The sequence below is a fragment of the Schistocerca nitens genome, chromosome 1 (assembly GCF_023898315.1).
Source record: "Schistocerca nitens isolate TAMUIC-IGC-003100 chromosome 1, iqSchNite1.1, whole genome shotgun sequence".
Taxonomy (NCBI): domain Eukaryota; kingdom Metazoa; phylum Arthropoda; class Insecta; order Orthoptera; family Acrididae; genus Schistocerca; species Schistocerca nitens.
This window is the reverse complement of record NC_064614.1, coordinates 209,653,186-209,725,274: the sequence shown is the minus strand read 5'-3', so window position 1 is coordinate 209,725,274 and position 72,089 is coordinate 209,653,186.

The window sequence follows — 72,089 nt, the reverse complement described above, 5'->3', positions numbered from 1 at the left end:
GGATCACAAATTTAGCATTGGAGGGCAGCGTGGAGGGTAAAAATCGTAGAGGGAGACCAAGAGATGAATACACTAAGCAGATTCAGAAGGATGTAGGCTGCAGTAGGTACTGGGAGATGAAGAAGCTTGCACAGGATAGAGTAGCATGGAGAGCTGCATCAAACCAGTCTCAGGACTGAAGACCAAAACAACAACAACATTGTTGGATTTCAACGCATTGCTATTAAAAGATTTTTAAGGTACGCTGTAAAATGTAAAATCTCTATCGTGTTATTAAATAAAACTTTCAAAATTTACTGACTCACCGCTCCCCCAGCCCTAAAGGTTGGCCTTGGAGAGAGATATAGAGAAGAGCCAACTAAAAGGAGCGCGTTTCGTCGCGGTATCGTTTAATTAACGAGACAACGTTATACAAACCTCATGTAACACCAATGGCAGACACAGCAAGAAAGCCGTCGCGTTACGCGGGGACGGGATTAGGGAGGTTTATGGATAGTCGTTCGTCCCTCGCATCATCCGCAAATACAACAGGGATGGGGAGAAAAGATAGTAGCAGCTAAAAAAGTACTTTCTGCCACACATCATGTCTTGCGAAATACAAATGTAGATGTACGAGGGTAATCCCGAAAGTCAAGTCTCCTATTTTTTTATAAGTACGTAGACCTGTTTATTTCTACAATGGTTTACATCAGTTTACAGCTTGAACATTTAGCTATTTTTCGACATAATCACCCTTTCTGTCGATGCATTTTTTTGGCACTGTGTCAGTTTTTGTATGCCTGTGTTGCATGGTCTTAGGTGTAAAGTGGTGTGCCCAAGTTTCGTCACTCGTGACAATTGAGTCCAGAAAGTGGTCCTGTTCGGCTGCTAGGCGGTGAAGAAATGTGCGGGAAGCATCAACTCGTTGCCGCATGTGGTCCTCATTTAGCATGCGCACACCTTCCGGTAGTTCAATGTTTCCGCTAAAATTCTGTGAGCGGTGCTTCGGGAAACTTCAGGAACCAACGCGCAGAGATCATACAGAGTGATCCGCCAATCTTCACGCATGCTTTGCTCAACCTTCAAAACTGTCTCCTCAGAAATTGACGGCCTCCAGCTCCTTTGTTCGTCGTGAATTTGGGTCCGACCAGCTGCAAACTCTCTCCACCACTTAAGAAACATTTTTGACATCCATGCACGACTCACCATGCACTTCCGTAAATTGGCGATGGATTTCAATGGGCGCTGTGCCCTTTGCGTTCAAAAACCGAGTAACTGCGCGCAGTTCGCACTTCGCGGTAACATGCAACGGGAAGATCAAAGAGTGTCTTAGATCGGCGAAGGAGAAAAGAGACCCACTTGCAATGTCGGGAATATACCGTATACCTTGCACATGCGGAAAAGTTTATGTCGGAATGACTGGACGATCCATTAACACCAGGATCAAAGAGCATAAGCGACATTGCAGGTTGGGGCAGGTGGAGAAATCGGCCGTGGCAGAGCACGCACTGAATGAGACCGACCACGTAATAAAATTCGCCGACACGGAAGTTCTGGCTGTAGAGAAGCACTATCACACGCGCTTGTTCAGAGAAGCTGTAGAAATCCAAAAACACGCGAACAGTTTCAACAAGAAAGAGGAAAGCCTTAAGGTAAACGGATCCTGGCTTCCCGTACTGCAGCGAACGACCGTCGCAGGTAGCAAGAGGAGAACCGCACCGGAAATGACCGCGGAGAAGCCCTCGGACGTTGGCGCGCCAGGTACATATAGTCTGCGGCCGCGAGCTCGCCTCCAGTTCACCACCGGCAATGGAGGGTGAAGCTTTGACAATGCCAGCCACTCGTGCTGGCGAAACGTCAGAAAAATGATTAGATGAACGTCGGCCGAAGAACCCGAGACAGAAGCCAATAGGCAGTTTGTCATGCAACGGGAACTCCATTCTCAACGGCTGCCAAGCCAAGACTGAGCGCCGCAGCGCGGCGTGCGCATGTCTACACACAGCGCGTGAAGCACTATTCATAACAGTGTAACCAACTGCCATACAAACGGAGTTCTGTACTTACAAAAAATAGGACACCTTACTTTTGGGATTAACCTCGTAGTTGAAACACACCACACCCACTGTTCAAGACCTCGCACCGCCTGAAATATAGTTTTCCTCATCTCAAAAAACTCAATTCAGAATAGTGTACCGTTCGAATAATTTTGACTGCGTAGGAGAAAAGAACAACGCGCTCTACATCGCTGTTGGTTCGTTTTGCAGCATTACCTCTCTGTCTCGATACGAAAGCTCATTTCGAGGAAAAACAACCGACAATAATGTAGGAATATTACAGCGATGATAGAATAATGGAAGGAAAATGAAAACTTCGGAGTGACTTCAGTACGACACCGTTCAGAGCGGCCACACTATGGCAGCCTTCGCGGAACTCTGGCGCCGCCCGCATCTCGGTCGATTTCGCGGCACTGTGCACAGTAACGACCGTGACCGCTGTATATCGCTGCTGACCGAAATGCGGCGGTTCTGAGCCGGCGTTGCACGCACGCCGTCGTTCGCACGCGAGCGCCCACTAACATCCACATAATTTTCGTCGCTGCCGGCTACCGGGATTTCAAACTGTAATTTACCGCCACAAATACAGTTGCACTGCGCGTTAATCATTTATTCCGCGTCTAATGGATAAGTTTTGCGCTGCAAGGCTGTGCGGTTGTTAACGTGGCAACGGGTTCCTTCCGTTCTGCCAATATTGACACTTCTCACCCAAACACCGTAAGTGAACATCTTACGTACTGCGACATAATAAAGTTATATTTCTACTGAAAGTCGTAGTTCGTATCACCAAGAGCTAGTAATAAATCTTTATTTGATATTAGTTTCGAAACAGCCGATCATAATGAAGCAATATTGTGTTGTTACAGGAGCATATACGCTGCCATACCTTTTTGCGGCGCCAGTAAAAAAGTAAAATAATAAAAAAATCATCTTTCATAGCCAGAGTATGAATGATATAAAATAGGCTGCTATAACAATTTCATATTGCGTGATAATCATCGTCTCTCCCATGAAACTAATAGTAAAAATAGCAAATAGAGATTTATCAGCAGCTCTTAGACCTATATATGCACTGTAAAAGAGAAAAAAATGGTGCAATAATATGTGTGTTCATACTGACACGCATTCTGTAGGACCACTTGCTGTTTGGAAGGAGATTGCGTAATGATATCAACATAGATCTGAAGATGGCAACAGAGAATTGTCAAAGCCGGTAATCTATATGAACAAATGATTTTAGCGATCTTGGCAGTTGAAAATTTGTTCATTGTCATATACAGGGTGTAAATTTTAAGTTGACAAACTAGAATAACTCGAAAAATAAGCTTCACACGAAAAAATGTGTAGAATCCAAAGCTGATTATTTTCGAGGGGGACATCTGCTGGTGCTAAAATTAGCCCGCCACCCCAGCCCCCTGGGATTGGGGCGGGAGGCAACTTTAAAATTTAAAATGGGAACCCCCATTTTTTATTGCAGAATCAGATTCTACATAAAAAACAGTTGAGACAGGTTGCAGCCTTGTCTTACCCCTGAAACTACTCTGAACCATGAACTCAATTTACCGTCAACTCAATTTACCGTTAGGTTAGGACATGATTTTAAATTCAGTTCACTCACTGGGCACTTAAAAAATGAGCTGTCGACAGGCATCTCCCGTTTCCGTCATACTTCGCGGCGGCCGCTTCTAGCATTGCCCCGCACATTAAGAGCACTTGTGAAGTGACCCGCCGTGTTTGTGTGTCGCCTATAACTGAGCGGTAGCAGGCAGAGTGTGTGGGAACACTGTAGCGGCAAGTGACAAACGTCAACTATCAAGTAATTTTAATCGGACCATAGAACAACAACATCAGCAGCAGGGGTCACACCTGTAGCACAAGGAGGGAGTGGTGGGGGCTGCTGCCGATACAAGCGGCGGGGGCGGAGGCGGCAGCGGCTTGGCGGCGGCGACTAGGCGGCAATTACGGACGCGATAGCACAACAAAGCGAGCCGCCCGCTTAGCATAATTGCGAGTCGGCCTCGATTTCTCCGGCTTAGCTGGAAAACTCGACGCGCAGGCCCCATCGGGCACGCCTCGTTCCGTCCCCTGCCATTTACATACCCCAGTCCAGTCGAGTAATTAGGCGCGTTTCTCTTTTGTCCGTCGCCTTCTTTTATTTACGCGCGGAAAATTACAGCTCCTCGCCGCAACAAACACTTTGTTTGCTCTGCTGTCGCGACGAGGTGCTCACTCCTCTCGGCTACCTACGACCGGCGGAAGAGTTTCTGGGTTAAGGACGACGGTTCGACTGTTACGGAACGTGCGGCTGCATCGCGTTGTTGTCCTACGGAACTAATAAAGGTTCGACCTGCAGTTCGTTTTATGTAAAATACTGGCAAGTACTAACAAGGCCTACTTCAGGAACTTTCATTCAGAGAAGAAATCCTTCGCATACACCTAGTCATTTCCAGTGACACCGTGTGTCTCGTTTTCGTGGGACACGCTGCAATTCTGAGAACGAGATAGATTCGCTCTCATGTCTCGAGCGCAGTGAGTCAAGTTGTAAGTAGGTTGTTTAGGGTTTTGTATTGGTAACGCCACTTAAAAATGGCTCTGAGCATTATGGGACTCAACTGCTGTGGTCATAAGTCCGCTAGAACTTAGAACTACTTAAACCTAACTAACCTAAGGACAGCACACAACACCCAGCCATCACGAGGCAGAGAAAATCCCTGACCTCGCCGGGAATCGAACCCGGGAACCCGGGCGTGGGAAGCGAGAACGCTACCGCACGACCACGAGATGCGGGCTAACGCCACTTAAACCTCTGTATGAAAATCACTGGCTGTGCTGTGTGCAGTCGGTGGCTGGTTGGCATTGTTCAAAAATTCTCTATTGTAATAGGTAGTTGGATGTGAACAGCGCGTAGCGTTGCGCAGTTGGAGGTGAGCCGCCAGCAGTGGTGGATGTGGGGAGAGAGATGGCGGAGTTTTGAGAGCGGATATATATATATATATATATATATATATATATATATATATATATATATAATGACTTTTGAACACTATTAAGGTAAATACATTGTTTAATCTTTCATTTGCTAACTATGCCTATCAGTAGTTAGTGACTTCAGTAGTTAGAATATTTTATTTAGCTGGCAGTATTGGCGCTCGCTGTATTGCAGTAGTTCGAGTAATGTTAGTCAGGGCCATTCTTTTGTAGGGATTATTGAAAGTCAGATTGCGTTGCGCTAAAAATATTGTGTGTCAGTTTAGTGATGATCAGAATAAGTAAAGAGAGAAATGTCTGAGTACGTTCAGTTTTGCTCAGCTGTTTGAAAATCAAATAAGTAAGGGGTTTATCAGCACAGTAATACATAAATATTTCTAAGGGGAGGTTTCAAAGTGTACGCCTGTAGGTAACTGCATCTACATCTGTTTCAATACCTATACTCCGTAAGGCACCTAACGGTGTATGGCGGAGTGTACTTCTGTAACCATTGCCTGATCCCACCTTCCCCGTTCCATTCACGAATTGCCTGTGCGAAGAATGATTTACTGAATAAATTTTTTTTTATATATAGGAAGTGGTTACTGACTAGACCGCAATTTTATCATAAAATTAGAGCATGGTGACTAGTTTCGTTCGCTTTCTTTAAGAATCTTCAGACCTTAAAAACGAATTTAATGTATTGGAAAACACCATCATTAGCTATAGTCATGCAACGACATGCATTCATATTATAGTCCAACAAGACTAGGACAGTCTTTAGTTAAGAGCATGGTTGAGAACGAGCCAGTTTACAGCTATATTCTCCAGTTTACAACTATAATCTGCAGTTTATAACTGTAATCTGCAGTTTACAACTATAATCTCGCAAGATGCAGGTAATTAAGAAGGAAATGGCCAGCTGTATAAGTAAAAACTGCGTCAAATGCCTGCTGTACGCAACTGTACAGCAGATCATAGTGAGAAAAATGTAGACAACGGTAACAAAAATTGTCAGCTGTTCCTTAGCCTGGCTTACAAGGGAATTATTGATCACGGCGTACAAAATAGTGATTCTTATAAAACGTGCACAAGTTGAAGATTAAATGTAAGAGACACAAGGCCAACCAGCCTGGCGAGACACGTCAAAATTAAGAGTCTGAGTGTATTCATTATATTCGGCTAACAGTACTGAGTTTTTTGTCCAACAAAATACGTGAAGACCGCTCTCTCCTTTCTGAAAAAGTCAGGCGTCAGCAAGAATAACTGTTGGTCAACCACCGTCTTAACTCTAATTTCTAGAATTTCTCGTTGTGGCCATTTCGTGAGATGTGGGAAGATATAGCATGTTGTCCAACCCTTCCCGGAATTTACTCTCTCAGAACTTCAATAGGCTAGTAAACATCGTCGTGAAGCACAACACCCCATTTTTCAGCATCTGCCACTGGAGTTTCTTGACCATCCCCGTAATGCTTTCGCGCTCTTCGTTGGATCTTCTCTATCTCTTCTATTGAACCTACTTGGAAGTGGTCCCAGGCCGTTGGTAAATACTCAAAAATCTGTCGAACGAATTTGTAAGCCACTTCTTCCGTGGATGATTTACTGTTTATTAATATTCTTTCTCTAAATCCCAGTCAGGTCTCTCTTGTCTCTTGCAACTCATTTAATGTGATCATTCCACTAGAAGTCGCTCCCAATGATAACTCCTAGATATTTTACGGTAGTTACCGTTTCCAGTGATTTGTCGCCAATAGCATAATTGTGTAGCAGTGAATTTTTGGTCTATTTATGCACACCACGTCACATTTATTTATGTTCATGGTCTCTTGCCAAGCTTAGTGGTTCATGCCTCGTGAAGAGCGAGCTCGACATAAAAGGAAAGAGAGAAGATTAGGATTCGGTGTTGCTTTCACGATAAGTCCATGAGATCTGCATGTACAATTTTGTTTCGCAAGCCATCTTATCGTGTGTGGCTGCTGTACTTTGTGTTCCATATGGAACAGAAACTCGGACTGGAAACGATTGGGGAGCAACCAGGGGAACCATCTCGATAATTGCCTTAACCGATCACAGAATTTGAACCGGACAGGAATTAGAAGCAAGGTCTTACCGTAAGCGAGTCTAATAACTGGCAGAAGTAAAGCTGTGAGGACGGGTCGTGAGACGTGCTGGCGTACTCACAAGGGAACCTCCCCATCGCACCCCCCTCAGATTTAGATATAAGTTGGCACACTGGATACGCCTTGAAAAACTGAACACAGATCAATCGAGAAAACAGGAAGAAGTTGTGTGGAACTATGAAAAAATAAGCAAAATATACAAACTGAATAGTCCATGCGTAAGATAGGCAATATCAAGGTTAACAGGGCCCAGAAGCGCCGTGGTCCCGTGGTTAGCGTGAGCAGCTGTGGAACGAGAGGTCCTTGGTTCAAGTCTTCCCTCCAGTAAAAAGTTTAATTTCTTTATTTTCGCAAAGTTATGGTCTGTCCGTTCGTTGACGTCTCTGTTCACTGTAATAAGTTTAGTGTCTGTGTTTTGCGACCGCACCGGTAAACCGTGCGATTAGTAGACGAAAGGACGTGCCTCTCATATGGGAACCGAAAACATTTGATCGCAAGGTCATAGGTCAACCGATTCCTCCACAGGAAAACGCGTCTGATATATTCTATACGACACTGGTGACGGCATATGCGTCACATGACAGGAATAAGTTGTCGACCCACATAACTTGTACACTTGGCGAATGGGTAAAAAGATTCTTCTACCTTACCCGATTTCGGTTTTCTTGTGGATGTGATAATCACTCCCAAAAAAGTGATAAAACATAAGAGTTTGTCACATAAACTGAAAAAAAGTTTTCAGTCGAGGGAAGTCTTGAACCAAGGACCTCTCGTTCCGCAGCTGCTCACGCTAACCACGGGACCACGGCGCTTCTATGCTCAAATTAACCTTAATATTGCCTGTCTTACGCTTGGACTACTCAGTTTGTATATTTTGCTTATTTTTTTGTAGTTGCACACAACTTCTTCCTGTTTTCTCGATTGATCTGTGTTCAGTTTTTCAAGGCCTATCCACTGTGCCAACTTATAACTAAATCTGAGGGGGGTGCGATGGGGAGGTTCCCTTGTCAGTAGGTAGAGCACTTGACCATGAAAGGCAAAGGGACAAAGTCCGAGTCTCGGTCCGGCACACAGTTTTAGTCTGCCAGGTAGTTTCATGTCAGCTCACACTCCGCTACAGGGTGAAAATTTCATTTTGAAGCGAGTCTAATGTGGCTCAGTGAGATCAACAAAGACGGATCTCGGACTCTGTTGCGGGACGCCGGAAAAAGTAACCACTGGCAACGGCTCTGTTTTTCGAGATCACAACCGTACAGGAGTGTGACGTCAGCTAAGTCATGAAAGGTGTAGCCATCGGCACGTCCTGCCCAGTCATTTCGAGTTTCGCGATGGACCAACAGCTGCTGCTTAGTCACCGTCGCGGACGCGTCTCTCTACCGGCATTTACTGCCTTGCAGTTAACAGCAGTTTAGCTGTTCCATCACAGCAACGTTTCTCGCATGTGCACGCCGTTTCCTTCGCCCGACAAGCGTAAGTATCTCGCGCTAGGACCGCCAGCATCTCCTCCTTTGTCTTCCCGATCTGCGTTCTTGGTTCACTGCTCGCTTTCCGACTTGACCGTACTTCTGTGTACCTAGCTACGGTTTCAATACATCTGCTCTGTGCTGTTTATCGTTGCGTAACGCAGTGAAGGATGCCCTCGACTAAATAATGTGTTTTGCTTCGTGCTAATTTCAGAATATATTAGTACGAGCTGCACCCCTGGTGTCACCCGCTGTTAAACAGAAATTTATATATAAAAATATTTATGCCGAAACTTACTATTCCCTCGTATGCGCCATCACAAAAGCTATCTCTTGCAACTCTTGTGGCGCGAGTCACTTGTTGCGGCGCGTGACACATACGTCCCAGCATACCGGTCTACTTCTACATCTACATTTATACTCCGCAAGCCACCCAACGGTGTGTGGCGGAGGGCACTTTACGTGCCACTGTCATTACCTCCCTTTCCTGTTCCAGTCGCGTATGGTTCGCGGGAAGAACGACTGTCTGAAAGCCTCCGTGCGCGCTCTAATCTCTCTAATTTTACATTCGTGATCTCCTCGGGAGGTATAAGTAGGGGGAAGCAATATATTCGATACCTCATCCAGAAACGCACCCTCTCGAAACCTGGACAGCAAGCTACACCGCGATGCAGAGCGCCTCTCTTGCAGAGTCTGCCACTTGAGTTTATTAAACATCTCCGTAACGCTATCACGGTTACCAAATAACCCTGTGATGAAACGCGCCGCTGTTCTTTGGATCTTCTCTATCTCCTCCGTCAACCCGATCTGGTACGGATCCCACACTGATGAGCAATACTCAAGTATAGGTCGAACGAGTGTTTTGTAAGCCACCTCCTTTGTTGATGGACTACATTTTCTAAGCACTCTCCCAATGAATCTCAACCTGGTACCCGCCTTACCAACAATTAATTTTATATTCCACTTCAAATCGTTCCGCACGCATACTCCCAGATATTTTACAGAAGTAACTGCTACCAGTGTTTGTTCCGCTATCATATAATCATACAATAAAGGATCCTTCTTTCTATGTATTCGCAATACATTACATTTGTCATTTGTCTATATTAAGGGACAGTTGCCACTCCCTGCACCAAGTGCCTATCCGCTGCAGATCTTCCTGCATTTCGCTACAATTTTCTAATGCTGCAGCTTCTGTGTATACTACAGCATCATCCGCGAAAAGCCGCATGGAACTTCCGACACTATCTACTAGGTCATTTATATATATTGTGAAAAGCAATGGTCCCATAACACTCCCCTGTGGCACGCCAGAGGTTACTTTAACGTCTGTAGACGTCTCTCCATTGATAACAACATGCTGTGTTCTGTTCAATCCAGCCACACAGCTGGTCTGACATTCCGTAGGCTCTCACTTTGTTTATCAGGCGACAGTGCGGAACTGTATCGAACGCCTTCCGGAAGTCAAGAAAAATAGCATCTACCTGGGAGCCTGTATCTAATATTTTCTGGGTCTCATGAACAAATAACGCGAGTTGGGTCTCACACGATCGCTGTTTCCGGAATCCATGTTGATTCCTACATAGTAGATTCTGGGTTTCCAAAAATGACATGATACTCGAGCAAAAAACATGTTCTAAAATTCTACAACAGATCGACGTCAGAGATATAGGTCTATAGTTTTGCGCATCTGCTCGACGACCCTTCTTGAAGACTGGGACTACCTGTGCTCTTTTCCAATCATTTGGAACCCTCCGTTCCTCTAGAGACTTGCGGTACACGGCTGTTAGAAGGGGGGCAAGTTCTTTCGCGTACTCTGTGTAGAATCGAATTGGTATCCCGTCAGGTCCAGTGGACTTTCCTCTGTTGAGTGATTCCAGTTGCTTTTCTATTCCTTGGTCACTTATTTCGATGTCAGCCATTTTTTCGTTTGTGCGAGGATTTAGAGAAGGAACTGCAGTGCGGTCTTCCTCTGTGAAACGGCTTTGGAAAAAGGTGTTTAGTATTTCAGCTTTACGCGTGTCATCCTCTGTTTCAATGCCATCATCATCCCGGAGTGTCTGGATATGCTGTTTCGAGCCACTTACTGATTTAACGTAAGACCAGAACTTCCTAGGATTTTCTGTCAAGTCGGTACATAGAATTTTACTTTCGCATTCACTGAACGCTTCTCGCATAGCCCTCCTTACGCTAACTTTGACATCGCTTAGCTTCTGTTTGTCTGAGAGGTTTTGGCTGCGTTTAAACTTGGAGTGAAGCTCTCTTTGCTTTCGCAGTAGTTTCCTAACTTCGTTGTTGTACCACGGTGGGTTTTTCCCGTCCCTCACAGTTTTACTCGGCACGTGCCTGTCTAAAACGCATTTTACGATTGCCTTGAACTTTTTCCATAAACACTCAACATTGTCAGTGTCTGAACAGAAATTTTCGTTTTGATCTGTTAGGTAGTCTGAAATCTGCCTTCTATTACTCTTGCTAACAAGTAAACCTTCCTCCCTTTTTTTATATTCCTATTAACTTCCATATTCAGGGATGCTGCAACGGCCTTATGATCACTGATTCCCTGTTCTGCACTTACAGAGTCGAAAAGTTCGGGTCTGTTTGTTATCAGTAGGTCCAAGATGTTATCTCCACGAGTCGGTTCTCTGTTTAATTGCTCGAGGTAATTTTCGGATAGTGCACTCGTATAATGTCACTCGATGCTCTCTCTGTCCCTACCACCCGTCCTAAACATCTGAGTGTCCCAGTCTATATCTGGTAAATTGAAATCTCCACCTAAGACTATGACATGCTGAGGAAATTTATGTGAAATGTATTCCAAATTTTCTCTCAGTTGTTCTGCCACTAACGCTGCTGAGTCGGGAGGTCGGTAAAAGGAGCCAATTATTAACCTAGCTCGGTTGTTAAGAGTAACCTCCACCCATAATAATTCACACGAACTATCCACTTCTACTTCACTACAGGATAAACTACTACTAACAGCGACGAACACTCCACCACCGGTTGCATACAATCTATCCTTCCTAAACACCGTCTGTACCTTTGTAAAAATATCGGCAGAATTTATCTCTGGCTTAAGCCAGCTTTCTGTACCTATAACGATTTCAGCTTCGGTGCTTTCTATCAGCGCTTGAAGTTCCGGTACTTTACCAACGCAGCTTCGACAGTTGACAATTACAACACCGATTGCTGCTTGGTCCCCGCATGTCCTGACTTTGCCCCGCACCCGTTGAGGCTGTTGCCCTTTCTGTACTTGCCCAAGGCCATCTAACCTAAAAAACCGCCCAGCCCACGCCACACAACCCCTGCTACCCGTGTAGCCGCTTGTTGCGTGTAGTGGACTCCTGACCTATCCAGCGGAACCCGAAACCCCACCACCCTATGGCGCAAGTCGAGGAATCTGCAGCCCACATGGTCGCAGAACCGTCTCAACCTCTGATTCAGACCCTCCACTCGGCTCTGTACCAAAGGTCCGCAGTCAGTCCTGTCGACGATGCTGCAGATGGTGAGCTCTGCTTTCATCCCGCTAGCGAGACTGGCAGTCTTCACCAAATCAGATAGCCGCCGGAAGCCAGAGAGGATTTCCTCCGATCCATAGCGACACACATCATTGGTGCCGACATGAGCGACCACCTGCAGATGGGTGCACCCTGTACCCTTCATGGCATCCGGAAGGACCCTTTCCACATCTGGAATGACTCCCCCCGGTATGCACACGGAGTGCACATTGGTTTTCTTCCCCTCTCTTGCTGCCATTTCCCTAAGGGGCCCCATTACGCGCCTGACGTTGGAGCTCCCAACTACCAGTAAGCCCACCCTCTGCGACCGCCCGGATCTTGCAGACTGAGGGGCAACCTCTGGAACAGGACAAGCAGCCATGTCAGGCCGAAGATCAGTATCAGCCTGAGACAGAGCCTGAAACCGGTTCGTCAGACAAACTGGAGAGGCCTTCCGTTCAGCCCTCCGGAATGTCTTTCGCCCCCTGCCACACCTTGAGACGACCTCGCACTCTACCACAGGTGAGGGATCAGCCTCAATGCGGGCAGTATCCCGGGCAACCACAGTCGTAGTCCGATCGGGGGATGCGTGGGACGAGCTGGCCGTCCCCGACAAACCCCCATCCGGACCCCCACAGTGATGCCCATTGGCAACAGCCTCAAGCTGTGTGACCGAAGCCAACACTGCCTGAAGCTGGGAGCGAAGGGATGCCAACTCAGCCTGCATCCGAACACAGCAGTTGCAGTCCCTATCCATGCTAAAAACTGTTTTGCAAAGAACGTCTGAACTAATCTACAGAGAGCGCAAACAAATCGACATAATTTAAACGGTTATTAAAATACAAGATTGCCTAGTAAATGCAGTAATGCTGCTACTTGCGCACTGCTGACACACTGCTCGACAGCGGAAGGAGACTACGCGATTTTACACTATTCAGGTACTAAAACGCGATGCTACAACTCTCAAATACTATAATACGCCCGAAATTTATGTATCAAACAATGCAAGTACCAAAAACACGCAAAGAAATTAAGAATTAAACTATGTAAGAAATGAGTGAGCTAGGCAGGGAGCACAAAAAAAAAGAAAAAAAGAAAGAAAATTAAATTTTGACGCGGCGGGAAAGCTGACAGGTCTCATGTCGCTCGCAACTCATTCGTTTACATACCGAAAAACATGTTTGCGCGAACGAATAGCGTATTACAAAATGTGCTAGAAATGGGAGTAATTAATTGCACTACTGATAGCGACATTCATAGGACGGGAAAGACCATAATTGTCACGGTGTGTATGGAGAGACAGAAATCTGCTGCAATACGTCTCCTTAAACAGCGTTCAAAGACATCCTGTTCTCTCCGTGTGCATAGAGACAGCTGAGTACCCGGCGTTACTCGGTATGTATATTCATCTGGGTATGTATATTCATCTACACTACTGGCCATTAAAATTGCTACACCACGAAGCTGACCTGCTACAGACGTGAAATTCAACCAACAGGAAGAAGATGCTGTGATAAGCAAATGGTTAGCTTTTCAGAGCATTCAGACACGGTTGGCGCCGGTGGCGACATCTACAACGTGCTGACAGGAGGAAACTTTTGCAATTGATTTCTCGTACACAAACAGCAGTTGACCGGCGTTGCCTGGTTAAACGTTGTTGTGATGTCTCGTGTAAGGAGGAGAAATGCGTACCATCACGTTTCCGACTTTGATAAAGGTCGGATTGTAGCATATCGCGATTACGGTTTATCGTATCGCGACATTGCTGCTCGCGTTGGTCGATATCCAGTGACTGTTAGCAGAATATGGAATCGGTGGGTTCAGGAAGGTAATACGGAACGCCGTGCTGGATCCCAACGGCCTCGTATCACTAGCAGTCGAGATGACAGGCATCTTATCCGCATGGCTGTAACGGGTCGTGCAGCCACGTCTCGATCCCTGAGTCAACAGATGGGTACGTTTGCAAGACAACAACCATCTGCACGAACATTTCGACTACGTTTGCAGCAGCATATACTATCAGCTCGGAGACCGTGTCTGCGGTTACCCTTGACGCTGCATCACAGACAGCAGCGCCTGCGATGGTGTACTCAACGACAGACCTTTGTGCACGAATGGCAAAACGTCATTTTTTCCGATGAATCCAGATTCTGTTTACAGCATCATGATGGTCGCATCCGTGTTTGGCGACATCACGGTGAACGCTCATTGGAAGCGTGTATTCGTCATCGCCATACTGGCGTATCACCCGGCGTGATGGTATGGGGTGCCATTGGTTGCACGTCTCGGTCACCTCTTGTTCGCACTGACGGCACTTTGAACAGTGGACGTTACATTTCAGATGTGTTATGACCCGTGGCTCTACCCTTTATTCGATCCCTGCGAAACCCTACATTTCAGCAGGATAATGCACGACTGCATGTTGCAGGTCCTGTACAGGCCATTCTGGATACAGAAAATGTTCGACTGCTGCCGTGGCCAGCACATCCTCCAGATCTCTCACCAATTCAAAACGTTTGGTCAATGGTGGCCGAGCATCTGGCTCGTCACAATAAGCCAGTCACTACTCTTGATGAACTGTGGTATCGTGTTGAAGCTGCATGGGCAGCTGTACGTGTACACGCCATGCAAGCTCTGTTTGACTCAATGCCCAGGCGTAACAAGGCCGTTATTCCGGCCAGAGGTGGTTGTTCTGGGTACTGATTTCTCAGGATCTTTGCACCCAAATTGCGTGGAAATGTAATCACATGTCAGTTCTGACATAATATATTTGTCCAGTGAATACCCGTTTATCATCTGCATTTCTTCTTGGTGTAGCAATTTTAATGGCCAATAGTGTAAGTGTAAAGTTTTTCGCGAGTCTCCAAGTGCTCTCATTCTCAAGTGCTGCATTACTAAAGACTGAGTATTCCCGCGTCCTGCAGTACACTTCTTTCTCACCTCGTTCGCATCTCAAATGGTTCAAATCGCTCTGAGCACTATGGGGCTCAACATCTTAGGTCGTAAGTCCCCTAGAACGTAGAACTACTTAAATCTAACTAACCTAAGGACATCACACACACCCATGCCCGAGGCAGGATTCGAACCTGCGACCGTCCGCCTCTCTTTGATATGTAGTTACATATAAGGCAGTCTATATGTTAATTCAAGGTATAACCTATCTTCAAGTGGCCGTGCGGTTAAAGGCGCTGCAGTCTGGAACCGCAAGACCGCTACGGTCGCTGGTTCGAATCCTGCCTCGGGCATGGATGTTTGTGATGTCCTTAGGTTAGTTAGGTTTAACTAGTTCTAAGTTCTAGGGGACTAATGACCTCAGCAGTTGAGTCCCATAGTGCTCAGAGCCATTTTATAACCTGTCTTCATGCCAAATTTCATCCAAATCTGTCTTGCGATTTCAGCGCGAAGGAGGAACACACACACACACACACACACACACACACACACACACACACATTTACACTCACAAACTTCCGTATTTACAATATATATGAGATTTTGGTCGCTCCTCATTTCTCTCTTATTAGTGGTATGATATGCTCCCACATCTGTGTAGAAACGTTGCCGAGACCTTACACGGCCGTATACTGGAAATCAATTAAAAATCCCGGCAACCAGTTAAAGTTTACGGAGATTGCAAAATGGGACAAGCTCGTTTCATTTTCGCAGCCTGGGACTGTAAGTGCTGTGGAAGACAGCAGAGAAACCACAGAGGCAGCCAAGCGTACCGACTCCATTGAACAGATAGATAAATACTTTGCGACAGTAAGATCATCAACATTGTCACATATGTCTCATTTTAGAGAACTTATTGAGGGGACTGCGGTGTAACACAAGACACTGCGGCACTAACTGACAAACTTTGTTCTCGGGTGTCTTGTTATAGAGTAATACAGTAAATATTATTTATTCAGTTTTATTCCTAATCATGTTTGTTTAAGTGAAAATACATTCGCAACGATAGGGCTGGTTATATGCTACTACCGAAACGTGCACTACAAGATACAGAATGGTGGATCAACACTTACAGTTTTATCACAGTGTGTTCAGACTGTTCTATCGGTTTACGTTACACAGCGTAACATTTGTAAAACTGTTTCTTTGCACGTGTAGTTCAATGTGTCGAAAACCATGACTGCAGCAAAGCGGACATCGACGCACCATCAGATGCCTTATTGGCTCAAGTATCCCCAGAGTTTGGCGTTCTGCTTCCGCAGAAATCTGCTAGTGTGTTCTTTCCTTCACTCTTCTGACTGGTTTTATACGTCCCATGGCCTGCCCTGCTGTGCCAACCGCTTCATGGAAGAGTAGCACTTGCACTTGGTGTCCTTAGTTACGTGGTGGATATACTCCGTATTCCAGTCTCTGCCTTCCTCTACAGTTTTTACCCTCTACGGCTCCCTCTAGTACCAAGGAGGTTAACCAATGTCCTCACCCTGACGCTTCTTATCGTCAAGGTTTGTCCTATATTCTTTTCTTCGCTGATTCAGGAAAATGGAAATTTGTGATAAGATCTTACGGGACCAGACTTCCAAAATGCTGAGGTCATCGGTCCCTGAGCTTACACACTACTTAATCTAACTTAAACTAACATGCTAAGGACAAGACACACACTCATGCCCAGGGAGGACTCGAACCTCCGACGGGAAGCGCAGATTCACAGAAGAAGCTCCTCAGTCCTTACCTTATCACTCCACCTAATTTTCAGCATTCTTCTGTACCATCACATCAGAAACTCTTCGATTCTCTTCCGGTTTTCCCACAAATCATGATTTACTTCCATACAATGCTGTACTCATCCATACATTCTCAGAAGTTTCTGCCTCAAACAAAGGCCTTTGCTTGATGTTGGAAGACTTGTCTTGGCCAGCAATGTTCTCTTTGTATGTCCTAGTCTGTTTTTTTATGTCCTCCTTTCTTCGTCCATCATGGGTAATTTTGCTTCCAATGTAGGTTCTCAGCGTCATCTCCTCCGTGATCCCCACTTTCGATGTTAAGTTTCTCGTTATTCTCATTTCTGCTACATCTTATTACATTGGTCTTTCTTCAGTCTACTCTTAATCATAGTTTGCACTCATTAGGCTGTTCATTCCATTCAACAGATCCTGTAATTTTGCTTCACTTCCACTGAGGATAGCAAAGCCATCGGCGAATCTTATGACTGATATCCTTTCACCCTGAATTTTAATCTTACTGTCGAACCTTTCTTTTATTTCCGCCATTGTTTCTTCGGTTTATAGATTCAACAGTAGCGGCAAAAGACTGCATCCCTGTCTTACCCCCTATTTAGCACCGAGCGAGGTGGCGCAGTGGTTAGACAATGGACTCGCATTCGGGAGGACGACGGTTCAATTCCGCGTCCGGCCATCCTGATTTAGGTTTCCCGTGATTTCCCTAAATCACTCCAGGCAAATGCCGGGATGGTTCCTCTGAAAGGGTACGGCCGACTTCCTTCCTTAATCCGATGAGACCGATGACCTCGCTGTCTGGTCTCCTTCCCCAAAACAACCCAACCCAACCCTATTTAGCCTGAGCACTTCATTCTTCGTCTTCCTATCTTATTGCTATGCGACATTAAAAAAAAATCTCGACACCGGTATGTGAAAGAGGGAATTACTAAAACAAAACCCCATCTCCCCGTCGCCCACAACACAACTTTAGGCAGAAATAACGCTGGTAACTAAACGTCCCTGTAATGCACTGCCGGGAAAAAAATAGTACACCTTTTTAGAGGTTTCCAGTTCACCCAAGAGTTATTGTTGCAACAGTGTATGTGGAGTACATGAAATGATGACATTTACAGATCAATAGCACAAGCGGTTCTACAAATCGACCCGTGCTGAAACACCCGCATTGATACGTAGTGGAGCCTCCACGGGTAGCAAGGCGTTCGCTGACCCTGGCATCCAGTCGGCCGTACAGGTGGCGAATACTGTTCTGGGATGCGTTATGCCACGGCTGCTCGACCTGTTCACGTAGTTCTGTAAGAGTTGTTGCCTGACGAATCGCACAAGTCACTTTTCGCCCCAGCATACCCCACATGTTCTTGGTTGGAGGCAATTGCAGCGATCATTCTGGACAGGGTAGTTTCTGCACGTCTTGCAGAGCACGTTTACTTTCACGGGCAGTGTGCGAGCGAGCATTACCCTATTGGAACAACACATCACCTTGTTGCAAGAACGGCAAAAGAATGGATCTGACAACTTCTTGCATGTACCAAGTGCTGGTTAGCGTCCCCACCAGAAACACCAAAGGTGAACGAGAGCTGTACCTTGTCGCACCCCAGAGCACAAGGTGGTCAGTGTGTCTCGGACGAATGCACTCTACGAGACAGCGCTCACTAGGTCGATGTCGCACGCGCAACCGATCAACTTTTGCGTGTAGGCAGGGACTGCTTCTGTCGCTGAAGACGACAGCGCGCCATTCCATCTTGTGAGTGGTTCCCTGACGTCACCAGTCGAACCGTGCACGGCGATGCAGTGGCGTGGGTGCTAAATGGGCAAGAGATGTGCGTGCCCGTTGTCCCACCGCTAATAACCGGTTCGCGACATTACGTGTTGATACGTCTGGACTCACAAGCCCTTTTATCTGTGCTGTTGTAGTTGTACGACCTGCCACTGCTGCCCTTACAGTTCGACAATCCTGGTGGGCGTCTGTGCTACACGGACGTCCTGGACCTCGTGTGACGTTTGAGAATATTCACATGACCACTGATACCAGAATCGTTGTACAAGTGACGCAGCACGTCCTACTTGTGTGGCAGGTCTACGAAAGGACCATGCAGCCACTCGGGAGACCACTATTCGACCCCTTTCAGATTCGCCCAGTTGGCCGTAGGAGGCACGAGTGCGTCTCCGTGGCAGGGTTGCCTGCTTGCAACACACAGAGCTTTCTGGCCGAGAGCATTGCTTGTTAAAGGGTAGACACAGATGGCGCTCTGGTCTACTACTGCATCTGTCGACAGACGACTACATCTACTATCCCCATGGTGGCATATTCCGGTGGATCAAAATCATCGTCGTCTTTCCACGTGTATTACCAGGTGTACTGGTGTGAAATGATGTTTTTTTTGTGAAAATGAAACACTAATTTTGAATTGAAAAGTAAAAAAAATTTATTCAAAGTACTGACCATTGCGTTCTATACATTTGACCACCTTTCTGGCAATTTGTGGACACCACGCCAATAGAAATGTTCGTCTTTTGGAGCAAACCAATCAGACACCCAATTTTCGACTTCTTCGTAGGAATCGAAGAGTTCCTCAGCCAATGCGTGTCCTATTGATAAAAACAAATGGTAGCCGGAAGGGGCCAAGTCTGGTGAATACAGCAGGTGGGGTAGCAGCTCCCAGCCAAGTGTTTTGATTGCATCCTGAACCAGTTTTCTTTGTGTGCAGGTGCATTGTCGTGGAAAAAAATTACTTTTCCATGTCTTCTGGCCCATTCTGGTCTTTTTTCGATCAATGGATAGTTCAAATTGATCATTTGTCGTCTGCAGCGATTACTATTCACAGTTTCACCGGGTTTTAGAAGCTCATGATACACCACACCTTTATGATCCCACCAAACACAGAGCATTGTCTTCTTGCCGAATTGATCTGGTTTTGCAGTCGATGTTGATGGTTCTCCCGGATTAACCCATGATATTACCCCTTTAGGATTCTTAAAATAAATCCATTTTTCATCGCCAGTAACAATCCGATGCAAAATTGATTTTATTTCATGTCTTTGAAGCAAAGTTTGACAAATGGTTTTTCGGTTTTCCATCTGTCTTTCATTCAATTCATGTGGCATCCATTTTCCACAGTTTTGGATCTTTCCTATAGCTTTCAAACGGTCATAAATTGTTTGTTGTGCAACATTACGCATTGCTGCCATTTGCTTCCGACTCAAAGTATCATCTTCATCCAATATTGCTTGCAATTCGGCGTCTTCGAACTTTTTTGGTGGTCTTCCACGTTCTTCATTTCTTACATCAAAATCATTATTTTTGAACCGTTGAAACCATCTTTTGCATGTTGCTTCTGATAGAACATGATCACCATATGCCTCAACAAGCATTCGATGCGACTCTGCAACACTGTTTTTTCAAATGAAAACAAAAAATTAATGCTTTCCGCAAATCATCGCTTTCTGGTACAAAATTCGACATTGTTAACACGATGAAAACATATGATGTTGTTTGTTCCATGACTTGATGTATACTAAATATGTTTGACAGATATCATACCAACCAAACAAAAAAAATTAAGGCTCGTTCACAACGAATGTTCCCTATCGACACATCTGTATCTTAACGCTCATTTCATACTGAAGAAACCGCAAAAAGGTGGGAATTTAAGGAGATCGGACTTGGATAAACTGAAAGAACCAGAGATAGTACGGAGTTTCAGGGAGAGCATAAGGGAACAATTGACAGGAATGGGGGAAAGAAATACGGTAGAAGAAGAATGGGTAGCTTTGAGGGATGAAATAGTGAAGGCAGCAGAGGATCAAATAGGTAAAAAGATGAGGGCTAGTAGAAACCCTTGGGTAACAGAAGAAATATTGAATTTAATTGATGAAAGGAGAAAATACAAAAATGCAGTAAATGAAGCAGGCAAAAAGGAATACAAACGTCTCAAAAAAGATATCGACAGGAAATGCAAAATGGCTAAGCAGGGATGGCTAGAGGACAAATGTAAAGATGCTTATCTGACTAGGGGTAAGATAGATACTGTCTACAGGAAAATTAAAGAGGCCTTTGGAGAAAGGAGAACCACTTGCATGAATATCAAGAGCTTTGATCGAAACCCAGTTCTAAGCAAAGAAGGGAAAGCAGAAAGGTGGAAGGAGTATATAGAGGGTCTATACAAGGGCGATGTACTTGAGGACAATATTATGGAAATGGAAGAGGATGTATATGAAGATGAAATAGGAGATATGATATTGCGTGAAGAGTTTGACAGAGCGCTGAAAGACCTGAGTCGAAACAAGGCCCCCGGAGTAGACAACATTCCATTAGAACTACTGACAACCTTGGGAGAGCTAGTCCTGACAAAACTCTACCATATGTTGAGCAAGATGTACGAGACAGGCGAAATACCATCAGACTTCAATAAGAATATAATAATTCCAATCCCAAAGAAAGCAGGTGTTGACAGATGTAAAAATTACCGAACCCTCAGTTTAATAAGTCACAGTTACAAAATACTAACGCGAATTCTTTATAGACGAATGGAAAAACTGATAGAAGCCGACCTCGGGGAAGATCAGTTCGGATTCCGTAGAAATGTTGGAACACGTGAGGCAATACTGACCCTACGACTTATCTTAGAAGAAAAATTTATTAACATCGAGTATAGATTTAAATGTCAGGAAGTCGTTTCTGAAAGTATTTGTATGGAGTGTAGCCATGTATGGAAGTGAAACGTGGACGATAAATAGCTTAGATAAGAAGAGAATAGAAGCTTTCGAAATGTGGTGCTACAGGAGAATGCTGAAGATTAGGTGGGTTGATTACATAACTAATGAGGAGGTATTGAATAGAATTGGGGAGAAGAGGAGCTTGTGGCAGAACTTAACTAGAAGAAGGGATCGGTTGGTAGGACATGTTCTGAGACATCGAGGGATCACCAATTTAGTGTTGTAGGGCAGCGTGGAGGGTAAAAATTGTAGAGGGAGACCAAGAGATGAATACACTAAGCAGATTCAGAAGGATGTAGGCTGCATTAGGTACTGGGAGATGAAGAAGCTTGCACAGGATAGAGTAGCATGGAGAGCTGCATCAAACCGGTCTCAGGACTGAAGACCACAACAACAACAACACCTGGTAATTTCTTTCCGCCATTGTAACTGCGTCTGCTTCAATGTCCAAGTCTTGGACGCCACTTCGGTGAGTTGGTGTCGCGCGCCTATCTCTGTTGTCCAACAAGGAAAACGGGGACCTACAGTTTCGCATGGACTCCGACCCACGTGTCGTTCCTAGCAGTCCTCTCGTCGTTGAGAGGTGAGGGTTAGATTGAAGGCAGAGAGAAAATTTTCGTGGTCCGGCCGGATTTGACCCTCGTCCTGCCGATCTCCACCACGCGCTTCGCCCCAGGACCACCAGGCCCGACGCACCAGTGCATTAGTGACGGCCAATTAGCTACCCAATCCGCCCCGAGCAGAAGCGCCTGCCAGCGATGCCTCGCCTCGAGGGGATTCGTGGCCCGGGCTTAGAGCTGCACCGCGTGCATTAGCTAAATGCCGGCTGACGTCACACGGCGCCATATCGGCGAGTTTGCGTCACCCGTGCTAATACGCGGCTGTTTGCTCGAGCCGCCGTAAACACAAATGCAGGTATGAGGCTAGGCGCCGGCGTACTTAACGCCCCGCTAAACCTGGTCCAGGCGCAAGGAGCTGGAACTGCACCGCTAATTCTCCGGACGTGCCACTTACACTGCTCTACTGCCCTCACAATGAATTCGAAATTTTGCTCGTCGCCTGAGGCGGACTTGGGTGTGTCATTTCTAAGTCGCCCCGCCCCCACCCTCCGTCCCGCAACTCCGGAGGTAGCTTCCAGGGTGACAATTATTGAACTGTATGAAATACAATCGTCATAGCTTCTGAACGGTTTGCGGTAGGACGTCCAAACTGCACAATTGGCCGCACGGCATGAGGGGAATTACTATGTGCATGCGCTCTGGATTAGCGGTGAAGCCCACTTTCATTTGGATGGGTTGGTCAATAAGCAAAATTGGCGCATCTGGGGGACTGAGAATCCGCTTTCCCGACCGAGGAATATCTTCATCGTAGAGGTCTGACTGTGTGGTGTGCAGTATCCAGTGGGTTACTACCGAACGGTATTTGAAGGTTTTGAAGATGATGTCATCCCCATTATCCAAAGTGGTCCTCATTTCGACAAGATGTGGTTCGTGCAAGACGGAGCTCGACCCCATCGAAGCAGAAGAGTGTTCGATGCCCTGGAGAAGCACTTTGGGGACCGCATTGTGGCTCTGTGGTACCCAGTGGCCACTGGTATGTGCCTCGATTGGCCGTTGTATTCTCGTGATCTGAAAACATGGGACTCCCTTCTGAGGCACCATATTAAAGACAACGTGTACAGCAATAACGCCAAAACCATTGCTGAGCTGAAAATAGACATTCGCGATGTCTTCGACAGCATCGATGTTCCGACGCTTCAGCGGGTCATGCAGAATTTCACTATTCGTCTGCGCCACGTTATCGCCAATGATGGCAGGCATATCGTACATGCCATAACCTAAATCTCAATATCTGTAGTGACGTTTCCGTGTTGAATAAAATACGTGCACGCCGTAGTTTCCTGTCAGGAAGGTCGCAGTTCGTAGTCATAGACGGCAAATCATCGAGTAAAACTAAAGTGATATCAGGTGTTCCCCAGGGAAGCGTCCTGGGACATCTGCTGTTCCTGATCTATATAAATGACCTGGGTGACAATCTGAGCAGTTCTCTTAGGTTGTTCGCAGATGATGCTGTAATTTACCGTCTTGTAAGGTCATCCGAAGACCAGTATCAGTTGCAAAGCGATTTAGAAAAGATTGCTGTGTGGTGTGGCAGGTGGCAGTTGACGCTATATAACGAAAAGTGTGAGATGATCCACATGAGTTCCAAAGGAAATCCGTTGGAATTCGATTACTCGATAAATAGTACAATTCTCAAGGCTGTCAATTCAACTAAGTATCTGGGTGTTAAAATTACGAACAACTTCAGTTGGAAAGACGACATAGATAATATTGTGGGGAAGGCGAGCCAAAGGTTGCGTTTCATTGGCAGGACACTTAGAAGATGCAACAAGTCCACTATAGAGACAGCTTACACTACACTCGTTCGACCTCTGTTAGAATATTGCTGCGCGGTGTGGGATCCTTACCAGGTGGGATTGACGGAGGACATCGAAAGGGTGCAAAAAAGGGCAGCTCGTTTTGTATTATCACGTAATATGGGAGAGAGTGTGGCAGATATGATACGCGAGTTGGGATGGAAGTCATTAAAGCAAACACGGTTTTCGTCGCGGCGAGATCTATTTACGAAATTTCAGTCACCAACTTTCTCTTCCGAATGCGAAAATATTTCGTTGAGCCCAACCTACATAGGAAGAAATGATCATCAAAATAAAATAAGAGAAATCAGAGCTCGAACAGAAAGGTATAGGTGTTCGTTTTTCCCGCGCGCTGTTCGGGAGTGGAATGGTGGAGAGATAGTATGTTTGTGGTTCGATGAACCCTCTGCCAAGCACTTAAATGTGAATTGCAGAGTAGTGATGTAGATGTAGATGTATTTTACGTTTTGCTTCATGTAGTTCAACGTCACCCTATATACACAGGGTGTTTGGGAATTCCTGTTACAGACTTCTAGGACTTGTGAAGGGGAGTGAGTACATAATATTTTGAAAAGGAACCCCTAACCGAAAACGCACCTTACCCGTGCTACATCCGTTTGAAAACTTGTTTGCTAGGTAGGTAAGAAACAAGGTAGTAATGGTGGGGACTGGTTATGTCGAATCTGCTGCTGTCATTCAACGACCATGCTACATCTCTGACCTGATTCGGACCTCATTCAATTGATTGCGGGTGTTAGAACAACATGGTCGAGTACACGTTTGCAGAATATAGCGTTATGATCCTTCTGAACGCCGAAGCTCACGGTAGTGGAAAAGCTGCTCCTTTCCGTTCTCAAGATCGTCCTCCACAACGTCCAACTCCATCGCTTACCCTTTTCGCCACAATTACGCAACGCCTTCCAGAAAGGGTATCTTCATAGTGAGCAGGCGTGAGTAAAGTGCTCCAAGGAGACACCACACACCAGAAACGAAGAATCCGTAGTGCATCATGTTGAAGAGAAACCAGCCGGCCTTTGTGGCCGAGCGGTTCTAGGCGCTTCAGTCCGGAACCGCGCTGCTGCCGCGGTCACGGGTTCGAATCCTGACTCGGGCATGGACGTGTGTGATGTCCTGAGGTTAGTTAGGTTTAAGCAGTTCTAAGTCTAGGGGACTGATGACCTCAAATGTTACGTCCCATAGTGCTCAGAGCCATTTGAACCTTTCTTTTTTTTTTTTTTTTTGAAGAGAACCCGTCAATTCCTTTGACTATTAATGAGTAGAATTGTAAGACAAGTGATGTACTGGCTCACGCTTAATCAATTACTTGTAAAAGTGTTCACGTTACCAACATGTTTTCAAATGGTTGTAGTACGGCAATGCTAAGTTTCTGCACATGGGTTCCCAATCAAAATATTATTTACTCACTCCCTACTACAAGCCCTAGAAGTTTATAAGGAAATTTCTTAACATCCTGTATGAGTAGCTGGCTTGGGAGCGGGATGTGTCTTTGGTATTGTGATTAGCTTCATGGGGTCCGCCACAATTGCCCACATGAGCCAGTTTCTTCATCTCAGGACAGCTTTTACACCAAACGGCCTCAATATTACGTACTTTTCAATCTCTGTCTTCCGACGCAATTTTAACTACACAAAAGTCAGCCACCTACGCCCTAGAAGGAGAAATTAACAAAAGACTAATTTCGCAGTTCTTTCGTATAGCGCCAATACTGCAAACAAAATAGGCCAAACTCAACTCGAAAATCAAATTTGTATTTCGCACCGAGAACGGTATTAAAGGTACTATAAGACAAGACTACCCATAAAACATAATCTTTTCGTCAATCAGAAATATTAAGATTGCAGTGTTAGTAATGTGACATTATGTACATTGCGCAAGCCAGAAGGAATTTTCGGATTCAACTGAAAAAACACACGAAATCTAACGCAAATAAAGTGCCTTCGCGATGTATCTAATAAGCAACAAACACGTGCTCCGAAACGTCAACGATCAGTTGTGCAAAGAAAGAGAAGAAAAATTATATTGTAGAAGAAACCGAAATTTTCAGTCACTTTAAAAATCAGCCAAGTGTACTTATCAAGGAACAAAATGAACTACAAACCGGAAGGCATCTCGATAATTTTATTGGTGTTCTGCACATGTCTAATCAAAACTAAAGTAGCATTTCGTTTTGTAGCTTCCATGCTGACAGGTAGGATTATATTGTCAGAAGAAAAATTTTTAATCTTCGAGTTCCCATTTTGGTAAACCGTTTCTTTTTCATTATTTTATTTTATTATTTCTTTTTTCTTTGGGTATATACAGGGTGGTCAGAAACACACTAAAAAGTTTGTAAAGGTGTTGCAGGTTAGACTGTCACAAAAAAGAACTGTTAAGAAAAATATTCTATACATTGCGCCGTTTTCGATTTAATTAGCATAGAAGTTAGCCAATAATTTCGTTGCACGCGCAAATTTAAGCAGACTTCCAGGGACAGTGTTGCCAAACTTGTTCTTCCTTTGGTTTCCTGTGTTATATTTATCACTTATGAAAAACGCACATTTTAATTGGTAGTGAGCATGGACAAGTGGTAACTCGCGGACTTACAGATGTCTGCGCATTACCGCATTTTCGCGCGTGTAAGTGCCTTAATGTGCGCGCTCGGCGACCTGATTAACTGACTTCAATGCTAGACAAATCGGAAACGGCACAACGAATCGAATTTCTTTCTGAACAATCATTTCTCAGCACAACCTCCCCTGGAACACCCTTACAGGCTCTTCAGTTTGTTTCTGACCTCCCTGTATGTCTTAAAGTGTTAGACGGCCCTCATTTCTATTCTTTGTTCAACATTATATCTTTGCACTTTTCGCGCCTTATATGCACCAGCTAACTGTCAAAATATCAGTAACAACTAAATTTGTGAGCCTGAACTTACGGAAGCATTCAGTGTCAATACGCTGCCATTTTTATACGTATAGTTTTTTTTTATCCTAGGTAACTACCTTTCCGTTAATTTACATTCACACTATTGTGTTTTTGTTCCCTAAAGCCAGCCAGTGTGGCCGAGCGGTTCTAGGCGCTCAGTCCGGAACCGCGCTGCTGCTACGGTCGCAGGTTCGAATCCTGCCTCGGGCATGGATGTGTGTGATGTCCTTAGGTTAGTTAGGTTTAAGTAGTTCTAAGTTCTAGGGGACTTATGACCACAGCAGTTGAGTCCCATAGTTCTCAGAGCCATTTCAACCATTTGTTCCCTAACGGTGATACAGCTAAATACTGGGTAATGGATTCAAAATATCCTCTTTGCCTGTGCCGTTCAGCTGCTTATAACCACCTTGCTTCGTCAGTCATATGGACTTTTGATTTCAAGGTTGCAGAGGTATTTCACTTCATCTATAATGTAAACAGCAATGTTGTTGCAAAGTTTGTAGCTAAATAACTTGAATATTTTCTACATCTATGTCTACATCAGTACTCAGCAAGCCACCTGACGTTGTGTGGCAAGGGATACTTCCTGTACCACTATTTGGATCGTCCCTCTCCCACCCCGCATGCCGCGTGGGAAGAATGACTCGTTTTATCCGACTCTTCCCAGGACGTGCTCTCACGGAATTTCAACCACTCTGCGATGCACGACGCCTCTCTTGTAGCGTCTGTCACTAGTCTGTTGAGCACCTCTGTGACGCTTTCGCGGCGACTAAACGACCCTGTGGCGAAACGCACTGCTCTTCATTGAGCGTCCTTACCAAGTATGTCCGCCAGTTTCCCCGCAGGTGTTCCTTTTACAAAACAGTTTAAATGCTAGGGTTTGTTTTACATCAGCTTTAGCCTCGTCGGGTTGTTGCTTCTGCCAACAGCCGCTAGCGACGAATGTACTGCCTCACGATGCAGAAGACTGCATATCTCATGCGCATTTGTCCCAGCAGAAACTCAAGACGTCATGACTGTGCCACGACACATTCTGGCCATTAATACGACGGATATTCTCAAAGCAAAGACCGATCTGTCGCGAAATGGAGACTGCAGTTAAAACTAATTTGTTTTATTTGCAACTATTAGTTACACTTCAACGGCGTTGCCGCAGTGGCAACACTGGTTCCCGTCAGATCATCGAAGTTCCATGCGGCTTTACTCGGATGATGCTGTAGTATACAGAGAAGTTGCAGCATTAGAAAATTGCAGCGAAATGCAGGAAGGTCTGCAGCGGATAGGCACTTGGTGCAGGGAGTGGCAACTGACCCTTAACATAGACAAATGTAATGTATTGCGAATACATAGAAAGAAGGATCCTTTATTGTATGATTATATGATAGCGGAACAAACACTGGTAGCAGTTACTTCTGTAAAATATCTGGAAGTATGCGTGCGGAACGATTTGAAGTGGAATGATCATACAAAATTAATTGTTGTTAAGGCGGGTGCCAGGTTGAGATTCAATGGGAGAGTCCTTAGAAAATGTAGTCCATCAACAAAGGAGGTGGCTTACAAAACACTCTGTCGACTTATACTTGAGTATTGCTCATCAGTGTGGGATCCGTACCAGATCGGGTTGACGGAGGAGATAGAGAAGATCCAAAGAAGAGCGGCGCGTTTCGTCACAGGGTTATTTGGTAACCGTGATAGCGTTACGGAGATGTTCAGCAAACTCAAGTGGCAGACTCTGCAAGAGAGGCGCTCTGCATCGCGGTGTAGCTTGCTGTCCAGGTTTCGAGAGGGTGCGTTTCTGGATGAGGTATCGAATATATTGCTTCCCCCTACTTATACCTCCCCAGGAGATCACGAATGTAAAATTAGAGAGATTAGAGCGCGCACGGAGGATTTCCGGCAGTCGTTCTTCCCGCGAACCATACCTGACTGGAACAGGAAAGGGAGGTAATGACAGTGGCACGTAAAGTGCCCTCCGCCACACACCGTTGGGTGGCTTGCGGAGTATAAAGTAGATGAATGCAGATGTTAAGCGCTGTCGGGCCGGGCTAGCACTTGGATGGGAGACCATCCGGTCTGCCGAGCGCTGTTGGCAAGCAGGGTGCACTCAGCCCTTGTGAGGCATACTGAGGAGCGACTTGATTGAGAATTAGCGGCTCCGGTCTCCGAAACTGATAATGGCCGGGAGAGTGGTGTGCTGACTACATTCCCTTCCGTATCCGCATCCAGTGACGCCTATGAGCTGAGGATGACACGACGGTCGGTCAGTAGCGTTGGGCCTTCATGGCCCGTTCGGGAGGAGTTTAGTTTTAGTTACACTTTGCAGCTACTTGTGTACAAAGTCGCCGCTCCTACTCACACATCTGTGATAGCGTTGTACCAACTTGCAATACTCTCGTCACAGAGTGCTTTCCAACAGTTTTCTTCGCTGGATTGCAGTTCATTGTCTGCACTAAAGCCGGCCGGAGTGGCCGTGCAGTTCTGGGCGCTACAGTCTGGAGCCGAGCGACCGCTACGGTCGCAGGTTCGAATCCTGCCTCGGGCATGGATGTGTGTGATGTCCTTAGGTTCGTTAGGTTTAATTACACTCCTGGAAATTGAAATAAGAACACCGTGAATTCATTGTCCCAGGAAGGGGAAACTTTATTGACACATTCCTGGGGTCAGATACATCACATGATCACACTGACAGAACCACAGGCACATAGACACAGGCAACAGAGCATGCGCAATGTCGGCACTAGTACAGTGTATATCCACCTTTCGCAGCAATGCAGGCTGCTATTCTCCCATGGAGACGATCGTAGAGATGCTGGATGTAGTCCTGTGGAACGGCTTGCCATGCCATTTCCACCTGGCGCCTCAGTTGGACCAGCGTTCGTGCTGGACGTGCAGACCGCGTGAGACGACGCTTCATCCAGTCCCAAACATGCTCAATGGGGGACAGATCCGGAGATCTTGCTGGCCAGGGTAGTTGACTTACACCTTCTAGAGCACGTTGGGTGGCACGGGATACATGCGGACGTGCATTGTCCTGTTGGAACAGCAAGTTCCCTTGCCGACCTAGGAATGGTAGAACGATGGGTTCGATGACGGTTTGGATGTACCGTGCACTATTCAGTGTCCCCTCGACGATCACCAGTGGTGTACGGCCAGTGTAGGAGATCGCTCCCCACACCATGATGCCGGGTGTTGGCCCTGTGTGCCTCGGTCGTATGCAGTCCTGATTGTGGCGCTCACCTGCACGGCGCCAAACACGCATACGACCATCATTGGCACCAAGGCAGACGCGACTCTCATCGCTGAAGACGACACGTCTCCATTCGTCCCTCCATTCACGCCTGTCGCGACACCACTGGAGGCGGGCTGCACGATGTTGGGGCGTGAGCGGAAGACGGCCTAACGGTGTGCGGGACCGTAGCCCAGCTTCATGTAGACATTTGCGAATGGTCCTCGCCGATACCCCAGGAGCAACAGTGTCCCTAATTTGCTGGGAAGTGGCGGTGCGGTCCCCTACGGCACTGCGTAGGATCCTACGGTCTTGGCGTGCATCCGTGCGTCGCTGCGGTCCGGTCCCAGGTCGACGGGCACGCGCACCTTCCGCCGACCACTGGCGACAACATCGATGTACTGTGGAGACCTCACGCCCCACGTGTTGAGCAATTCGGCGGTACGTCCACCCGGCCTCCCGCATGCCCAATATACGCCCTCGCTCAAAGTCCGTCAACTGCACATACGGTTCACGTCCACGCTGTCGCGGCATGCTACCAGTGTTAAAGACTGCGATGGAGCTCCGTATGCCACGGCAAACTGGCTGACACTGACGGCGGCGGTGCACAAATGCTGCGCAGCTAACGCCATTCGACGGCCAACACCGCGGCTCCTGGTGTGTCCGCTGTGCCGTGCGTGTGATCATTGCTTGTACAGCCCTCTCGCAGTGTCCGGAGCAAGTATGGTGGGTCTGACACACCGGTGTCAATGTGTTCTTTTTTCCATTTCCAGGAGTGTAGTTCTAAGTTCTAGGCGACTAATGACCTCAGAAGTTGAGTCGCATAGTGCTCAGAGCCATTTGAACTATTTTCTGCACTAAAATGTAGTCTTCATAGCCATCGGTTCACATGAGCAGAGATGAAAATCAGAGGGAAGAAAGTCCAGGCATATGGTCTATCAGGCCAGTTGTGTGATTGGATTGAAGAGTTCCTAGATAACAGAAAGCAGCATGTCATTCTCAATGGAGAGAAGTCTTCCGAAGTAAGAGTGATTTCAGGTGTGCCATAGGGGAGTGTCGTAGGACCGTTGCTATTCACAATATACAAAATGACCTTGTGGATAACATCGGAAGTTCACTGAGGCTTTTTGCGGATGTTGCTGTAATATATCGAGAGGTTGTAACAATGGAAAATTGTACTGAAATACAGGAGGATCTGCAACAAGTTGACACATGGTGCAGGGAATGGCAATTGAATCTCAATGTAGACAAGTGTAATGCGCTGCTAATACATAGAAAGAAAGATCCTTTATCATTTAGCTACAGTATAGCAGGTAAGCAACTGGAAGCAGTTAATTCCAAAAATTATCTGGGAGTAGGCATTAGGAGTGATTTAAATGGAATGATCATATAAAGGTGATAGTCGGTAAAGTAGATGCCAGACTGAGATTCATTGCAGGAATCCTAAGGAAATGCAATCCGAAAACAAAGGAAGTAGGTTACAGTACACTTGTTCGCCCTCTGCTTCAATACTGCTCACCGGTGTGGGATCCGTACCAGGTAGGGTTGATAGAAGAGATAGAGAAGATCCAACGGAGAGCAGCGCGCTTCGTTACAGGATCATTTAGTAATCGCGAAAGTGTTACGGAGATGATAGATGAACTCTAGTGGAAGACTCTGCAGGAGAGACGCTCAGTATCTCGGAACGGGCTTTTGTTGAAGTTGGACATACCTTCACCGAGGAGTCAAGCAGTATATTGCTCCCTCCTACGTATATCTCGCGAAGAGACCATGAGGATAAAATCAGAGACATTAGAGCCCACACAGAGGCATACCGACAATCTTTCTTTCGACGAACAATACGAGACTGGAATAGATGGGAGAACCGATAGAGGTACTCAAAGTACCCTCCGTCACACACCGTCAGGTGGCTTGTGGAGCATGGATGTAGATGTAGATTTAGGCTGTAGGCTGTATGGTGGGTGATCAAACACCTCCTGTCTGAAACGCTGCCAGAGCGGCTTCATTGCCCCTGCGTTGTGCGCTCGACAAGTGCCATGAAGAACACACGGCATGAAAGTTATGTTGTGGGGGGTTGCATGAAATTAGGCGTGCTCTCACGACAGGCACCTATACGTGGCGGGAGACACTATTTTCTAGGCATGTTTAAGAACTCACTGTACGCTCAGAACTGAGAAGAGCGACCTGACACAATCTGCGGGCCTACTAAAGACACTGCCCAACGTATCTGTGCAGAGCTTTATCGGATTTTCGCTGTCGTTTCCACTTCGCGAGCTATCGTTCCTTAATTTCCGAATTTGGCGACCCTGACAGGATGTTTTACTGCAAATGCCGCAACGAAGATATGAGGTTGGGACTACCGAAGTGTCGAATTTCTACGAATGTAATCCGTCAAACAGAACCTTTTGGTGTAAAAAAAAATCACTCTCACTGCGGAAAAGTTGCTTGCTAGATCTTCGAAGAGAGCAAACTTTGGCCGCGGATCGGGCCGCGGCGGGCTAGGCGGTCGACTTCTCGGGTCTCGCTTTTGTAGTCGCGCCCGACAATGGCGGCAACGGAGGCGGCGGGTCCGGTTTTAATTTAAGCTGGCCGCGGGCAGCGCCGCAATCACCGGCCCGCCTGCCAAATGAAGCCGCGGACGCGGTCGCGCCACACGTCCACCGCCGCCGACGCAGCCTCGACCTTCGCTCGCCTCTGCACGCGCCGCGTTGCGCATCCGCTTTGCGCTGCGCTGCCTCGCTGCTTGTGTGGCAGTCCGTTGAAAGAATCCGAGTCCACCCATCTCTCGTCAGCAAACGCCCACTGTAGTCTCGTTCCTCTTCGGGTGCAGAGTCAAATCTGATACCTACGTTGTCGAACCACGCTATTACTGTCCCATTACAGACGTGTCGTCTAGAAAGTGCAGTTTATGACTCAGTACTGAGAACTTTGTGAAATGTGTGATATTTTTACCACAACATCTTTCGAGACTAGTGGCAGACGCTACAAGAGAGGCGTTGTGCATCGCAGAGTGGTTGAAATTCCGTGAGAGTGCTATAAAACAACGACACAAATCAGTACATCGTAATATTACACATACTGACAACCGCATGAAAATATTTATATCGTTCTTCAGTATGACAAGTCTGAAAGTTTCTATGCCATTAGGCACCGTCCAAAGTAAAAACGCAGCAGCAAACATGCACAACATAAAAGTCTTCCTGGAACATCTCTTGTTGATGTGTTATACGCTCACAGTACAGCTGTAAACTAAAGGTAGCCGCTTTTCACCTATCAAGGGTAGTACTTTTCTGTAACGCGTATGTCACAACCTCCAGCGATGCTACTGTGGACTATAAATTCTATGCACATTATATGTCAAGTCCTAATAAATTCTGAAAACTAGTTCTACACACACACACACACACACACACACATATATATATATATATATATATATATATATATATATATATATATATATATATATATATATATAGAGAGAGAGAGAGAGAGAGAGAGAGAGAGAGAGATAGAGAGAGAGAAGATATGGATAACGTAGTTAAAATAGGCCCATAAATGCCTCTTGGACACTTCTATCTTCTCGTTTAGCATTTAGCACTCTGACACATCCATTTCTGAAACTGCTAAAATCGCCGCTTCTCTAAATTTGGCACTGTTTAGATGCTTTGCCACCGCCAGTAAGCCATTCTCTTTTTTATCATCCACTTCTTCCCGTTGGTCTCACGTTCATCATTTCACAATCCTTACACTTCCTTCCATAAACTCGTACTTCACTGGCACAATTGTAACGCTGCAGGCAGTTAGCACTAACCCTTGTAGTAAATAGAAATTAAGTAAACTAAAAATAGGAAGTAGTCTGCCTAAGTACTAATCGCATAACTGTCTGTAATTGAGTAATGTAGAAGCTGCTATTGTATAAAGTAGAAACTTAGGACCCACTAATCAATAAGGTGGTGGGTCAATCTTGTATAATTATTATTATCATGATATGAAATAAAGAATTTAAAAAAAATACTCGTACTTTTCCTAGTTCTCCCCTGTCGTAGTCTTTTGCCTTATGCCTTATGCTTGCTCCATCTTTTCTTTTTCTTCTTTCTTTTTTTTGTGCCTGAAAGCAATTTTCACTCCTTTGGTCTCAAGAAACCTCGCCTGTTTGGTAACATCGCAGACAGCATGGGGGTGTCGCACTCTGAGGATAAAAGGTGGTGGTTGTCAAGTTTAGAGGAAGTGGAGATTTTTTTGTGCTTTAAGAAAGGAGTGTGTTAGCGTGTTAAAAGAGAAGACAGAAGTGTCCAAATGCCATCTCTGGGTCCACTTAAGTCATGTTCTCCTAGGAAATCAGTCGCTAACTCATTAGAACTAACGGCATTAGGTTATCTGTTGGTCGTTCTATATAATCGCGCACGTTGCAACATAGGTGTATTTTTTTTTTTTTTTAGAATTTACTGAGACTTGACACATAATGTTCACTCACTTTATGATACACGGTAACATCATCGGGGGCTGTAACATACGCATTCCAGGAAAGTACTATCTTTGGTAGGTGAAACTGTTGTCTTTACTTTACAACTGTGACGTGAGATTATAGCACGTCAACATTAGATATTCCTCGAAGAGTTTATGTTTGACAATGCATGTTTCCTGCTAGGTTCTTACTCTTGACTATAACTAGTGTCATGGAAGCTTTTAAGTGTGTTATACTAAAAGACGATACAAATATTTTCATGACGTCGTTAGTACGTTTAGTATTACGATGCAGGGATTTGTTTTATAGCACTTCATATGGAACAACGTGCTCCAGAAACATGTTGTGGTAAAAATAGCACGCGTCTGACAAATGGCGGGACACGTTTTCAGTACTGGTTCGTCAGACAGTTGTACGATGGGTTGCAACAGATAACCTGTAATTTACAATGTATGTCACCTGTCGTACTCATGAGTTACTGAATTACAGGCAGTACTCTGTTGCAGAGAGAAGGAGTCCTGTTGCCAAGGCGAATTCTGTAGGCCGACGGCCCATGTTACTAAGACACCGTGTTGACGCATTTCATTGATGCCAGATCGTGTGTGTGCGAAGAGGGTCAGAGGTCGTACAGGCACTGCACTTTCCTGTGGGTAGCCCTGTGAAGTATTCGGCTAATACCACACCAGAAATAGAGATAACTCTCAGAGTAAGGCAGATTTGCAGTATGTCACCGACACAATTCAACATCTACATTGACGGTCGTACCTCAAGATATATGAAATGGGATGTATAAATTTCTAAATACAATGCTTTCTGCCCATGAACAGGTGGTCATACAGAACAGCGAAGAAAAATTACAAATAGCGGTAGTTAAACTATGTGCCTCAATTACAACCTGAAGATATCAACAGCCGGCCGCTGTAGTCGAGTGGTTCTAGGCTCTTCCGTCCGAAACCGCGCTGCTGGTACGGTCGCAGGTTCAGATCCTGCCTCGGGCATGGATGTGTGTGATGTCCTTAGGTTAGTTAGGTTTAAGTAGTTCTAAGTCTAGGGGACTGATTACCTCAGATGTTAAGTCCCGTAGTGATCACAGCCATTTGAACCAGTTTGAAAATATCAACAAATAAACAAAATTAGTCGCTTGTTCAGGAAAATATCCCATAAGGACCCAGATAATCATTAGTGTGTGTGTGTGTGTGTGTGTGTGTGTGTGTGTGTGTGTGTGTGTGTGTAAGTGTTCCACATCTCCTCCCAAATCATTGAACCTATTCCAACCAATCGTGATGCCTTAATGCCAGGCAACAATCCCTGTGAGGTTAGGAACCACATACCTATTCCAGTACAGGAGACGTAGCGTCATAAACTATGGGATGCATGAGAAAAACCGCATCATGCATGAAGATATTTATTCTTTCGTACTAAGAAATCCTACAGTGGAGTCAGCTTTAGGAAATCTTTGACACCACGCAGCGCTTTTGGCAGCCTTCAATTGCCAAGCGCTTTCGGCTGTAGACGAAAACAAAAGCCGTCTCTAGGACTACAAATAGGGGTTGCCGTAGAGACGTTTATAAAATCGCGTTGCAGACACGCCAAGTAGCTGCACTTAGCGTTCCGAGACTGTCCATTGCAATCTCACACCGAGTCTACGGCAAGAGTACATATAAGGTTTAGTTTCTAATAGAAGATTGGAAAATGTGTACTCGGACAACGCTGGGTTTGTCACCTAGTAGAAAATCAATACCTATCATCACATATGTGGCACGATAAGCACATTGAAGAGTAAAATGAGAAGATAACTCCAAATGAAATATTATAAACTCATGGAACCACCCGCAGTAGGAGAGAGGAGAAAGTTGGACGTTAAGATCAAAATACCAAAGAGAACTCGTAAGCCAGAAATGAAGTTCCTTAAACGAGTGAAAGGCTGCACAAGAGAAGACTACCTAAGAAATAAAGAATTAAGGAAAGAACTGGGGATTCAGCCATTAACTGAAAAGGTAATCCTATGAAAGCAGGATTGGAAAGAGGCTGTATTGCATATGTCATTTCATAGAATCCCTTGAAAAGTTATGGAATACAATCCTGTCGGGAGAAGGAGTGTGGGAAGGACGAGAAAGAGAATGTGAGGTCAGGACAGGCCACAACGCCTTTTTCTGGATTGACAGAAGAAGATATTTCCATTCGAGCTAAGTAGCGACCACAGAAGCCAGATACCGTCATAAATAACGTATTGATGACAGGGATCTTCTCAATCATAATAGTCTACCGCAGTAGACTATAACAAAACACAGTGCAGCAAGTCAGTTCATTCTAAGACAGTAACACCCTCTTAGCAGACGTACCATCCAGAAATGTCTCCTTGCTACAGAGGCACCATCTCACCATCTAGCTCTGCCCACCGCATATCATGAGTCTCATTGAATTGCCATAGGAGCGTACAGTACTGGAGAACATCGACTAGATTTTTGAACTTTCTTAACGTTGACACATCTATTCCGGCATACAAGTACTGAGAAAACCTCACTGGGTGATGAATCGTGGTTTTCAACTTAGCGCCGTCAGCCAGTTTGTGTATTTAGTGTAGTGCGGCAGATGTCTATCTGCTTGGGATGATACAGGGCATCTGATACGTCCGCCATTGTCTTTCCACAGAAAAGGATACAGGAACCTATTGTTTAATAATGTGCATGCGTTTGTTTCCCTAGAGCAATCCTCAGGTCACTGGGACGTGTAGCAAAGAAATGGGCGACCCCATTGTCCCCCATTTTTTCAGAATATTTCAGAAAAATTCCACAGATATGAGGGTGCTTCTGCGGGCTCGCAGGTCATGTGACCTCAGTCCTATTGAGTATATCTGGGATTCCATCGAGGACACTTACTTTGGAATCAGTTACGACCACTCTCTGTAACCTCTGGTTGGGCTGTCTTCGCTCATGATGGTCCCTCAGCGCAAGTTCCATGTCTGCGACGTTGGCCGCCTGTGGGCTATCTCGTGGGCCTCCCATTTTCTGGAAAAAGCAGACTGCTCTTCCTTTGATGTGTCCCGGCTGCTCTTTATTCACACCCAGAGGCTCGTGGTTTGTTGTTGCAAGCTTCCTCGGAAGGCAGATAAACGCGAGGATGACATGGGGCGGCGAGAACAGCCGCCTTCGTCATATTCTCACAGCGTGGCTGTGCCTCCTGCCGGATGCAGTTCTTGTAGGGAGTTTCAACCCGATCACTGATCGCACTCTACAGTGCCTCCTACCGGTAACAATCGCCCGCTGATCTATTCCATCTTGCTATTCGCTTATTTGCTCAATATGTTGATTTGTTGAGTTCCCTATCCATATCTAAGTTTTACCTGAAGTATTTATTGGAATACAGTAGAGCGTCGATTATACGAACGTCGGTCAACCGAACGACCGCTTAACCGAACTGTGTACTCGCCCGCACCAGTTACTCTCCCACCCTACCGTCCATCATCCCCCTCGCTCCCAAACCAAGCACGTTGTTTCAAGCACGTTAATATGTCAGCCTTGCCTTTTGTGTACACCTCACAAAAGAGTGCCTGGATGCATAGTACGATTTTTATGAAGTGGTTCCTGAACGTTTTCGTACCCTCTGTAAAAGCTCATCAGCTTAAGAATGGGAAGAGGGCGAAAACACTACTTCTCCTTGACAATGCACTCATCCGTCATGTGATATTTTAAACGAAAAAGACGAGTTCATAAAGGTAACCTCCTAATTACAGGCCACGGATCAAGGCGTTATTGAGACTTTCAAACTATATTACAGGAAAGAATTGTTGCGTAAGTTATTGTTAGAAAGAGAAGAGGATGGAGAAGAAAGTCTCTCAAGAAATCATCAGAATATTGACTTGAAAGACGCGTCCTACATGATCAGCGCAGCATGGAATAGTGTAAAGGAAGAGAATATGAAGAAAGCCTGGAATAAAATTTTGGACACAGAAGAAAATTCACAAGGTATGATCTAAAATGACGAACAGAATGATATGTCCGAAATTCTCGGCATGCTGAAAGAAATAGATTGCCACGAATGTGATGAAGAAGACGTTCACGAATGGATGAATATCGATGATGCAGATCCAGGACACCAAATCGTGCAGGACACCGAGATTGTAAACGTCGTCACTGATAAAGATGACGCCGCCAGCATCTCATCAATCAGTGCTCCAGAAAGTGAAGATGAAAGTATACAAACAGCTTCTGAGGCGTTCACTTGTTTAGATACTGCCTTGCGATGGTTTGAAGCCCAAGATGAAAGGGACCAGTTTCAGATATCTGTAATGAAAAAAGTACGTGACTTAGCTGCTCGTAAGCGTGTAGGCTTGCTTAGACACACCAAAATAAAGGATTTTTTTAAACGTTAATTTTGTATACTTTGTTTATTGTTCATGCAAAATGCGTATGTAATACGTATATACTTTTGTTTAACAAACTGTGCCACATACTATATATTCCTACTGAAGTTGCCTTTGTATGTTACTTTGTAATTCTAAAAGAGATGCCTGTTTTTATGAATAAATTTACTGTACAGTACTTCTTTTTGGCAAATAAACATGTACAGTTCGATTATCCGAACAAACCAGTTTTCCGAACATCCATGTCCCCCAACTACTTCGGATAATCGACGCTCTACTGTATTTGCGTTTTCTATCTTTCAACAAAGGTTCTGGGTACATGATCTTTTCCTTATGTGCAGCCGACGGTTAGGGCACTTCCCTTTCTCTACAAGTGAATATTCGAGGTTCACATTCGCCTTGGCACTTAGGCTCTTACAAACCGTACGGTTTGATTAGTACTGGTTGAATTTTGTTATTAACTTAAATTGGGATACTCCATTTTCATGTTAAAGGTTATTATGTGATGTCAGCTTCATACTTGTGACTCGTGGTAAATTAGGAAGTAATACTTCGTAATTAGTTGCTATTATACTGTGCGCATAGAATTGATAAGGTTAGGAGATTGAAGATTTTCTGGTATAGGTCACTGTTATTAACAGGACTCACTGCCAAAGTGTAAGTGGAGTATGGTAGCTTTTTCTTTGCCATTTTGGCTGCTCTTGTTAATGTTAAAGTGAGAAATTTTGTACTGTTGTGACTTTAATTTATGTCTGTGCTCTTTCAGTAAGTTTTTATAGATTTGTGAAGATGGAGACTGCCAACATTAATAACAAAGAATATTGTAGCATAAATGTATCTCTATTTAAAACACAAAAACTGCTCATTACTTGTCCTGCCAGCGCAAAAATTCGTTTGTGATTCTAACCACCAAAGAAAGAAATGTAATTTTCGTAATTGTCCACATGCATATGATGACGCGAACCACTGACAAACGTAGTGGCGTAATAAATAAGAGACTCACGCAAAAATGTGATTCATTTTTCATTTCAGTCAAAAAACATGTAAATTTCACAGAAACTTGCGTTTTAATTAACACATAGCACTAAATTTTCTGCGGTAGGTAATTAGTTTATGATTAATGACGCGCATCATAATAAACTCGGAAACACAGTCCTAAAATTTACTCCTGTTCTATTCAGAGACAGCAATAACGCTGTCCCCGTGGTGTCAGTTTCGTTTTTTCATTCTCTTCTGCACATTACCGTGCACTTAGATGTTCATTATACGGCTCGGCGGTCGGCGCCAGTGCATTTTACAGCCACTTTGCCCGCGGCTATGAATGAGCTGCTAACGAAAAGACAGAGAAGTGTTAACGCAACACACTCACAGTCTGCTCTCACTCGTCACGGCAAATGCAGCTCAATCAACGCCTGTTACTACGTCCGTCTGAGGGCGCGGACTCCAACTCTGCGAGTCAGGTAATGTGGAGGAGCGCAGTACTAAGGGCCCTACTCGAATTCCACTAGTTGCCGTTCAGGTAGAAGAGCGCATACATGCGAGTAGACAAGGCCTCTGCGCATGTGAGAACGACAATTGTTCCAAGGGTTTGCATTCTCGTTTTAGATCGTTATTTTAAGGGGCTCCGGAAAGGCTCAAAATCACGAAAAGTTCAACTTTTACTTTTTTGCGTTTTCTGAATCTGCAGACTATTACCTTTTAATAGATATATAATTTATTCAATTCCGAAGACTACAACTATTTTTAAATTTTTTTTGAAATGTGTTCTACATGGGCGTGACCCACTGTGGCGCTGTTAAACTGCTGTCAAATGATGTTATTATTAACGTCCGTGTTCATCAGGTACATTTTAGTGATGTGAGATAAAGTATGTGTTGTGGCTAACCTGTGATGGTTCAATATATATCGCTGGTGTGATTGTCGATTGTTTCATGTTTATTTACTCTGTCGTTATCTCGAAAATATTCGTAATTAATTCTGTTTCTTGAGTCTCTGTTTTGTTGAAGTATAATAGTGAGTAAAAGTAAAGTTATTAGAAATCCTCGCCGGCCGAAGTGGCCGTGCGGTTAAAGGCGCTGCAGTCTGGAACCGCAAGACCGCTACGGTCGCAGGTTCGAATCCTGCCTCGGGCATGGATGTTTGTGATGTCCTTAGGTTAGTTAGGTTTAACTAGTTCTAAGTTCTAGGGGACTAATGACCTCAGCAGTTGAGTCCCATAGTGCTCAGAGCCATTAGAAATCCTCTGAAGGCTTTTAAGAAAAGGAAAAATGTTGGAAAGCCAAAGGTATGTGTTATTACTGTAAACAATAAAGACGATGAAAATCCCCAACATAGCTTGTGTCCCAAAGAAGAAGACAGTTGGTGTAAATATAACAAAGGATTGCTAACTGGTGAAGTGTACACTCATAAGCATAGTCTGCCTCATGCAATAATGGAGGTGATAAAACCTATTTTCAGAGACTTAGCAGCACCTGAGCTGTTGAAAAAGTGTATTCACGGAAAAACTCAAAACCCCAATGAAAGTGTAAATAGTGTTATATGGTCGAGAATCCCCAAGACTGTATTTGTTGGAATAGAAACACTTCACTTTGGTGTGTATGATGCTGTTGCGACTTTCAATGATGGCAACATTGTAAGGTGCAAGGTATTTAGAAATATGGGAATGAAGATAGGTTCTAACATGGTACGAGCGATGCTTGCTTTAGACAAGGAACGCCTTCGGGCTGCAGACAGGGCTGTAAAGAGTCTAGAAATACAAGCAAGAGTAAACAGGAGGAGGAACAAGAGGAAGCTGGAGGAGGAGTTTGCAGAGGATGAAGATAATCCATCCTATGGACCTGGAATGCACTAAAAAGTTAATCCAATCTTTGTCGCTCGATTCCCAAAACTTTTATTTTCTCATACTAATTACATGTTTTCTAAGGATCTTCCAAACATATTTCTTTCAAACTTTCAGTAAATGTTACACAGTACCTTCTGCATAATTTAACACAGCCTTTTTCCAAAAAACTGTATATTTTTGAATATATAAATAAAAAATTGCAAAAGAATGTTGTGAATTTTCATTACAATTAAAAAAAATCATCTTTAATAACTGAACTAAAATTTTGTAAAATCCCTGTGTTAAGTTGTAGCCCATATTCCAATAAATAATCTGTAAAAAGTTCAACTTCCTACCTCAAATACTTTGTGAGGAAAGATGTAATTTATAAGCGTTATTTTAACATTGCAAGTATAGGGCGTTCCGGAGCCCCTTAAACGGATTACTTCGTAAAGTTTGCATTGTAATGAAAATTTTGGAAATTTGTGGTAGATTCCTATGGAACCAAACTGCTGAGGTCATCGGTCCCTAGGCTTGCATACAACTTAATCGAACTTAAACTAACTTACGCTAAGGACAACACACACATCCATGCCCGAGGGAGGACTCGAACCTCCGACGGAGGCAGCCGCACGAACCGTGCCAAGGCGCCTTAAAGAGTAACTTGAGATGCACACAAACAGGCTCTTATATTCGGCTTAATAATTTCACTTTTTGGTTCCGATTCAAGACGAGGAAACCACAGAAAGAAGAAATATTCAAGGAAAGCAAAATTGAGAAATGGTGAAATGGACAGATTTCACTTCTTGAGGTGTGTTTCGCACAAAGCTTAATTGTTTCCCTTAGCTTAAAAATATCTCTTGAACAGAAGTATTTTGCAATTGAAACTCGTTATCGGGTACTTTCTTTTCTTTACAACACTTTTTCGTCATCCTTGTGTCACTGAAAATGAAATGATCATATGGCGTTGTTGGCCGGCGTTCAAATGGCTCTGAGCACTATGGGACTTAACATCTGAGGTCATCAGTCCCCTGGACTTAGAACTACTTAAACCTAACTAACCTAAGCACAGCACACACTTCCATGCCCGAGGCAGGATTCGAACCTGCGGTCGTAGCAGCAGCGCGGTTCCGGACTGGAGCGCCTATAACTGCTCGGCCAGAGAAAGAAGAAATATTCAAGGAAAGCAAAATTGAGAAATGGTGAAATGGACAGATTTCACTTCTTGAAGTGTGTTTCGCACAAAGCTTAATTATTTCCCTTAGATTAAAAATATCTCTTGAACAGAAGTATTTTGCAATTGAAACTCGTTATCGGGTACTTTCTTTTCTTTACAACACTTTTTCGTCATCCTTGTGTCACTGAAAATGAAATGATCATATGGCGTTGTTGGCCGGCGTTCAAATGGCTCTGAGCACTATGGGACTTAACATCTGAGGTCATCAGTCCCCTGGACTTAGAACTACTTAAACCTAACTAACCTAAGCACAGCACACACTTCCATGCCCGAGGCAGGATTCGAACCTGCGGTCGTAGCAGCAGCGCGGTTCCGGACTGGAGCGCCTATAACTGCTCGGCCAGAGAAAGAAGAAATATTCAAGGAAAGCAAAATTGAGAAATGGTGAAATGGACAGATTTCACTTCTTGAAGTGTGTTTCGCACAAAGCTTAATTATTTCCCTTAGATTAAAAATATCTCTTGAACAGAAGTATTTTGCAATTGAAACTCGTTATCGGGTACTTTCTTTTCTTTACAACACTTTTTCGTCATCCTTGTGTCACTGAAAATGAAATGATCATATGGCGTTGTTGGCCGGCGTTCAAATGGCTCTGAGCACTATGGGACTTAACATCTGAGGTCATCAGTCCCCTGGACTTAGAACTACTTAAACCTAACTAACCTAAGCACAGCACACACTTCCATGCCCGAGGCAGGATTCGAACCTGCGGTCGTAGCAGCAGCGCGGTTCCGGACTGGAGCGCCTATAACTGCTCGGCCAGAGAAAGAAGAAATATTCAAGGAAAGCAAAATTGAGAAATGGTGAAATGGACAGATTTCACTTCTTGAAGTGTGTTTCGCACAAAGCTTAATTATTTCCCTTAGATTAAAAATATCTCTTGAACAGAAGTATTTTGCAATTGAAACTCGTTATCGGGTACTTTCTTTTCTTTACAACACTTTTTCGTCATCCTTGTGTCACTGAAAATGAAATGATCATATGGCGTTGTTGGCCGGCGTTCAAATGGCTCTGAGCACTATGGGACTTAACATCTGAGGTCATCAGTCCCCTGGACTTAGAACTACTTAAACCTAACTAACCTAAGCACAGCACACACTTCCATGCCCGAGGCAGGATTCGAACCTGCGGTCGTAGCAGCAGCGCGGTTCCGGACTGGAGCGCCTATAACTGCTCGGCCAGAGAAAGAAGAAATATTCAAGGAAAGCAAAATTGAGAAATGGTGAAATGGACAGATTTCACTTCTTGAAGTGTGTTTCGCACAAAGCTTAATTATTTCCCTTAGATTAAAAATATCTCTTGAACAGAAGTATTTTGCAATTGAAACTCGTTATCGGGTACTTTCTTTTCTTTACAACACTTTTTCGTCATCCTTGTGTCACTGAAAATGAAATGATCATATGGCGTTGTTGGCCGGCGTTCAAATGGCTCTGAGCACTATGGGACTTAACATCTGAGGTCATCAGTCCCCTGGACTTAGAACTACTTAAACCTAACTAACCTAAGCACAGCACACACTTCCATGCCCGAGGCAGGATTCGAACCTGCGGTCGTAGCAGCAGCGCGGTTCCGGACTGGAGCGCCTATAACTGCTCGGCCAGAGAAAGAAGAAATATTCAAGGAAAGCAAAATTGAGAAATGGTGAAATGGACAGATTTCACTTCTTGAAGTGTGTTTCGCACAAAGCTTAATTATTTCCCTTAGATTAAAAATATCTCTTGAACAGAAGTATTTTGCAATTGAAACTCGTTATCGGGTACTTTCTTTTCTTTACAACACTTTTTCGTCATCCTTGTGTCACTGAAAATGAAATGATCATATGGCGTTGTTGGCCGGCGTTCAAATGGCTCTGAGCACTATGGGACTTAACATCTGAGGTCATCAGTCCCCTGGACTTAGAACTACTTAAACCTAACTAACCTAAGCACAGCACACACTTCCATGCCCGAGGCAGGATTCGAACCTGCGGTCGTAGCAGCAGCGCGGTTCCGGACTGGAGCGCCTATAACTGCTCGGCCAGAGAAAGAAGAAATATTCAAGGAAAGCAAAATTGAGAAATGGTGAAATGGACAGATTTCACTTCTTGAAGTGTGTTTCGCACAAAGCTTAATTATTTCCCTTAGCTTAAAAATATCTCTTGAACAGAAGTATTTTGCAATTGAAACTCGTTATCGGGTACTTTCTTTTCTTTACAACACTTTTTCGTCATCCTTGTGTCACTGAAAATGAAATGATCATATGGCGTTGTTGGCCGGCGTTCAAATGGCTCTGAGCACTATGGGACTTAACATCTGAGGTCATCAGTCCCCTGGACTTAGAACTACTTAAACCTAACTAACCTAAGCACAGCACACACTTCCATGCCCGAGGCAGGATTCGAACCTGCGGTCGTAGCAGCAGCGCGGTTCCGGACTGGAGCGCCTATAACTGCTCGGCCAGAGAAAGAAGAAATATTCAAGGAAAGCAAAATTGAGAAATGGTGAAATGGACAGATTTCACTTCTTGAAGTGTGTTTCGCACAAAGCTTAATTATTTCCCTTAGATTAAAAATATCTCTTGAACAGAAGTATTTTGCAATTGAAACTCGTTATCGGGTACTTTCTTTTCTTTACAACACTTTTTCGTCATCCTTGTGTCACTGAAAATGAAATGATCATATGGCGTTGTTGGCCGGCGTTCAAATGGCTCTGAGCACTATGGGACTTAACATCTGAGGTCATCAGTCCCCTGGACTTAGAACTACTTAAACCTAACTAACCTAAGCACAGCACACACTTCCATGCCCGAGGCAGGATTCGAACCTGCGGTCGTAGCAGCAGCGCGGTTCCGGACTGGAGCGCCTATAACTGCTCGGCCAGAGAAAGAAGAAATATTCAAGGAAAGCAAAATTGAGAAATGGTGAAATGGACAGATTTCACTTCTTGAAGTGTGTTTCGCACAAAGCTTAATTGTTTCCCTTAGCTTAAAAATATCTCTTGAACAGAAGTATTTTGCAATTGAAACTCGTTATCGGGTACTTTCTTTTCTTTACAACACTTTTTCGTCATCCTTGTGTCACTGAAAATGAAATGATCATATGGCGTTGTTGGCCGGCGTTCAAATGGCTCTGAGCACTATGGGACTTAACATCTGAGGTCATCAGTCCCCTGGACTTAGAACTACTTAAACCTAACTAACCTAAGCACAGCACACACTTCCATGCCCGAGGCAGGATTCGAACCTGCGGTCGTAGCAGCAGCGCGGTTCCGGACTGGAGCGCCTATAACTGCTCGGCCAGAGAAAGAAGAAATATTCAAGGAAAGCAAAATTGAGAAATGGTGAAATGGACAGATTTCACTTCTTGAAGTGTGTTTCGCACAAAGCTTAATTATTTCCCTTAGATTAAAAATATCTCTTGAACAGAAGTATTTTGCAATTGAAACTCGTTATCGGGTACTTTCTTTTCTTTACAACACTTTTTCGTCATCCTTGTGTCACTGAAAATGAAATGATCATATGGCGTTGTTGGCCGGCGTTCAAATGGCTCTGAGCACTATGGGACTTAACATCTGAGGTCATCAGTCCCCTGGACTTAGAACTACTTAAACCTAACTAACCTAAGCACAGCACACACTTCCATGCCCGAGGCAGGATTCGAACCTGCGGTCGTAGCAGCAGCGCGGTTCCGGACTGGAGCGCCTATAACTGCTCGGCCAGAGAAAGAAGAAATATTCAAGGAAAGCAAAATTGAGAAATGGTGAAATGGACAGATTTCACTTCTTGAAGTGTGTTTCGCACAAAGCTTAATTGTTTCCCTTAGCTTAAAAATATCTCTTGAACAGAAGTATTTTGCAATTGAAACTCGTTATCGGGTACTTTCTTTTCTTTACAACACTTTTTCGTCATCCTTGTGTCACTGAAAATGAAATGATCATATGGCGTTGTTGGCCGGCGTTCAAATGGCTCTGAGCACTATGGGACTTAACATCTGAGGTCATCAGTCCCCTGGACTTAGAACTACTTAAACCTAACTAACCTAAGCACAGCACACACTTCCATGCCCGAGGCAGGATTCGAACCTGCGGTCGTAGCAGCAGCGCGGTTCCGGACTGGAGCGCCTATAACTGCTCGGCCAGAGAAAGAAGAAATATTCAAGGAAAGCAAAATTGAGAAATGGTGAAATGGACAGATTTCACTTCTTGAAGTGTGTTTCGCACAAAGCTTAATTATTTCCCTTAGATTAAAAATATCTCTTGAACAGAAGTATTTTGCAATTGAAACTCGTTATCGGGTACTTTCTTTTCTTTACAACACTTTTTCGTCATCCTTGTGTCACTGAAAATGAAATGATCATATGGCGTTGTTGGCCGGCGTTCAAATGGCTCTGAGCACTATGGGACTTAACATCTGAGGTCATCAGTCCCCTGGACTTAGAACTACTTAAACCTAACTAACCTAAGCACAGCACACACTTCCATGCCCGAGGCAGGATTCGAACCTGCGGTCGTAGCAGCAGCGCGGTTCCGGACTGGAGCGCCTATAACTGCTCGGCCAGAGAAAGAAGAAATATTCAAGGAAAGCAAAATTGAGAAATGGTGAAATGGACAGATTTCACTTCTTGAAGTGTGTTTCGCACAAAGCTTAATTGTTTCCCTTAGCTTAAAAATATCTCTTGAACAGAAGTATTTTGCAATTGAAACTCGTTATCGGGTACTTTCTTTTCTTTACAACACTTTTTCGTCATCCTTGTGTCACTGAAAATGAAATGATCATATGGCGTTGTTGGCCGGCGTTCAAATGGCTCTGAGCACTATGGGACTTAACATCTGAGGTCATCAGTCCCCTGGACTTAGAACTACTTAAACCTAACTAACCTAAGCACAGCACACACTTCCATGCCCGAGGCAGGATTCGAACCTGCGGTCGTAGCAGCAGCGCGGTTCCGGACTGGAGCGCCTATAACTGCTCGGCCAGAGAAAGAAGAAATATTCAAGGAAAGCAAAATTGAGAAATGGTGAAATGGACAGATTTCACTTCTTGAAGTGTGTTTCGCACAAAGCTTAATTATTTCCCTTAGATTAAAAATATCTCTTGAACAGAAGTATTTTGCAATTGAAACTCGTTATCGGGTACTTTCTTTTCTTTACAACACTTTTTCGTCATCCTTGTGTCACTGAAAATGAAATGATCATATGGCGTTGTTGGCCGGCGTTCAAATGGCTCTGAGCACTATGGGACTTAACATCTGAGGTCATCAGTCCCCTGGACTTAGAACTACTTAAACCTAACTAACCTAAGCACAGCACACACTTCCATGCCCGAGGCAGGATTCGAACCTGCGGTCGTAGCAGCAGCGCGGTTCCGGACTGGAGCGCCTATAACTGCTCGGCCAGAGAAAGAAGAAATATTCAAGGAAAGCAAAATTGAGAAATGGTGAAATGGACAGATTTCACTTCTTGAAGTGTGTTTCGCACAAAGCTTAATTATTTCCCTTAGATTAAAAATATCTCTTGAACAGAAGTATTTTGCAATTGAAACTCGTTATCGGGTACTTTCTTTTCTTTACAACACTTTTTCGTCATCCTTGTGTCACTGAAAATGAAATGATCATATGGCGTTGTTGGCCGGCGTTCAAATGGCTCTGAGCACTATGGGACTTAACATCTGAGGTCATCAGTCCCCTGGACTTAGAACTACTTAAACCTAACTAACCTAAGCACAGCACACACTTCCATGCCCGAGGCAGGATTCGAACCTGCGGTCGTAGCAGCAGCGCGGTTCCGGACTGGAGCGCCTATAACTGCTCGGCCAGAGAAAGAAGAAATATTCAAGGAAAGCAAAATTGAGAAATGGTGAAATGGACAGATTTCACTTCTTGAAGTGTGTTTCGCACAAAGCTTAATTATTTCCCTTAGATTAAAAATATCTCTTGAACAGAAGTATTTTGCAATTGAAACTCGTTATCGGGTACTTTCTTTTCTTTACAACACTTTTTCGTCATCCTTGTGTCACTGAAAATGAAATGATCATATGGCGTTGTTGGCCGGCGTTCAAATGGCTCTGAGCACTATGGGACTTAACATCTGAGGTCATCAGTCCCCTGGACTTAGAACTACTTAAACCTAACTAACCTAAGCACAGCACACACTTCCATGCCCGAGGCAGGATTCGAACCTGCGGTCGTAGCAGCAGCGCGGTTCCGGACTGGAGCGCCTATAACTGCTCGGCCAGAGAAAGAAGAAATATTCAAGGAAAGCAAAATTGAGAAATGGTGAAATGGACAGATTTCACTTCTTGAAGTGTGTTTCGCACAAAGCTTAATTATTTCCCTTAGATTAAAAATATCTCTTGAACAGAAGTATTTTGCAATTGAAACTCGTTATCGGGTACTTTCTTTTCTTTACAACACTTTTTCGTCATCCTTGTGTCACTGAAAATGAAATGATCATATGGCGTTGTTGGCCGGCGTTCAAATGGCTCTGAGCACTATGGGACTTAACATCTGAGGTCATCAGTCCCCTGGACTTAGAACTACTTAAACCTAACTAACCTAAGCACAGCACACACTTCCATGCCCGAGGCAGGATTCGAACCTGCGGTCGTAGCAGCAGCGCGGTTCCGGACTGGAGCGCCTATAACTGCTCGGCCAGAGAAAGAAGAAATATTCAAGGAAAGCAAAATTGAGAAATGGTGAAATGGACAGATTTCACTTCTTGAAGTGTGTTTCGCACAAAGCTTAATTATTTCCCTTAGATTAAAAATATCTCTTGAACAGAAGTATTTTGCAATTGAAACTCGTTATCGGGTACTTTCTTTTCTTTACAACACTTTTTCGTCATCCTTGTGTCACTGAAAATGAAATGATCATATGGCGTTGTTGGCCGGCGTTCAAATGGCTCTGAGCACTATGGGACTTAACATCTGAGGTCATCAGTCCCCTGGACTTAGAACTACTTAAACCTAACTAACCTAAGCACAGCACACACTTCCATGCCCGAGGCAGGATTCGAACCTGCGGTCGTAGCAGCAGCGCGGTTCCGGACTGGAGCGCCTATAACTGCTCGGCCAGAGAAAGAAGAAATATTCAAGGAAAGCAAAATTGAGAAATGGTGAAATGGACAGATTTCACTTCTTGAAGTGTGTTTCGCACAAAGCTTAATTGTTTCCCTTAGCTTAAAAATATCTCTTGAACAGAAGTATTTTGCAATTGAAACTCGTTATCGGGTACTTTCTTTTCTTTACAACACTTTTTCGTCATCCTTGTGTCACTGAAAATGAAATGATCATATGGCGTTGTTGGCCGGCGTTCAAATGGCTCTGAGCACTATGGGACTTAACATCTGAGGTCATCAGTCCCCTGGACTTAGAACTACTTAAACCTAACTAACCTAAGCACAGCACACACTTCCATGCCCGAGGCAGGATTCGAACCTGCGGTCGTAGCAGCAGCGCGGTTCCGGACTGGAGCGCCTATAACTGCTCGGCCAGAGAAAGAAGAAATATTCAAGGAAAGCAAAATTGAGAAATGGTGAAATGGACAGATTTCACTTCTTGAAGTGTGTTTCGCACAAAGCTTAATTATTTCCCTTAGATTAAAAATATCTCTTGAACAGAAGTATTTTGCAATTGAAACTCGTTATCGGGTACTTTCTTTTCTTTACAACACTTTTTCGTCATCCTTGTGTCACTGAAAATGAAATGATCATATGGCGTTGTTGGCCGGCGTTCAAATGGCTCTGAGCACTATGGGACTTAACATCTGAGGTCATCAGTCCCCTGGACTTAGAACTACTTAAACCTAACTAACCTAAGCACAGCACACACTTCCATGCCCGAGGCAGGATTCGAACCTGCGGTCGTAGCAGCAGCGCGGTTCCGGACTGGAGCGCCTATAACTGCTCGGCCAGAGAAAGAAGAAATATTCAAGGAAAGCAAAATTGAGAAATGGTGAAATGGACAGATTTCACTTCTTGAAGTGTGTTTCGCACAAAGCTTAATTATTTCCCTTAGATTAAAAATATCTCTTGAACAGAAGTATTTTGCAATTGAAACTCGTTATCGGGTACTTTCTTTTCTTTACAACACTTTTTCGTCATCCTTGTGTCACTGAAAATGAAATGATCATATGGCGTTGTTGGCCGGCGTTCAAATGGCTCTGAGCACTATGGGACTTAACATCTGAGGTCATCAGTCCCCTGGACTTAGAACTACTTAAACCTAACTAACCTAAGCACAGCACACACTTCCATGCCCGAGGCAGGATTCGAACCTGCGGTCGTAGCAGCAGCGCGGTTCCGGACTGGAGCGCCTATAACTGCTCGGCCAGAGAAAGAAGAAATATTCAAGGAAAGCAAAATTGAGAAATGGTGAAATGGACAGATTTCACTTCTTGAAGTGTGTTTCGCACAAAGCTTAATTGTTTCCCTTAGCTTAAAAATATCTCTTGAACAGAAGTATTTTGCAATTGAAACTCGTTATCGGGTACTTTCTTTTCTTTACAACACTTTTTCGTCATCCTTGTGTCACTGAAAATGAAATGATCATATGGCGTTGTTGGCCGGCGTTCAAATGGCTCTGAGCACTATGGGACTTAACATCTGAGGTCATCAGTCCCCTGGACTTAGAACTACTTAAACCTAACTAACCTAAGCACAGCACACACTTCCATGCCCGAGGCAGGATTCGAACCTGCGGTCGTAGCAGCAGCGCGGTTCCGGACTGGAGCGCCTATAACTGCTCGGCCAGAGAAAGAAGAAATATTCAAGGAAAGCAAAATTGAGAAATGGTGAAATGGACAGATTTCACTTCTTGAAGTGTGTTTCGCACAAAGCTTAATTGTTTCCCTTAGCTTAAAAATATCTCTTGAACAGAAGTATTTTGCAATTGAAACTCGTTATCGGGTACTTTCTTTTCTTTACAACACTTTTTCGTCATCCTTGTGTCACTGAAAATGAAATGATCATATGGCGTTGTTGGCCGGCGTTCAAATGGCTCTGAGCACTATGGGACTTAACATCTGAGGTCATCAGTCCCCTGGACTTAGAACTACTTAAACCTAACTAACCTAAGCACAGCACACACTTCCATGCCCGAGGCAGGATTCGAACCTGCGGTCGTAGCAGCAGCGCGGTTCCGGACTGGAGCGCCTATAACTGCTCGGCCAGAGAAAGAAGAAATATTCAAGGAAAGCAAAATTGAGAAATGGTGAAATGGACAGATTTCACTTCTTGAAGTGTGTTTCGCACAAAGCTTAATTGTTTCCCTTAGCTTAAAAATATCTCTTGAACAGAAGTATTTTGCAATTGAAACTCGTTATCGGGTACTTTCTTTTCTTTACAACACTTTTTCGTCATCCTTGTGTCACTGAAAATGAAATGATCATATGGCGTTGTTGGCCGGCGTTCAAATGGCTCTGAGCACTATGGGACTTAACATCTGAGGTCATCAGTCCCCTGGACTTAGAACTACTTAAACCTAACTAACCTAAGCACAGCACACACTTCCATGCCCGAGGCAGGATTCGAACCTGCGGTCGTAGCAGCAGCGCGGTTCCGGACTGGAGCGCCTATAACTGCTCGGCCAGAGAAAGAAGAAATATTCAAGGAAAGCAAAATTGAGAAATGGTGAAATGGACAGATTTCACTTCTTGAAGTGTGTTTCGCACAAAGCTTAATTATTTCCCTTAGATTAAAAATATCTCTTGAACAGAAGTATTTTGCAATTGAAACTCGTTATCGGGTACTTTCTTTTCTTTACAACACTTTTTCGTCATCCTTGTGTCACTGAAAATGAAATGATCATATGGCGTTGTTGGCCGGCGTTCAAATGGCTCTGAGCACTATGGGACTTAACATCTGAGGTCATCAGTCCCCTGGACTTAGAACTACTTAAACCTAACTAACCTAAGCACAGCACACACTTCCATGCCCGAGGCAGGATTCGAACCTGCGGTCGTAGCAGCAGCGCGGTTCCGGACTGGAGCGCCTATAACTGCTCGGCCAGAGAAAGAAGAAATATTCAAGGAAAGCAAAATTGAGAAATGGTGAAATGGACAGATTTCACTTCTTGAAGTGTGTTTCGCACAAAGCTTAATTGTTTCCCTTAGCTTAAAAATATCTCTTGAACAGAAGTATTTTGCAATTGAAACTCGTTATCGGGTACTTTCTTTTCTTTACAACACTTTTTCGTCATCCTTGTGTCACTGAAAATGAAATGATCATATGGCGTTGTTGGCCGGCGTTCAAATGGCTCTGAGCACTATGGGACTTAACATCTGAGGTCATCAGTCCCCTGGACTTAGAACTACTTAAACCTAACTAACCTAAGCACAGCACACACTTCCATGCCCGAGGCAGGATTCGAACCTGCGGTCGTAGCAGCAGCGCGGTTCCGGACTGGAGCGCCTATAACTGCTCGGCCAGAGAAAGAAGAAATATTCAAGGAAAGCAAAATTGAGAAATGGTGAAATGGACAGATTTCACTTCTTGAAGTGTGTTTCGCACAAAGCTTAATTGTTTCCCTTAGCTTAAAAATATCTCTTGAACAGAAGTATTTTGCAATTGAAACTCGTTATCGGGTACTTTCTTTTCTTTACAACACTTTTTCGTCATCCTTGTGTCACTGAAAATGAAATGATCATATGGCGTTGTTGGCCGGCGTTCAAATGGCTCTGAGCACTATGGGACTTAACATCTGAGGTCATCAGTCCCCTGGACTTAGAACTACTTAAACCTAACTAACCTAAGCACAGCACACACTTCCATGCCCGAGGCAGGATTCGAACCTGCGGTCGTAGCAGCAGCGCGGTTCCGGACTGGAGCGCCTATAACTGCTCGGCCAGAGAAAGAAGAAATATTCAAGGAAAGCAAAATTGAGAAATGGTGAAATGGACAGATTTCACTTCTTGAAGTGTGTTTCGCACAAAGCTTAATTGTTTCCCTTAGCTTAAAAATATCTCTTGAACAGAAGTATTTTGCAATTGAAACTCGTTATCGGGTACTTTCTTTTCTTTACAACACTTTTTCGTCATCCTTGTGTCACTGAAAATGAAATGATCATATGGCGTTGTTGGCCGGCGTTCAAATGGCTCTGAGCACTATGGGACTTAACATCTGAGGTCATCAGTCCCCTGGACTTAGAACTACTTAAACCTAACTAACCTAAGCACAGCACACACTTCCATGCCCGAGGCAGGATTCGAACCTGCGGTCGTAGCAGCAGCGCGGTTCCGGACTGGAGCGCCTATAACTGCTCGGCCAGAGAAAGAAGAAATATTCAAGGAAAGCAAAATTGAGAAATGGTGAAATGGACAGATTTCACTTCTTGAAGTGTGTTTCGCACAAAGCTTAATTATTTCCCTTAGATTAAAAATATCTCTTGAACAGAAGTATTTTGCAATTGAAACTCGTTATCGGGTACTTTCTTTTCTTTACAACACTTTTTCGTCATCCTTGTGTCACTGAAAATGAAATGATCATATGGCGTTGTTGGCCGGCGTTCAAATGGCTCTGAGCACTATGGGACTTAACATCTGAGGTCATCAGTCCCCTGGACTTAGAACTACTTAAACCTAACTAACCTAAGCACAGCACACACTTCCATGCCCGAGGCAGGATTCGAACCTGCGGTCGTAGCAGCAGCGCGGTTCCGGACTGGAGCGCCTATAACTGCTCGGCCAGAGAAAGAAGAAATATTCAAGGAAAGCAAAATTGAGAAATGGTGAAATGGACAGATTTCACTTCTTGAAGTGTGTTTCGCACAAAGCTTAATTATTTCCCTTAGATTAAAAATATCTCTTGAACAGAAGTATTTTGCAATTGAAACTCGTTATCGGGTACTTTCTTTTCTTTACAACACTTTTTCGTCATCCTTGTGTCACTGAAAATGAAATGATCATATGGCGTTGTTGGCCGGCGTTCAAATGGCTCTGAGCACTATGGGACTTAACATCTGAGGTCATCAGTCCCCTGGACTTAGAACTACTTAAACCTAACTAACCTAAGCACAGCACACACTTCCATGCCCGAGGCAGGATTCGAACCTGCGGTCGTAGCAGCAGCGCGGTTCCGGACTGGAGCGCCTATAACTGCTCGGCCAGAGAAAGAAGAAATATTCAAGGAAAGCAAAATTGAGAAATGGTGAAATGGACAGATTTCACTTCTTGAAGTGTGTTTCGCACAAAGCTTAATTGTTTCCCTTAGCTTAAAAATATCTCTTGAACAGAAGTATTTTGCAATTGAAACTCGTTATCGGGTACTTTCTTTTCTTTACAACACTTTTTCGTCATCCTTGTGTCACTGAAAATGAAATGATCATATGGCGTTGTTGGCCGGCGTTCAAATGGCTCTGAGCACTATGGGACTTAACATCTGAGGTCATCAGTCCCCTGGACTTAGAACTACTTAAACCTAACTAACCTAAGCACAGCACACACTTCCATGCCCGAGGCAGGATTCGAACCTGCGGTCGTAGCAGCAGCGCGGTTCCGGACTGGAGCGCCTATAACTGCTCGGCCAGAGAAAGAAGAAATATTCAAGGAAAGCAAAATTGAGAAATGGTGAAATGGACAGATTTCACTTCTTGAAGTGTGTTTCGCACAAAGCTTAATTATTTCCCTTAGATTAAAAATATCTCTTGAACAGAAGTATTTTGCAATTGAAACTCGTTATCGGGTACTTTCTTTTCTTTACAACACTTTTTCGTCATCCTTGTGTCACTGAAAATGAAATGATCATATGGCGTTGTTGGCCGGCGTTCAAATGGCTCTGAGCACTATGGGACTTAACATCTGAGGTCATCAGTCCCCTGGACTTAGAACTACTTAAACCTAACTAACCTAAGCACAGCACACACTTCCATGCCCGAGGCAGGATTCGAACCTGCGGTCGTAGCAGCAGCGCGGTTCCGGACTGGAGCGCCTATAACTGCTCGGCCAGAGAAAGAAGAAATATTCAAGGAAAGCAAAATTGAGAAATGGTGAAATGGACAGATTTCACTTCTTGAAGTGTGTTTCGCACAAAGCTTAATTATTTCCCTTAGATTAAAAATATCTCTTGAACAGAAGTATTTTGCAATTGAAACTCGTTATCGGGTACTTTCTTTTCTTTACAACACTTTTTCGTCATCCTTGTGTCACTGAAAATGAAATGATCATATGGCGTTGTTGGCCGGCGTTCAAATGGCTCTGAGCACTATGGGACTTAACATCTGAGGTCATCAGTCCCCTGGACTTAGAACTACTTAAACCTAACTAACCTAAGCACAGCACACACTTCCATGCCCGAGGCAGGATTCGAACCTGCGGTCGTAGCAGCAGCGCGGTTCCGGACTGGAGCGCCTATAACTGCTCGGCCAGAGAAAGAAGAAATATTCAAGGAAAGCAAAATTGAGAAATGGTGAAATGGACAGATTTCACTTCTTGAAGTGTGTTTCGCACAAAGCTTAATTGTTTCCCTTAGCTTAAAAATATCTCTTGAACAGAAGTATTTTGCAATTGAAACTCGTTATCGGGTACTTTCTTTTCTTTACAACACTTTTTCGTCATCCTTGTGTCACTGAAAATGAAATGATCATATGGCGTTGTTGGCCGGCGTTCAAATGGCTCTGAGCACTATGGGACTTAACATCTGAGGTCATCAGTCCCCTGGACTTAGAACTACTTAAACCTAACTAACCTAAGCACAGCACACACTTCCATGCCCGAGGCAGGATTCGAACCTGCGGTCGTAGCAGCAGCGCGGTTCCGGACTGGAGCGCCTATAACTGCTCGGCCAGAGAAAGAAGAAATATTCAAGGAAAGCAAAATTGAGAAATGGTGAAATGGACAGATTTCACTTCTTGAAGTGTGTTTCGCACAAAGCTTAATTATTTCCCTTAGATTAAAAATATCTCTTGAACAGAAGTATTTTGCAATTGAAACTCGTTATCGGGTACTTTCTTTTCTTTACAACACTTTTTCGTCATCCTTGTGTCACTGAAAATGAAATGATCATATGGCGTTGTTGGCCGGCGTTCAAATGGCTCTGAGCACTATGGGACTTAACATCTGAGGTCATCAGTCCCCTGGACTTAGAACTACTTAAACCTAACTAACCTAAGCACAGCACACACTTCCATGCCCGAGGCAGGATTCGAACCTGCGGCCGTAGCAGCAGCGCGGTTCCGGACTGGAGCGCATATAACTGCTCGGCCAGAGCGGCCGGCTGGTCCCATTCGGGCTCGGCGGCCAAGTGCGAGTCTTATTTCAGTCGGCGCCACATTGGGCGACTTGCGGCCGATGATGAGGATGAAGACAACACAACAGCCCTTCCACGAGCGGAGAAAATCTCCAACCCGGCCGGGAACCGAACCCGGGCCCAGTGCATGGGAGGCAAGCACGTAACCACCCAGCTAAGCAGGCGGACATCGTTCTGTCACTTAGCATATTAAGGTAATAATTTACCTTTTCCATAAAATTGTGATAAAAAAGTGTTTACAGTAATAGTGATTCACTACTGCAGTAAGGCTTACTGAAGTGTTTCAGGGAGTGACCAAGAGAACATCGCAGGTCTGCTTCTAGCTGAGCAGTTTCGGAGTTTGTACGAGCCGGTTCAATGAGTGTTGGTGATTCGGTAGAAAAACCAGACGGAAAGAAAAACATATGACTGCAGCATCAAAATATGGTTGAAAATATTTTACTTTAACCAGCCAAGAAATGTTTTTCTACTTAGGGTAATCATACGAAGTACCAAAATTTGTTGGTAAACTTAATAAAGCTTCTTGGAATTCTCAGTGTTTGGAAATCGTCGCGCAGTGGACACAGAAGGGGTTTGGTGCCTTACAAGCAACGCCTAAGGGTCTAAGGTAGTTAACAATCACTACACGGTAATCAACGTCTAGGTGTAGCGTAATCACAGCACATTTAAATGAATCTACTGAGATAGCCACACAGTCAAGGAGCAACAGGGATGTGGCGCCGCTTTTGATCTCTAACAACTGTTCTAGCTCCATGTTTAACTTCTTCAGTACTTATGATGGAACCATGTGCGGGCACAGGCGTATGTATGCGCATGTGTGAGAATATATATTTTTTCTTTTCGTGAGAAATATCTCGCGAAATAAGCGTCAAACGAAAAAACTACAAAGAACGAAACTTGTCTAGCTTGAAGGGGGAAACCAGATGGCACTGCCATAGGTCAAACGGATATCAACTGGGTTTTTTTCAAATAGGAACCCCCATTTTTTATAAAATATTCGTGTAGTGCGTAAAGAAATATGAATGTTGTAGTTGGACCACTTTTTTCGCTTTGAGATAGATGGCGCTGTAATAGTCACAAACATATGGCTCACAATTTTAGACCAACAGTTGGTAACAGGCAGGTTTTTTAACTTAAAATACAGAACGTAGGTACGTTTGAACATTTTATTTCGGTTGTTCCAATGTGATACATGTACCTTTGTGAACTTATCATTTCTGAGAACGCATGCTGTTACAGCGTGATTACCTGTAAATACCACATTAATGCAGTAAATGCTCAAAATGATGTCCGTCAACCTCAATGCATTTGGCAGTACGCGTAACGATATTCCTCTCAACAGCGAGTAGTTCGCCTTCCGTAATGTTCGCACATACATTGACAATGCGCTGAAGCATGTTGTCAGCATGATCACGATAGCAAATATCCTTCAACTTTCCCCACAGAAAGAAATCCGGGGACGTCAGATGCGGTGAACGTGTGGGCCATGGTATGGTGCTTCGGCGACCAATCCACCTGTCATGTAATATGCTATTCAATACCGCTTCAACCGCACGCGAGCTATGTGCCGAACATTCATCATGTTGGAAGTTACCGCTGTTGGTCAGTGACGCTTCGTCGCTAAATAGAACGCGTACAAAAAATCTGTCATCGTCCCATAATTTCTCTTGTGCCCAGTGGCAGAAATGTAGGCGACGTTCAAAGTCGTCGCCAAGCAATTCCTGGTGCATAGAAATATGGTACGGGTGCGATCGATGTTGATGTAGCATTTTCAAAGCCGACGTATTTGAGATTCCCGATTCTCGCACAATTTGGCTGCTACTGATGTGCGGATTATCCGCGACAGCAGCTAAAACACCTACTTGGGCATCATCATTTGTTGCAGGTCATGGTTGACGTTTCACTTGTGGCTGAACACTTCCTGTTTCCTTAAATAACGTAACTATCCGGCGAACGGTCCTGACACTAGGATGATGTCGTCCAGGATACCGAGCAGCATACATAGCACACGCGCGTTGGGCATTTTGATCACAATAGCCACACATCAACACGATATCGACCTTTTCCGCAATTGGTAAACGGTCCATTTAACACGGGTAATGTATCACGAAGCAAATACCGTCCGCACTGGCGGAATGTTACGTGATACCACGTACTTATACGTTTGTGACTATTACAGCGCCATCTATCACAAAGCGAAAAAAATGGTCCAACTAAAACATTCATATTTCTTTACGTACTACACGAATATGTAATACAAAATGGGGGTTCCTATTTAAAAAAAAACGCAGTTGATATCGGTTTGACCTATAGCAGCGCCATCTAGCGGGCCAACCATAGCTCCAACTGGTTTCCCCCTTCAAGCTAGACGAGTTTCGTTCTTTGAAGTTTTTTCATTTGATGCTTATTTCGTGAGATATTTGGCGCGGTCACTATCAATGAACGACCCTGTATATACGTCTTCATAACTACTCAAGCCTACTAATTGAACCTGCTTACTGTAATCAAGCCATACTCTTCCTTTACCATTTTTACGCTCCAAACTTACCAAATTGCAGATTCCCTACTGTTCCCATTTGCTAGTCAAGTTGCGCCATAAATTTGTTTAATACCCAATTAGTTTTAGTTCCTCCTCATTAGCTTTTCGATATACCCACCTTATCTTCAAAATTCTTCCGTAGGACAACATTCCACGAGCTTGCACTTTCTTGTTCTTTTTTCTTCTCTCTCTCTCTCTCTCTCTCTCTCTCTCTCTCTCTCCTTCCCTCCCTCCCTTCCTCTCTCGTACAAGGCTACATTGCGGACAAGTACCTCCAGAAACGAATTCATAACACTTGAAATTTATATTCGATCTTAACAGCAATGATTTTCTTGTAATTGCCAGTCTCCATTTTACGTCTTATATACTTTAACCATCGTCAGTTATTTGGCTGCCCAAACAGCAAAACACACCTTCTACGTTTAGCATCTAATTCGCTCAGCATCACTTGATTTATATTAGTTTTTAACAAATTCCTACTCTTCTTTAAGAAATGTTTTTCTTGCTATAACTAGTCTGCATTTTATGCCCTCTCTACTTCAGCCATCATGAGTTTTTTGCTACTCAGATACCTAGTTTTAGTGTCTCATTTGGTAATCTAATTCCCTCGGCATCGCCTGGTTTAATTTGACAACATTCCATTGTCACTGTTTTACTTTTTTTCGTGTTACCTGATAACTCGCCGCGCGGTCTCAGTCGCCTTGTCACGGTTCGCACAGCTCTCCCCGTCGGAGGTTCGAGTCCGCCCTCGGCAAGGATGTGTGTGTTGTCCTTAGCGTAAGTTAGTTTAAGTTAGATTAAGTACTGCGTAATCTTAGGGACCCACGACCTCAGTAGTTTGGTCCCATAAGACCTTACCACAAATTTCCAGATTTTCCTGATAACTCCTTTTGAAGAAACTATACATCCAATTCAACCGCTCTTCCGAGTCCTTCGCTATATTAGGTAAACTTCAGAGTTTTTATTTCTTCTCCGCAAACTTTAAAAAAGCTCTTGTCCAAGCTTCTCATTTTGTTCCCTTTACTGCTTGTTAATGCGCCGATGTGTCTAACATGTAAGGCAGGCTGCGCAATTTTTGATAAACCAAGAGATATACCTCTTTTGACTAAAAGAATTCTGGAAAATCTGTGTTAGCCCAGGAGAAGCCAGAAACAAATCATCTGCATATTCTATTCTTGCAAATTGTCGAAGTCCCGCGAACCACGTACTTGGTCGCGGTGAGGTGGCTTCAACAAAGTGATCCGTTTAATATCAAAATGGTACTTCGTACATATTACATCTACATCTACATCTACATGACTACTCTGCAATTCACATTTAAGTGCTTGGCAGAGGGTTCATCGAACCACAATCATACTATCTCTCTACCATTCCACTCCCGAACAGCGCACGGGAAAAACGAACACCTATACCTTTCTGTTCGAGCTCTGATTTCTCTTATTTTATTTTGATGATCATTCCTACCTATGTAGGTTGGGCTCAACAAAATATTTTCGCATTCGGAAGAGAAAGTTGGTGACTGAAATTTCGTAAATAGATCTCGCCGCGACGAAAACCGTGTTTGCTTTAATGACTTCCATCCCAACTCGCGTATCATATCTGCCACACTCTCTCCCCTGTTACGTGATAATACAAAACGAGCTGCCCTTTTTTGCACCCTTTCGATGTCCTCCGTCAATCCCACCTGGTAAGGATCCCACACCGCGCAGCAATATTCTAACAGAGGACGAACGAGTGTAGAGTAAGCTGTCTCTTTAGTGGACTTGTTGCATCTTCTAAGTGCCTTGCCAATGAAACGCAACCTTTGGCTCGCCTTCCTCACAATATTATCTATGTGGTCTTTCCAACTGAAGTTGTTCGCAATTTTAACACCCAGGTACTTAGTTGAATTGACAGCCTTGAGAATTGTACTATATATCGATTTCTTTTGGAACTCATGTGGATCACCTCACACTTTTCGTTATTTAGTGTCAACTGCCACCTGCCACACCACACAGCAGTATTTTCTAAATCGCTTTGCAACTGATACTGGTCTTCGGATGACCTTACTAGACAGTAAATTACAACATCATCTGCGAACAATCTAAGAGAACTGCTCAGATTGTCACCCAGGTCATTTATATAGATCAGGAACAGTAGAGGTCCCAGGACGCTTCCCTGGGGAACACCTGATATCACTTCAGTTTTACTCGATGATTTGCCGTCTATTACTACGAACTGCGACCTTCCTGACAGGAAATCACGAATCCAGTTGCACAACTGAGACGATACCCCATAGGCCCGCAGCTTGATTAGAAGTCGCTTGTGAGGAACGGTGTCAAAAGCTTTCCGGAAATCTAGAAATACGGAATCAACTTGAGATCACCTGTCGATAGCGGCCATTACTTCGTGCGAATAAAGAGCTAGCTGCGTTGCACAAGAACGATGTTTTCTGAAACCATGCTGATTACGTATCAATAGATCGTTCCCTGCTATTAATCAAATGCGTATTAGTAAATACGCGAAACGCAAAATACCGCATCCTCGGTGAGATTTTTATGCAGAGCATTTGCGCTGACTGGAGGCAGCATGTGCTTTTAACTGGGCCGGAAGCAGAATTAAAAGTGTTCCCCACCCGGCGCAGCCCTCCGTGCAGCAGGTGGTCTGGCTGTGTGCGGGTGACGTGGGGCGGGCGGCTCTGCTCATTACGCACCCTGCCACCTGCAGAGTTCCTCTCCCGCGAACAAAGAGGGACTTGTCTCCCCGGAGAGCCTCCACAAACAAGTGCAACGCTATTCGCTACCGCTCAACCACTCCTCGCTGCTTTTTCGCTTCTCCCTCGCCGCTTCACGAGAGCGGAATTGCGATAATTTACGGACTCCTACGACTTGAACAAAAATGATCGGACTATGACACTGTTTACATCCACATATGTTATGGAAATGAATGTATGTATGTTCCACATCTGCTTCCAAGCCACTGGACCGATTTCAACGGAAACTGGTACACTTGTATCTCAGTGTCAGGCGACAATCGCTGCGAGGGTAAGAACCACCTGTCTATCAAAAGAGAGTGGCGGGGGAGGGGGGGGGGGGGCGGGACGGAGTAAAAGAGAAGCGAACCTGCGACGCTTGAATTCCCAGAGTTTATTCATCTAGTTTGTGAGAATGAGAGCACTTGGCGACTTGCAGTAGACTGTACATATAACAGCAAACCTTTACGAAATTGTATGTTGCTTACAGTCCCTGCAAAATGATGAAAGGAAAAATACTCACCGCTTACTTTTATTCCTCTGTCCACGCAGTAAAAGTGCAGTATGAGACACGACGTAATAATTTATTACTTCTGTATCCGGGACACATTTTGCAGATAGTATGCGCATGTATTACTGAATGTAAGTGCAAAATTATATCATTCCACGACTCTTGGTTAAGGAGATATAACGTCAACAACAGTGAGATGTATGATACGAGGGTGAGTCAAATTAAAACCTTTAATATTTTTTTTCAATATTATTTATTGTGCAGAAGTGGTACAAAGGTGTATCACTTTTCAACATAATCTCCCCCACGCTCAATGCAAGTCCTCCAGTGATTACAAAGAGCATAAATTCGTTTAGAAAAAGATTCTTTTGGTAGTCCGCGCAACCACTCATGCACCGCGTGGCGTACCTCTTCATCAGAACGTAACTTCTTTCCTCCCATTGCGTCTTTGACGGGTCCAAACATATAGAAATCACTTGGGGCAATGTCTGGTGGATATGGTGGAAGACACTCAAAATGCAGGTCTGTGATTGTTGCAACTGTTGTACGGCCAGTGTGGGGCCTTGCACTGTCATGTTGCAAAAGGACACCTGCTGACAGCCAAGTCGCTTTGATTTGATTGCAGGCCACAGATGATTTTTTAGGAGATCTGTGTATGATGCACTGGTGACAGTGGTCCCTCTAGGCATGTAATGCTCCAAAATAACCCCTTTTTCATCCCAAAAGAGAGTCAGCATAACCTTCCCTGTTGATGGTTCTGTTCGAAACTTCTTTGGTTTTGGTGATGAGGAATGGCGCCATTCCTTGCTCGCTCTCTTCATATCTCGTTGGTGGAAGTGAACCCAGGTTGCGTCCCCAGTAACGATTCTTGCAAGGAAACCATCACCTTCTCGTTCAAAGCGCCGAAGAAGTTCTTCACAAGCATCAACACGTCGTTCTCTCACTTCAGGAGTCAGCTGCCGTGGCACCCATCTTGCAGACACTTTGTGAAACTGGAGCACATCATGCACAGTGTGGTGTGCTGACCCATGACTAATCTGTAAACATGCTGCAGTGTCATTCAGTGTCACTCGGCGATTTTCCTTCACTGTGGCATCAACTACTGCAATGTTCTGTGGAGTCACAACTCGTTGTGCCTGACCTGGACGAAGAGCATCTTCCACTGAAGTCACACCATTTGCGAACTTCCTACTCCATTTGTAGATTTGCTGCTGTGACAAACATGCATCACAGTACTGAACCTACATTCGTCGATGAATTACAATAGGTTTCACACCTTCACTACGCAAAAACCAAATAACAGAACGCTGTTCTTCCCTGGTGCAAGTCGTAAGTGGGGAGGACATCTTTATCCTGATACTGCGATGGTATGTGTGCATCTGTACTATGCTGTCATCTACAGGCCGTTCTGCACGCTGTTTGTAGCACACTTCTAAATTTTAGGATAACGGAGCGAAATTTCGATTTGTTATTACAAATTTAAGGTTTTCATTTGACTCACCTTCGTAAAATGTTTTCTTTCATGACGTTGAAATTTATTACTTCGTTGCTATTAAGGGGCTCCGGAAAGGCTCAAAATCATGAAAAGTTCAATTTTTACTTTTTTGCGTTTTCTGAATCTGCAGACTATTACCTTTTAATAGATATATAATTTATTCAATTCCGATGACTACAACTATTTTTAAATTTTTTTTTGAAATGTGTTCTACATGGGCGTGACCCACTGTGGCGCTGTTAAACTGCTGTCAAATGGTGTTATTATTAACGTCCGTCTTCATCAGGTACATTTTAGTGATGTGAGATAAAGTATGTGTTGTGGCCAACCTGTGATGGTTCAATATATATCGCTGGTGTGATTGTCGATTGTTTCATGTTTATTTACTCTGTCGTTATCTCGAAAATATTCGTAATTAATTCTGTTTCTTGAGTCTCTGTTTTGTTGAAGTATAATAATGAGTAAAAGTAAAGTTATTAGAAATCCTCTGAAGGCTTTTAAGAAAAGGAGAAATGTTGGAAAGCCAAAGGTATGTGTTATTACTGTAAACAATAAAGACGATGAAAATCCCCAACATAGCTTGTGTCCCAAAGAAGAAGACAGTTGGTGTAAATATAACAAAGGATTGCTAACTGGTGAAGTGTACACTCATAAGCATAGTCTGCCTCATGCAATAATGGAGGTGATAAAACCTATTTTCAGAGACTTAGCAGCACCTGAGCTGTTGAAAAAGTGTATTCACGGAAAAACTCAAAACCCCAATGAAAGTGTAAATAGTGTTATATGGTCGAGAATCCCCAAGACTGTATTTGTTGGAATAGAAACACTTCACTTTGGTGTGTATGATGGTGTTGCGACTTTCAATGATGGCAACATTGTAAGGTGCAAGGTATTTAGAAATATGGGATAGGTTCTAACATGGTACGAGCGATGCTTGCTTTAGACAAGGAACGCCTTCGGGCTGCAGACAGGGCTGTAAAGAGTCTAGAAATACAAGCAAGAGTAAACAGGAGGAGGAACAAGAGGAAGCTGGAGGAGGAGTTTGCAGAGGATGAAGATAATCCATCCTATGGACCTGGAATGCACTAAAAAGTTAATCCAATCTTTGTCGCTCGATTCCCAAAACTTTTATTTTCTCATACTAATTACATGTTTTCTAAGGATCTTCCAAACATATTTGTTTCAAACTTTCAGTAAATGTTACACAGTACCTTCTGCATAATTTAACACAGCCTTTTTCCAAAAGACTGTATATTTTCGAATATATAAATAAAAAATTGCAAAAAAATGTTGTGAATTTTCATTACAATTGAAAAAAAATCATCTTTAATAACTGAACTAAAATTTTGTAAAATCCCTGTGTTAAATTGTAGCCCATATTCCAATAAATAATCTATAAAAAGTTCAACTTCCTACCTCAAATACTTTGTGAGGAAAGAAGTAATTTATAAGCGTTATTTTAACATTGCAAGTATAGGGCGTTCCGGAGCCCCTTAACTCTATTCGCAACAAATTTTGCAGACATATGCCGCCGAATGTACCTAAAAAATTATATCACAATACGACACATGGCATGGTCCAGGACGTATGACGTCATAAAAACTGAGCAAAGCCCGGAAACTGCGTGGTACGGGCTCGGACGCACGGTTATAAATAAATACCTGAGCAACGCCGGGATTCTCCGCTAGTTACTTAATAACAGAAAACATGGTCCGTAGTAGGTTTTATTGTAAACGATATGTATTTGAATCTTGCGATTTTCTGATTTCATCAATTTTCATCGTTGATCACAACAGAGCCACCTTATGGACAAGTAAAGTAAACAAAACCTGCTTCATGACTTCCTAGTAATCAAGCTCGTCCTCCTTATTTCCTTGTAGGAAACAAAGAATGTGCATGTAAATAAATAGCACAGTATGTGTAAACTTGTTCATATGTTAGCTGTAAAAAAGCTGCAAAATTGTAATGCTAGACAGAGCGGTAAACAAGTTTACTTCCATATTTCCGTAAGCCAACCCCAGGTTTCTTTTCTCAAATTGTTCAGTGGAGATTTTCTATGTCTTGTTACGCTTTTGCACACTCTTACGGATACACCCTGTATGTGTGGATACATACAGGTGTTTCACATAAGGTATGTGTCTCTGTAACTTACAAAATAAACATGAGAAGAATATTTATTTATGTAGGCGGACGTAAGAAATGTTACTCGTTCAGCCTGGTTCTGAACGTAGTTTATTTAGTTATTTTCCCATTAAGTTACAGCAACGAGTTATAATTCTTTTAAATAGCTGATGTTTTTAGACCATGTAGCTGATATATTTAAGCCAGATGATTCATTCAAAACAATTTTCTAGCAGTTTCATTTAGAAAAGTTCAGACTACCCATGAAGCAGTAAGATAAATGTGTCGACCTTTTGCCGTCCACAGTTTTAGGTGCTCCCCTCGCGCATCAGACCGCAGTACAGAACGCTTTTGATCATACAAGGCAGACTTTCATGTCCCGAATTCGCGTCCTGGGTGATCTATGTGGGCATTAGGCCGTGGTCCAAGGCATATTTCTAGGACTAACGTCTATTACGGAACAAGAGAAAGAAGGGCGAATTTCATCTTCGGATGTACAGATGCTCAGAAAAACCGAGGAAACCTTGGAGCACAAAGTTTTTAGAAATACACAGATATATACCTTCACAAAAATACGAATCAACATCCAAAACAGAAAATAGGAATGGTGAAGAAATTGATGAACTGGCACAAAAGTATCTGTGAACCGCAATAGTTGAAGGAATAGTTCCATCACTTAGGAAGAAGCTTCCACTCTGATGAAGGGATAAATACGGCACTACATCCTAAAAAGTTTGGAGTTTCCAGTGAAAAATAGTCAAATAAAGGGAAAGATTTCCACACGTTCGAATCAACAGAGTATTGACACAGTGTTTAAACCACCATGAACGGTGCGTGAATATTTGAACATTACAAAGGACTTACTCGAGCCGCTCGCCACATCAGGAGTAATAATACGTTGCATATGGTGTCAAGTGTACATGGAACTACAAAAACAAGCATTAACGACTGGCTTAAGGAATACAAGAGCAACTGGCTTTCGGAAGACACAAATAATTCGGAAGGAGCAGATAATACACTGTAAGCCCCAAAATTCGTTTCGCAGATATATAGTTTAATCAAGATCCAGTCATTACTACGCTAGGATATACAGACAAGCTATACAAATTCAAAAGCACAAAAACAACTTTTAACAGAAAAGGAGGAGGATTGAAACTGGGCAAGTCGTGGGCCTTAGTTTCGAGTACGGCAAAGAGCGCTACCACTTCCCCACTGCAAGTTCCATAGCATTCGTTGGCGTGACTGGGGATTTGACAGCGATCTGCTGACGCCACGATTCGATCGTTGCTTGGATACTATGTGTATTTATTTTGCTTTCATGAGCTTTTTTAAGACTGAAACTATTACCGGAGTGTTTATATACTCTGACGATGTTTCCAGCATTAGATGACGAGGCTGTAGGCACAGAAATACGCCTTGAACTACGGCGTAACGCCCACAAAATAAAAATAACCAAGGACACAGTACACTTTTTTTATTCCTTCTGTACTTGAATCTTTGTTTGTTTCAAAATGTAATATGTTAAAGAAACTGAATGTGAATGCGTGACAAGGCGTCACTAAATTCTTCGTTTGTGTGGCCCTACTGTATTCATTACGTTTAAAATTACTCTATGTCACGTAATCTCTCTGAATTAGAAAAGGACATTGTAGTGTAAATGCAAGCTTAATTAAACCAGAAGTTACTTGAGAATGACAATAATGCCGAAACACCTGTCGTAAAAAACAACATTAAACCTATTGCAGCAAGTCTGGATTTGTTTTCCTTTCAGAAAACAAACATTACTTTACGCATAAATATTTTAAACCAGACACTAAACAAATTCGTGGAAAAATCACTTAACGAAAAAATCCTTTCCTACCCCTCACCCTCTCTTACTCTTTATCTATTCCCCGCCCCCTTTCATTTCACCAGCTGCTTCTTAACCCATTTCCTCCATCTCATTACCAATTATTCGTCACTCCACTATCATCCATTCACTGTTCACTCATCTTTGACGACCCCCCCCCCCCCCCAACTTCAAATAAATCACTACATCATCATTCCTCTTACATATTAAATAAATTCTTCCTGTGGATAGCACAATACACTTCAGAGTTGATCGTTGCACAGTGATGGAGGACATCAAACCGAATAACCCCTTCAAAGTCCCAGAACATTGCGGCTTTGAACTCTTTGTTTGGAGAAGAGGCAGTGCGACGCGACTCTATGGATAGCTGTTTTGCTTCCGGTTCCAAGTAATGAACCTGTGTGTGATCATCTGTGACGGTGTTGGACAAAAAATTGTCGCAATGAGTCTTGTAACGCGCAAGTAATTCCGCACAGATGGTCCTTCCGTGATGTTTATGGTCTCCCACTGGGCGCCGAGAAATCCGGCTGCCGCACACCTTCCAGTACCCCCAACTGGTGGACGAATGACAACAGACGTCCGGTTGTGCAGCGTGCAGCGAAGTGTTTATGTGCCGTCGATCACGTCGAATGAGAGTGTCCGCACGTTCCAATATTGCAGGAGCCACAGCTGTGTGCGGCCGGTCGGCACGTAGGAAATCGGACAAGTAAGCGCGATCTTATTGCGATGATGACAGTCGCCTCGCCTAAGGATTCATCGTTGTTTTGTTCACTGCCAGGTCTCCGTAGACATTCTGCATGAATAGCTGCGATCCTCTCGTTTTCCGACAAAGGAACGCACCTTCGTTACAGACGCCATTTTGAAGAGTAGGTATAGCACCGCCAGATATCGGAAGTGTAAGTAACTATAATGGATGAAGTGGGAGTATGTCACGATGTGCCACACAAATTCCTCCTTTTTTGACCGAAATTAGCCGAGAAAAATAATGTGTTGCGTTGAACGCCCCTCGCCCCTTTCACATAGTCTCTTACTGTTTGATTTCAAAGTTAAAAGTGATGCAGATGGTTTGTTTTGTATTAAGTCGGAGCCTGGAGATTGTCATATGACCGAAACGTCAATAATACACTACTGGCCATTAAAGTTGCTACACCAAGAAGAAATACAGATGATAAACGGGTATTCATTGGAAAAATACACTCCTGTAAATGGAAAGAAGAACACATTGACACCGGTGTGTCAGACCCACCATACTTGCTCCGGACACTGCGAGAGGGCTGTACAAGCAATGATCACACGCACGGCACAGCGGACACACCAGGAACCGCGGTGTTGGCCGTCGAATGGCGCTAGCTGCGCAGCATTTGTGCACCGCCGCCGTCAGTGTCAGCCAGTTTGCCGTGGCATACGGAGCTCCATCGCAGTCTTTAACACTGGTAGCATGCCGCGACAGCGTGGACGTGAACCGTATGTGCAGTTGACGGACTTTGAGCGAGGGCGTATAGTGGGCATGCGGGAGGCCGGGTGGACGTACCGCCGAATTGCTCAACACGTGGGGCGTGAGGTCTCCACAGTACATCGATGTTGTCGCCAGTGGTCGGCGGAAGGTGCACATGCCCGTCGACCTGGGACCGGACCGCAGCGACGCACGGATGCACGCCAAGACCGTAGGATCCTACGCAGTGCCGTAGGGGACCGCACCGCCACTTCCCAGCAAATTAGGGACACTGTTGCTCCTGGGGTATCGGCGAGGACCATTCGCAACCGTCTCCATGAAGCTGGGCTACGGTCCCGCACACCGTTAGGCCGTCTTCCGCTCACGCCCCAACTTCGTGGAGCCCGCCTCCAGTGGTGTCGCGACAGGCGTGAATGGAGGGACGAATGGAGACGTGTCGTCTTCAGCGATGAGAGTCGCTTCTGCCTTGGTGCCAATGATGGTCGTATGCGTGTTTGGCGCCGTGCAGGTGAGCGCCACAATCAGGACTGCATACGACCGAGGCACACAGGGCCAACACCCGGCATCATGGTGTGGGGAGCGATCTCCTACACTGGCCGTACACCACTGGTGATCGTCGGGGGGACACTGAATAGTGCACGGTACATCCAAACCGTCATCGAACCCATCGTTCTACCATTCCTAGACCGGCAAGGGAACTTGCTGTTCCAACAGGACAATGCACGTCCGCATGTATCCCGTGCCACCCAACGTGCTCTAGAAGGTGTAAGTCAACTACCCTTGCCAGCAAGATCTCCGGATCTGTCCCCCATTGAGCATGTTTGGGACTGGATGAAGCGTCGTCTCATGCGGTCTGCACGTCCAGCACGAACGCTGGTCCAACTGAGGCGCCAGGTGGAAATGGCATGGCAAGCCGTTCCACAGGACTACATCCAGCATCTCTACGATCGTCTCCATGGGAGAATAGCAGCCTGAATCGCTGCGAAAGTTGGATATACACTGTACTAGTGCCGACATTGTGCATGCTCTGTTGCCTGTGTCTATGTGCCTGTGGTTCGGTCAGTGTGATCATGTGATGTATCTGACCCCAGGAATGTGTCAATAAAGTTTCCCCTTCCTGGGACAATGAATTCACGGTGTTCTTATTTCAATTTCCAGGAGTGTATATTATACTAGAACTGACATGTGATTACATTTTCACGCAATTTGCGTGCATAGATCATGAGAAGTACCCAGAACAAACACATCTGGCCGTAACAACGGCCTTGATACGCCTGGGCATTGAGTCAAACAGTGCTTGGATGGCACGTGCAGGTACAGCTGCCCATGCAGCTTCAACACGATACCACACTTCATCAAGAGTAGTAACTGGCGTATTGTGACGAACCAGTTGCTCGGCCACCATTCACCAGACGTTTTCAATTGGTGAGAGATCTGGAGAATGTGCTGGCCAGGACAGCAATCGAACATTTTGCACCTCCAACATGCGGTCGTCCATTACCCTGCTCAAATGTAGGGTTTCGCAGGGATCAAATGAAGGGTAGAGCCACGGGTCGTAACACGTCTGAAATGTAACGTCCACTGTTCAAAGTGCCATCAATGCGAACAAGAGATGACCGAGAAGTGTAACCAATAGCACCCCATACCATCACGCCGGGTGATACGCCAGTATGGCAATGACGAATACGCGCTTCCAATGTGCGTTCACCGCGATGTCGCCAAAAACGGATGCGACTATCATGATGTTGAAAACAGAACCTGGATTCATCCGGAAAAAATGACGTTTGCCATTCGTGCATCCAGGTTCGTCGTTGAGTACACCTTCGCAGGCGCTCTTGTCTGTGATGCAGCGGCAAGAGTAACCGCAGCCATGGTCTCCGAGCTGATAGTCCATGCTGGTGCAATCGTCGTCGACCTGTTCGTGCAGATGGTTGTTGTTGCAAACGTCCCCATCTGTTGACTCAGGGATCGAGACGTGGCTGCAAGATCGGTTACAGCCATGCGGATAAGATGCCTGTCATCTCGACTGCTAGTGATACGAGGCCGTTGGGATCCAGCACGGTGTTCCGTATTACCCTCCTGAACCCACCGATTCCATATTCTGCTAACAGTCATTGGATCTCGCCCAACGCGAGCAGCAATGTCGCGATACGATAAACCACAATCGGGATAGGCTACAATCCGACCTTTATCAAAGCCGGGAACGTGACGGTACGCGTTTCTCCTCCTAACACGAGGCATCA